Source organism: Mustelus asterias, unplaced genomic scaffold (assembly GCF_964213995.1).
Source record: "Mustelus asterias unplaced genomic scaffold, sMusAst1.hap1.1 HAP1_SCAFFOLD_771, whole genome shotgun sequence".
Taxonomy (NCBI): domain Eukaryota; kingdom Metazoa; phylum Chordata; class Chondrichthyes; order Carcharhiniformes; family Triakidae; genus Mustelus; species Mustelus asterias.
Genome location: NW_027590718.1, coordinates 123,953 through 196,041, shown reverse-complemented (window position 1 = coordinate 196,041; position 72,089 = coordinate 123,953). Strand labels below are relative to the sequence as shown.

The following is a 72,089-nucleotide window of genomic DNA, read 5'->3' as shown; positions in this document are numbered from 1 at the left end:
GTGTATAATCAAATTTCACTTTATTTTCTCTTTCTCTCTTCCAAGGAGAATTCCTATGGAAACTTTGGCGATGCAGAGAGCGAATAGTTTTGCCGTGAGAAATCCTCGGACAAGAGCTATAACCAGAGAGAAAAATATTAATAAAAGTCCCCGTGTCTTTGTCGTTCATTTTTATACACAGATAGACTGGTGGGGCTTTTACACTGAGGGTTAGTGGTCTGTGTGTCAGGGGGAGAGGGGTATTCCCAGTGATCCCTGCTCCAATGTAATCCCACAGATTTCAATCCCTCTCCCTGAAGCTCTGTCTGTGCAACTCCCCCATCCTCAGAACTGTTTCTCCACATCTTTCCAATCCCTGTCTCTCCCCATCCTTTATACCTCAGCCTCTCACAATGGCAGCATCTTTCCCTTTTTCTCTCCTTCTCTCTATCTTTCACTCTCTCTCTGAAACTTTGTCACTCTGTCTTGCCAAAGCCCCACTTTCTATTTATCTCGACATCTCACTTTGTAACTCAGCCTCTCTGGACATCTCTCCCTCTCTCTCTCTGTGGATCATTTTATCAATCACAGCAGCCTCCTCTCCGTCTCTCTCTCTCTCTCTCTGCTCCCCCCTCTGTCTATCTCTGCTCCCTCTCTGTGACTCATTCTGTCTGAAGTACAGCAGCATTCTCTCTCTCTCCCCATCTCTGTATCTTTTCACAATAACTTCATTGCAGTGTTAATGTAAGCCTACTTGTGATTAACAAATAAAATTTTAACTTTAACTCTGCTTTTATCTGTCTCTTATCTCTCTAGCTATCTGCTTCCCTCCATCTATCTCTCTATCTGCTTCCCTCCATCTATCTCTCTATCTGCTTCCCTCCATCTATCTCTCCATCTGCTTCCCTCCATCTATCTCTCCATCTGCTTCCCTCCATCTATCTCTCCATCTGCTTCCCTCCATCTATCTCTCCATCTGCTTCCCTCCATCTATCTCTCCATCTGCTTCCCTCCATCTATCTCTCTATCTGCTTCCCCTCTCTCTGATCTCTGCTTTCTTCTCTGTGAATCAGTCTGAATGACAGTCGCATCCTCCCCATCTCCATCTCTCTGATCTCTGCTTCCCTCTCTCTGTGAATCATCCTGTCTGAATTACAGCAGCATTCTCTCGATCTCCATCTCTATATCTCTCTGCCTCTTATCTCTCTCTGTATCTGATCTCTGCTTCCCTCTCTCTGTGAATCATTCTGTCTGAATTACAGCAGCATTCTCTCTATCTCCATCTCTATATCTCTCTGCTTCTCTCTGTCTCTTATCTCTCTCTCTCTGCTCTCTCGTGGGGGACAGGCCAGATCACGGGTTTGCTGTTCACAAGCAGCGAAGGCCCAGGAACGCAGAGGGAGGGAATCGGGGGCAATTCAGAGGGATTCAGCACTGCTGAAAGGGGGGGAGTGTGTAATACAGGGGCTTGTTCAGAGCCAGGGGCTATTAGACAGAGAGGGAAGGGGCTGGTGGGGGAGGCTGTTGTACAAGTGGGGGATTTTATAACACAGGCTGACCAGAGTCAGGGGTTATTAGAGAAAGGGGGCAATGGGGGAGGGGGGAGGGGGAATCAGACAGGGGGTCTGTTGTACAGGATGGGGGTGGGGGATGTTATAACACAGGCTGCTCAGTGTCAGGGGAATTAGTCATTTGAACGTTAATGTTTAAAATGGGCAGAGTTTCCACATCCAACTCCACCAGGAGCTATTTACAGGGGGGTGGTGGACGGGGATGGACGTGTGGTGGGGGGGGGGGGGGGTACTAATTAGAAAGGGGGGGTCTGTCAGTCCAGAGGCTGTTCACAGGGAGGGAGTGGGAATTTGCCAGGTTGAGGGGGTGGGCAGGGGGAAAGAGGGGAACTTGGAGGGATATTCAGCCGGGGGGCTTTGAAGATGGTTTGGGCAGTGGGGTGGGCGGGGTACAGGGCTCAGAGGGAAGGATCGGGAGATTTAGAGGGATTGTGAGGAGGGACGACAGAATTGGCTGGAGTGGGGGGGGGGAATTGAGAGGGATTAAAGGGGGAGAGTGTAGAGGGAGACTCAGAGATTGTGGTAGGGAATTAGAGGGATTCAGGGGGATTTAAGGGACTCATGGGGACTTTGGGATTTAGCGGGGCTGAGAGGGAGGGAATCGGGGGGAATTGAGGGGGATTCGGGAAGTGGGGGCTTAGAGGGGGATTTCTGGGGTTCTGAGGGATACAGGAACGATTGGGGGGGCTTACGGGGATTAAAAGACATGGTTTGGTGCTCAGACAGATTGAAGGGGTGGGATTGGAGAGGGAGCAGGATTTGGGGGCAGAGGAATGTGGCGAGGGTGGGGGCGATCTCGGGAGACATTCAGGGGGTATTCTAGAGGAATCTCAGGGGCTGAGAATCTAGGGAGGGTCTGGATGGGGTAGGGAGTCAGAGAGGGGGTTAGCGGGAGGGGGGGGGAGTCGGGGTGGAGGGAAAGGGATTGAGGGCGGGGTGGATTCATAGGGATTTGGGAGGGGGGAAATTCAGAGAGGGATTTAGGGTGGGGCCTTGCATCAGGGTTAGAATTGAGGGGGTGCCGAGCGATTCGGAGCGGGGGGGTGACTCAGAGGGATACAGGGGTGGGGAGGACTGAGGAAGGATTGGGTGCAGGCGTCAGGGGGGCTTGGGTTTGGCAGGGGGGCAGAGGGAGCCTTTGGGGGGGGGGCTGAGGAATTGGGGCAGGAACTTGGAGGATTCAGGGGGCTGAGGGTCAGATTGGCAGTGGGTGTCAGAGATTGAGCGGGGGGAGGGGGTGCTTACAGAGTCGGATGAAAGGAGATGGGGCCGAGGGACAGGGCATCAGGTGGGGGAAAGAGGAGTTTTGGGGGGGAATTAGTGGAGATTGAGGGCGGAGGGTTGAGAAGGATTGGGAGTGGCTCAGAGGGCTTTGGCGGTGAGTTCCTGAGAGAGAGCGAGTGGGGGGGAGGGGCAGAGAGGATCGGGGGGGAGAGGATCGGGGGGGAGGGGCAGAGAGGATCGGGGGGAGGGGCAGAGAGGATCGGGGGGAGGGGCAGAGAGGATCGGGGGGAGGGGCAGAGAGGATCGGGGGGAGGGGCAGAGAGGATCGGGGGGAGGGGCAGAGAGGATCGGGGGGAGGGGCAGAGAGGATCGGGGGAGGGGCAGAGAGGATCGGGGGGAGGGGCAGAGAGGATCGGGGGGAGGGGCAGAGAGGATCGGGGGGAGGGGCAGAGAGGATCGGGGGGAGGGGCAGAGAGGATCGGGGGGAGGGGCAGAGAGGATCGGGGGGAGGGGCAGAGAGGATCGGGGGGGAGGGGCAGAGAGGATCGGGGGGGAGGGGCAGAGAGGATCGGGGGGGAGGGGCAGAGAGAGATTGGGCAGAGGGGAGGTTCAGAGGGGTTTAAGTGGAGGGACTGAGAGTGGGTTTGGGCAGTGGGGATTTAAAGAGGGTTTTGGGGGGTGGGGAACCTGGAGGCGGGGGGGAGAGGGGAATTTGGGGGTGAGAGATTGAGTGCGGCAGGTTTAGGATTGGGAGTGGGTTCAGGAGTCGGGGGGGATTAGGCTCAGAGGGGAATCTATAGGGCATTGGCAGTAAGGGGAGGGGGAAGGTGATTCAGCATGGGGTTTGGGTCTGGGGGTGGGGTTCGGGTCTGTCGGTGGGGGTTGGGTCTGTCGGTGGGGGTGGGGGTTGGGTCTGTCGGTGGGGGTGGGGTTTGGGTCTGTCGGTGGGGGTGGGGTTTGGGTCTGTCGGTGGGGGTGGGGTTTGGGTCTGTCGGTGGGGGTGGGGTTCGGGTCTGTCGGTGGGGGTGGGGTTTGGGTCTGTCGGTGGGGGTGGGGACAGGAGTTCAGGAGCTGGGGAGGGGCCCCTATGGATAGGGCTGAGATGGGGGGTGGGGAGAAATCCTGGTGGGACTGGAGGGTCTCAGAGGAATTGGTCAGAGCGGGGGGGGGGGGGGGGGGGAAATGCTGGTGGGGGGGGGACATGCTGGGGGGGGGGGACATGCTGGGGGGGGGGGACATGCTGGGGGGGGGGGACATGCTGGGGGGGGGGGACATGCTGGGGGGGGGGGACATGCTGGGGGGGGGGACATGCTGGGGGGGGGGGGACATGCTGGGGGGGGGGGAACATGCTGGGGGGGGGGGACATGCTGGGGGGGGGGGACATGCTGGGGGGGGGGGGTGAGGGGAGGTTCAGAGGGGTTTAAGTGGAGGGACTGAGAGTGGGTTTGGGCAGTGGGGATTTAAAGAGGGTTTTGGGGGGTGGGGAACCTGGAGGCGGGGGGGAGAGGGGAATTTGGGGGTGAGAGATTGAGTGCGGCAGGTTTAGGATTGGGAGTGGGTTCAGGAGTCGGGGGGGATTAGGCTCAGAGGGGAATCTATAGGGCATTGGCAGTAAGGGGAGGGGGAAGGTGATTCAGCATGGGGTTTGGGTCTGGGGGTGGGGTTCGGGTCTGTCGGTGGGGGTTGGGTCTGTCGGTGGGGGTGGGGGTTGGGTCTGTCGGTGGGGGTGGGGTTTGGGTCTGTCGGTGGGGGTGGGGTTTGGGTCTGTCGGTGGGGGTGGGGTTCGGGTCTGTCGGTGGGGGTGGGGACAGGAGTTCAGGAGCTGGGGAGGGGCCCCTATGGATAGGGCTGAGATGGGGGGTGGGGAGAAATCCTGGTGGGACTGGAGGGTCTCAGAGGAATTGGTCAGAGCGGGGGGGGGGGGGGGAAACAGAGCGGGGGGGAAATGCTGGGGGGGGGGGGGACATGCTGGGGGGGGGGGGACATGCTGAAGAACGTCAGCGATTTTCACAACCTTTTGAACCCATGTGTCCCATTTATCGTCATTTTGGTACTCAATGTTTTCACCTTCAGGCACATTGTAGTAAGGAGTAGAGCCCGCAAGAGACTCTGAAAGAACAAGAGTCGCGAAAGCCCCAGAGACCTTGAGATGGAGAGCTGAAGGAAATCCATCATTTTATTGTTTGTTATATCGGCAAATTTCATCCTTTTATGGGCAATGTTAATGGTTTACTCTATATGATGGCGGATGTATTACTTCGGATATTGGCACATATGGTTAGATGCATTTGTTCAGGAATTGGGATTGATGCTGCAACTCCTGAATTGCTGCACGAACACTGCTATTTATGCCGTTACACAGACAATGTTCAGAGAGCAGCTAAAGAATGTGCTCAAGTATCCCTTAACTCCAATTCTTCAATTATTTCAACGATGAAAATAATTGAGTCATTGGGAATTAGTCAATCATTTTCATTTGATCCGAAGGTTCCAGGATTGAGAACACACAATTGTGCTTCTCTTGTCTCCCGGTAGCTGACCTGAATGTTCACATTCCCTCTTCGTCACATGGATCAACCAAAACAGTACGTTTCTCTCGTCCAGTAAACCTGTACACGAGTCTGATGCTGCATACTTAATGGGCAGAATCACAGTATCTTAGATTTGTTGCAGAACAGAAAGAGGTCTGGTGGCCCGCCATGTTTCTTCCGTCTCCACATCTGAGTATTCTTCCAACCACAACACATCACCTCACACTTCACCGCATTGAATTTCACCTGTCATCTATCAGCTCTCTCCACCTGCTTGTCCATGTATTCTTTATCGTTATCGTCTCTCAGGGTACAATGCCTCCTGTGTCAAAGTAGAAACTAATATCAAATTTACCAAAGTACACCAACATCGTAGTCAGTGCACAACATCAAGAAACTCAGTGGTCACAATATCGATCCCTGGGGGATTCAAATGCAAACCTTTCTCCACCCCTAAAACTATTCTTTGACGATTACTCTTAGTTGGCTGTGATTTTGCCCATTGTGTATCAACGATTCGGCTGACCCTGTTATCCCTTGCCACACGGGTCTGTGCTTAGCACTCTGTATAATCCGTTTTGAAAGAACATTGTACACCACAAGAACAGCATTACACCAGCTATCGCGACAGGCACGATGCTGCATCAATAAAATTTGAGCACATTAAAAAATATATATACTTGTTAGATTAACCAGAACAATTATTTTTCGTTTATGTATTCATCTCGGATGTTACAATACAATGATAATTTTTCCTTAATGTTTATCCATTAACCTGCATGACCCACCTCATCGGACCTTGCACTGTTTGTCCTTATACACCCTTTAAACTACCAATGCCACCGCCTACAGTTATGCTATGAAAGTCACGCAGTATGACGCATGTATAATGTTTTTATCTTTGTGTAATTTTCCTGCAGATTTATTTATCTGCATCACTCTCACTAGCTGGTGGTCTCTCGAAGATATTGAACAACGTATTTGCAATTCTTTTGTTCCATAGCACGAGCAAAATTGATTATGTTATTGATCCCCGTGGGAAGTAGTCTTCAACCAGCATTGCAACACTCTCTTTAATCAATGTCGTGCTATTTTCTCCTTTCCTTCTATTCCAACATTTCCAAGATATACGGAATGACTTGGAGCCAAGAATATTTAACGCCCAGCCCTGACCTTCCTTGAGCAACAACTCTGTTATTGCTCCAACATCACATTTGTACGAGACAATCAGCATCTGGAATGCACTAATTGCATGTGTCAAATTCAATGCAATCACATACATGCAGATTTAATCCTGGCTTGACCTCAGTACATTCTCCTTTCCTCCAATTGCACCTTTTTAACTTGCTCGTCTGTATACTCATTCTTATTACCGATTGGTGTCATTTCTCTATCATATTGATGCTGTTTAATATTTCCTCACAGATCCCACCCTGATCAAGTTATTTTCAAGCCCTCGCAACAGCAGAAACACAGTGCCCTGTCTATCTTGGTGCAACGCTCCATATGTCAAAATGGTGCTTACACCAAAGAAAGGCCCAGCGTCCAATTAGTCTCAAGGCCTCCTTCCTGCACCATTCTTCCAGCCAAGAATCCTTCTGTCTTATTGTCCTACTCTTTATTGGCTTGCACGTGACACTTGTTCTGCTTGCTCATGTTCTTCATTGCTCCTTCTGAGTCATTAGTATCAATATATTCAGCAGATTTCAGCTGTTTATCCACTCCTCCCGCCTTCCCAGAAGAATGCCCTACATCCGCTCTGTGACATATTTGATCTTAACACCATGGAGGCAATACAAAATGCAAGAATCAAGCTTTCTGTGTGGAGTTTGCACATTCTCCTCGTGTCTGCGTGGGTTTCCTCTGGGTGCTCCGGTTTCCTCCCACAGTCCAAAGATGTGCGGGTTCGGTTGATTGGCCATGCTAAAAATTGCCCCTTAGTGTCCTGGGATGCGTAGATTAGAGGGACTAGTGGGTGGGGCTTGGGTGGGATTGTGGTCGGTGCAGACTCGATGGGCCAAATGGCCTCTTTCTGTACTGTAGGGTTTCTATGATTTCTTTCCAACAACGTAAGCCTTTATATCACGAAACAATCACTTCAATATCACTATTCTTCTTCAATTCTTCTACCCTTCCTTCCTCTCCTGTCGTTTCACAGACCTTGCTCTAAATTCACTGCCAAGAGGAAACAGCATCTAAAACTATATATAAATTGCTGAGCAGGAACATTGTGACCCACGCACTATCTGCTTGCATTCATTTGAAGCTGAGTATTGACCAGTTCCCCCTTCGTCGATGCATTTAATTTAAGCTGTTACCACCTCTCTGAATTTACAATCCACATTGATCTCAGCCACGTTGTCTCTCACTGCCTCTCAATTTGTCACACCCGGATTTCAGATTGCTGCAGTGGTCAGCACCTTCAGCACATATGGTCACCAAGGATAATGTAAAGTACATGACTGTGCATATATTACTGGACACACATTCCACTGAGCTGCACTGCCATCTTCCTACTTACTTCTCTTACCTTGCATTTTACGACTTGGGATTAATTTTATTAACTGACTACATAGGCTCAAATGTTGCCTTATCCTGAAGCTGTTCTTCAAAACAATAACACCGAGTATTTAATCTGCTCGTAAGTTTCCTGTGACGACTTAGTTGTTCTTCCTTTTCTATTGCTGCCTCATGTCAGCTGAAATAGTCACCAATAAGTCACAGGGGATAAGAACTTTCGCCGATGGCATATAACGCCCGAAAACAAACATGTAAATAACACTTCTCTCCCCTAATCACCAAATTGCTACCTTGAACCAAATTCACAAATGTGTTTGCCTGGTCCCAATCTCACTCAGGCTGAGCTCTCCCTCACAGGTTGTGCACCTCTTACCGGTTAACAGCTATGAAATCTCTCTATATTGAATGAATGTTTGAAGTGTGATTCTCTCGTTCAATCTACTGCTGCTGTAAACTAATTCAGGTCCCATTCGAAGAGCAATCCAGCGATTGAAAATGATTTGTAATTCAGTCACATATCTCACTAAATCGTCTACTTAAAGAACAAAGAACAAAGAGAATTACAGCACAGGAACAGGCCCTTCGGCCCTCCAAGCCAGCACCGACCATGCTGCCTGACTTCACTAAAACTCCCTCCACTTCCGGGGACCATATCCCTCTATTCCCATCCTATTCATGTATTTGTCAAGACGCTCCTTAAAAGTCACTACCGTATCCGCTTCCACTCCCTCCCCTGGCAGCGAGTTCCAGTCACCCACTACTCTCTGTGTAAAAGATCTGCCTCGTACGTCTCCTTTAAACCTTGCCCCTCGCACCTTAAACCTGTGCCCCCCTAGTAAGTGACTCTTCCACCCTGGGGGGAAAAAGCTTCTGACTATCCACTCTGTCCATGCCCCTCATAATCTTGTAGACTTCTATCAGGTCCGCCCCTCAACCTCCGTCGCTCCACTGAGAACAAACCAAGTTTCTCCAACCTCTCCTCATAGCTAATGTCCTCCATACCAGGCAACATCCTGGTAAATCTTTTCTGTACCCTCTCCAAAGCCTCCACATCCTTCTGGTAGTGTGGCGACCAGAATTGAACACTATATTCCAAGTGTGGCCTAACTAAGGTTTTATAAAGCTGTAACCATAACTTGCCTATTTTTAAACTCAGTGCTCCGGCCGATGAAGGCAAGCATGCCGTATGCTTTCTTGACTACCTTCTCCACCTGATATTGCCACTTTCAGTGACCTGTGTACCTGTACACCCAGATCCTTCTGCCCATCAATACCAATGAGGGTTCTGCCATTTACTGTCTATTTCCTATCTGTATTAGACTTTCCAAACTGCCTTACCTTTAAGTTGGAAAGTGAAATCCCACTCCAGTTGCCAAATTCCCAATGCATCATTTAGTTCTCAGTTTCACTGACTTCTCGTGCTCCTCTTCTATGATTTTGAATGGTAACGTGTGCTGAACAGACACATGATAACTCACAGAATAAGTGCAAATTAGTTTTGAATGAAAGAGTGGATCGTAACACAGAATTGTTCTTTTTACTTGGAACTGGATGTTACTTATGAACAAAATAACGGAATGCACCAAAGTTATTTTCTTTTGCAGAAAAAAATGAATGCGTAATTAGAACAAAGAGGAAAGTATAGCGCAGGAAATGGCCCTTCGGCCCTCCAATTGGCCCGTGCCGATCATAATGCCCTAACTAAACGAAAATAAACCTTCTGTCCTTACTCGGACCGTATCGCTATATTGCATCTCTATCCATGAATCCATGCAGATGCCTTTTAGATATTGCTGATGCGTCTGCTTCCACCACCTTCTCTGACAGCGCTTTCTAAACACCCATCACTCGCTTTATGAAAAACATGCACTACACAGCTACCTTAAACTTTCCCCCTCTCATCTTGAGTTTGTGCACCCTTGTAACTGGGTGTCCACTTCCACCCTGGTTAAAAAGCCTCTGAGTATCGACTATCGACGCTGCCTCTATTTCTCATAATTTTGTAGACCTTTATCACATCTTCCCTCAGCCTCCGTCTTTCCCGTGAAAACAATGCCAGTTTTATCAACCTCTCCTCATAGTCAGCACCCTTGAGACCCCGCAACATCCTACTGAACAGCATTTGCACTCTTCCCAAAGCTTCCCCGTCCTTCTTGTACAGTGGCCACCAGAACTGCATGCAATACTCCAAAAGCGGCCGGACGAAGGTTTTTAAATCTGCACCAGGATTTGCCAATGTACTCAATGTCCCGGCCGACAAAGGCATCCATGCCATATGCTTTAATTTCACCTTGGCCACCTGTGTTGCCACTTTTCGGTAACAGTGCACCTGCACTCCCAGACCACTCAGTATGCTAATTTTCCTGATGCTTCTGCCATTTGCAGCATAATTTACACTACATTTTATCCTCCAAAATGCAGCACATCACGTCTGTCCAGATCACACTCCGTCTGCTATTTCCGTGCCCATGTCTCCAATCTATCTCTATGCTGTTGCATCTCTGACAATTCCCGGCGCAAACTTACTGACCAGACCACCCACATTTTACTCCAGATCCTTTATATATATTGAAAACAACAGAGGTCCGAGCACTGAAACCTGCGGAACACAACTAGCTGCAGATCTCAATTTTGAATAAAAACCCTTCCACCACTACTCTCTGTCTTCTATGTCTAAGCCAGTTCTGTATCCGTCTCGCCAGTCCACCCCCAATCGAATGAGAATGTTTTGCACTAGACTGTCATGTGGGGCCTTGGCAAACACAAATTGTGACCCATAGGACATACTTGGCAGATATCTTCCTTCACAATAGTCTTGAATGCATTGCTATGAACAATAGATTGAAATGTATCATCCATGTACTCCTGCAGTAGGTTTTGATGTGTCACTATGAAAAAAACGATTTGCATAGAAAACAGGAATGTTCATCTGCAGTAGAATTGTATGCGTTATTATGGATAACATCTAAACATGGAACACAGAGATCTTCTTCCAAAGGACAAAGGAATTTTATATTGTGAAAAAAAATCTTCTGAATATAACACCTGCAGGCCCTTCTAAAATGCAGCTAAGAATGCAATTGTGGACAATAATGTAGACGGATGCATAAATATATATCCAACTGTGTATATATGGTCGTGTAATTGTGAACAATAAATTGCAATGGAAGGCGCACATGTTCTCATACACGGTGTTATGGAGAAAAAAGTACCGAAGATGTTCTTCGTTCGTATGGCTGGTTGCTTTATTGTGAACAATGGAGAGGAATTTAAAAACGCACCAATTTTCAGTTGTTCCAATGCAACTTATTCTGAACAATATAATGTAATATGACACGGAACGATTTTGCATATTAAAGCTGGAGGTGAAACTATGAGAAAAATAAAGTATCGAATGGAAACGGAAAGCTTATTCTATACTACTGACAGATCTCTTATTCTGAACAATCAGGGCTGAGAAGGTAATGTAACATTAAGGCAAAACACTGCAAATCCTGGAACCGTAAACAAATGCTGGAAAATGCTGGAAAATCTCAGCAGATCTGATAGCATCCGTGGAGCGAGAATAGAACTGACGTTTCGAGTCTAAATGGCACTTCATCAGCTCTGACGAAGGATCATCGAGACTCCAAACGTTGCCTCTATTCTCTCTCGACAGATGCTGTTCAGACCTGCTGAGATTATCCAGAATATTTCCGCCTTGGTTTGAGAATGTGCAATGTAACATAAAGACATTCTTTCATAGTGTTGATTGACCTGAGTAAATTAGAATCATGAAGAACAGTGGTGTGCTCTACTACACGGAGCTGAATAAGCTTTAGTGAGAAAAAAATCAATCCAGGCAAATAACGGCAGGGGAGGTGAATCTTTCTGAACACAATTTAATTCAACAACTAAAGAATGAATAAGCACAAAACAAGTTCCAACAGGAAGCTTACTCACAGCTGCTGGAATGGTTGACAGATATCGCATTTAGACAACAGTCAATGACACTGCAATGTTCTGTAAAATTGATTCAGAAACAAGCCCAGTCAGTGGACTTGTGCAGCTCACATCAATGCATTGCTGGGTACACCCGATGAACCCTGCCCACAAAGTCAAACTGTTTGGTTCACCTCAGTTCATTTGATCAATGCTTCCGACGCATCATCATTTTCTGTCCCGAAAGCTATCTCGCTGCATTACTTGGTGGCCGACAGCGAGCAACCTTCCAACATTGCCGTTCTCCTCTCCATCTCCATGTATGTTTCGGAACATCTGGAATGGACCCCGGTCCAGCACGTGGGCCTCTGTTTGCCAAAACTGATGTGGACAGCCATGTGCCAAGGAAGTTTTGTTTCTGTGGATTTGGGTGTTATAGCACAGAAAATAGACTTCCAGGAGGAGGGGGGATGGGGGGGGGGGGGGGGGGAATAATTCCAGGATTGAATTGGATGCGTATTTGATGGGAAAATTCATGAAACGCCAGTGAAGGACCAATAATGAAAGGCTAGAAACCTAAGAATGTCATCATTAAAATGGGAGTGTTGTCTGGCCAGCGACCAATACAGGTCCAAGTTGAATCTATGGTGAATTTGAATTGCAGCAACAGTTTTTGCTGATATGAATTGTGGACGTCTGTAACTGCAGCGGAGTGGATGGTTCAGTGAAAAAAAACACAGCAGGTTTGATGATAAAGGCAAATACAAGTGATAAAGATGAACATAAATTAGACAATGGAAAGCTGGATGCAGAGTCTTACCAGTGACACCTACGGTAGCCAGGATGGGGTCGCAAAAACATTGTATAATCTTCAGTGTGAAATCGATCCGATCAGCAATTGTTATCCAAAAATCGTCTGCGGTAATAGCTTCAAACCAGAAGGATAAAGCCCTTTCCATCGATATCAGACTTCTACCTATTGCTGCCAGATTCTGATCCACTGTTGTTACATTCCAATCGATCATTCCCAGATTCCAGTCCATTATTGTAACATTTGAATCGATTCTTCTTAGTTGTTGATCCATTACTGTAACACGGCAAACTATGGATCTCCTTTAAAGATCACTCCTTTCCCACAGCCTTTCTCACAAGCCGTTCACTGTTGGTGCCTCGGCTGCAACTCCCGCTCACACTACGATATAGCACGTGGAAAGTTGTTCCTTATTAATAGAACAGGGTAACACACCATGCTATCAGGTTCCATGGAGACTGGCGATAACTTAATTCACTGAACCAATATATACAGTTAACCCCTTTGAACGCAACTTAACTCACAAGAAAATTGAAAGTTGCTTGATCTGAATGCATGGTTAATATGGAGGAACGAATGACGCATATGGCGAAGGGAATGAAGAGAATCTTTCAAATATCTGATTATATTGGCTGTCTCAAAAGCTCCAATCTGATTATAATAAACATAGACAATTATTCATGGAAAGACACACCAACCAGATTATTGCCTTTGAATTAATGTGACAAATATTCGGACCACAGTCCAGGAGAACGTTATTTATTGTGTGGAAATCAATTGAATTAAGCCACACAAACAGCACAGATAAGATAGAATGAAATTATTTCTTCAAGACGTAACGAGTTTTCTCAAGCAGTATCGGATATGATCGATGAAAACTTTTGCTGTTTGCATTAAGAACATGAATGGATTGTGATCATTTCCACTTTGTAGTCTTACAATAGGAAATTAAACAAATGAATTGTATCGTCTGTACTCTTGAATATAACATTCCATCTACCACTGCTTCCCTTCAAATTCCCGACCACCACGACGGCTGTCAGGATGCTCTTAACTCCCTCCCTTGCACTCGCGCTTTCCTCTCCCTGACCGTTTGGCATATCAGAAACTGCAAATGGCGTAATTGCCCTCCAAGATGACGTTGCTGACATTTCCCTTCAGCTGACATGTGGAAATATCTTCTGATTGGCTTCCAGGTCAATGAACCTGAGCTTTTGCTCCTTCACCGCAGGAAGGTATTGTAGATCCGTATGGCGATCAGCAGCTCCCACGTTCTGCAACTGCAACCTATAGCTTGCCCTGGAAATCCTAATATATTAGTTAAATATAGATTAGAGTTACACAACAATTAAATAGTCACAATAAGAATAGATCTTAATCTTCTAAAATCAAACTCGGGACGCAGCGACACTCAATATTCTTCCTGATTTGCTTCTTAATGGATTTGATTGCATCAACTTAGCTGTTATGTTGGTGTACATTTGACTCGGCATCAATGACCATGTTTTTACTGCCCACTCCCAAATTCCTTGAGAATGTCAGGAGTTTGGAGGTCAAACACATTTCGGGACTTTCCTTTTTGATGCAGTTGATTCGTGTAAACTGGGGATTCTCATCTAATCATCGTACTCAATGGAAACTGCAGGACAAAAACAGTATATTTTGACAACATGTAAATATTGGTGAATGCTTTAATTTTATTCTGCACGTGGAATTGTGATACTTGATCATGCGATATCCATCCCATTTGTTCATTTGGAAAGATTGACGCCGTCCATTTCTGTTAGTCCACAGCTCTGCGTAGACAGCGCACATTCAATTATCAGAATAAACATTTTATGACAGCTGCTTCAAGACATATTATGAAACAAAGAACAGCGATTAGTATCATTTCTGTATTCTAATACAACCACAAGCTGAACCAACATTCACTAATTGGTACCATGTTTCACCCAGGACATAAAGGCATAGATTCATAGAGGTTAACAGCATGGAAACAGGCCCTTCGCCCCAACTTGTCCATGCCACCTTTTTTTTAAACCCCTAAGCTAATCTCCCGCATTTGGCCCATACCCATCTATACCCATCGTACCCATGAAACTATCTAAATGCTTTTTAAAAGACAAAACTGTACCCACCTCTACATTGGCGTTCTCCTCTCCATCTCCGTGTATGTTTCGGATCCCGGTGCAGCATGTGGGTCTCTGTTTGCCAGAACTGATGCGGACAGCCATGTGCCAAGGAAGTTTTTGTTTCTCTGGATTTGGGTGTTATAGCACAGAAAATAGACTTCCAGGAGGAGGGGGGGGGGGGGAATAATTCCAGGATTGAATTGGATGCGCATTTGATGGGAAAATAAAGGCATATAAAGACACAAACTCAATTTACAAACTAATGGTTGGAATGCGAGTCTTAACAGGTAATCAAGTCTTAAAGGTACAGACAATGTGTGTGGAGAGACGGTAAAGCACAGGTTAAAGAGATGTGTATTGTCTCCAGCATGGACAGTTAGTGAGATTTTGCAAGCCCAGGCAAGTCGTGGGGGTTACAGATAGTGTGACATGAACCCAAGATCCCGGTTGAGGCCATCTGCATGTGTGCGGAACTTGGCTATCAGTTTCTGCTCAGCGACTCTGCGCTGTTGTGTGTCGTGAAGGCTGCCTTGGAGAATGTTTACCCGAAGATCAGAGGCCGAATGCCCGTGACCGCTGAAGTGTTCCCCAACAGGAAGAGAACACTCCTGCCTGGTGATTGTCGAGCGGTGTTCATTCATCCGTTGTCGTAGCGTCTGCATGGTCTCCCCAATGTACCATGCCCCGGGACATCCTTTCCTGCAGCGTATCAGGTAGACAACGTTGGCCGAGTTGCAAGTGTATGTACCATGTACCTGGTGGATGGTGTTCTCACGTGAGATGATGGCATTCGACACGTCTTGCACAGGTTGCTGTGGCAGGGTTGTGTGGTGTTGTGTTTACTGTTCTCCTGAAGGCTGCGTAGTTTGCTGCGGACAATGGTCTGTTTGAGGTTGTTTGAAGGCAAGACGTGGGGGTGTGGGGAGATGTTCGTCTTCATCAATGACATGTTGAAGGCTCCGGAGAAGATGTCGTAGCTTCTTCGCTCCAGGGAAGTAGTGGGCGACGATACACGGTACACACACTTGCAACTCGGCCAACGTTGTCTACCTGATCCGCTGCAGGAAAGGATGTCCCGAGGCATGGTACATTGGGGAGACCATGCAGACGCCACGACAACGGATCCACATCATAAACGCGAGAGGCCAGCAGTGGTTCTCCCTCCACCACGAGGTCTGCTGGAATTTACACATCTGGGAACTCAGAGTTTCAATTGTATCGAAAACACTAATTTCTGAGCTGCGAAAGCACATGAGCATTCTTATTTTCTGTGCTGCACCTGGGGCAATATCCATTGTTTTTAGGAGACATGTTGTGTTCGAACAGTGTATTCAGATGTTATGTTTTATAAAATATCATGGGTGTTTTTTTCTTGCTTGTAATTTGTAAAAAATATTGCTAATTTTCATTCTATCTGTTATTCTTTGATAAAAGCTCCATAGTGGGTCATTTGAATCATACCTGAAGTGAAATATCTCATGCTTCCCTTGGCCAAATTCAAATTGCAAATCCTATGATGCAGGCTGACATCATAAAGTACCTTGGACATTCTGCTCTGGATTCTAACATTCACTGAGCAGTTAGACTGTGGAATTCGTCCCCTCTCCGAAAGCACTGGGGGCTGGGTCACTGAATTTATTCAACGCTGAGGTTTCCTGTCGACAACAGAGACAACCGTTGTGGAGGCCAGATAGGGCAGTGAGGTTGGGGCGATAAACAAATCTGCCAAGTCCATGTTGAATGGCGGGCCAGGCTCTTAGGGCGCAGGGGCATATCCCTGCTTCTATCCCATGTTCCTATGATTCGGCGTGTTCGTTGTTCCCCTTAACAGCTCGATACCCGGATCACAGGATTCAATCAATCCTGAAGAAGGAATTAGGTTCGTGAAGAATCGCTGACTCAAATGTAATAACGGAGCTTTGCTTTAGTGCGCGGAATTGGGGAGGCGTTGGAGAGAGCTCAAGGGACAAAGTGAGTTGCAGAGGTCAGAAATTTGAAATATTGGCGAGGAAAAATAATGAGGAACCAGATTCGAGTTCAAAAACCGGGTTGAAGCCCAGGAAATGAAGATTTTGCTTTTCCTGTGAAACATTTGCCAGTGCTCACATTCGTGCAAATTCCTGACCGGATGTTCAGGTGCGAAATTATCCCCAGCCTGTTGAATACTAAATTTAGCACAATGATTCTGGAGTTGCACGTTCCCTGAACCGAAATATATTCCCGCCTGATTATTAACCAGCGAATTTAGGATTTAGAGCAAGTTTTTAGAGCAATTAAATGCAAAACAAATAACAGGCCAGGTGCCCTTGGGATTTATGTGTTTACGTCAGTTCAATCCAGAGAGCGGCGCGATTCCACGGGCCGAGGTTAGCATTGTTTTACTGTAAATCGCATCACATTGTCAATCCATAGTCGAACAGTTTTCAGATATATCGGGGCAGCAGCTTTTTGTTAATGCTCGTCAGCTGACTGTCTGTGAATTGCTGATTAAAAGCCTTCACTAAAATGGGCAGAAAGTTGGGGATCGGGTTATTGAGTAACAGACTCTTGCTGCTTTACAGCACAGAAAGAGGCCGTTTGGCCCATCTTGTCTCTGCCGGCCATCAAGCACCTATTTATTCTTTTTTCACTTTCCAGCAATTGGCCTGTAGCCACCTCTGCTATGGCGTTTCAATCGTTCGTCTAAATGCCGAAATGTTGAGAGTTCCCCCGCCTCATCCACCCTTTCATGCAGTGAGTTTCCAGATTACCATCACCCTCTGGATGAAAACAGTTCTTCTCAAATCCCCCCTCAAGTTCCTTCTCCTTTTGTAAAATATTTCCTCTATTTTTATTGAACCCTCTACGAGGGGAAACATTTCATCCTATCTACCCAAACTATATCCCTCCATCTGTGCTAATATGTTTCCTCAGGATCATATCAATAACTTCTTCAATCAACAATGCAACTGCACCATCTCTTCCTCTGGCGTTCCTTCCTAAACACCGACTACACCTCAATGCTTATTTCCCATTCTTGGACACCTCGGAGCATTGAGTCTGCAATATGAAATATATCATCTATCCGCATAGCTAATTCTTCCATGATGTTTGGGATGCTCGGCGCGTTCAGGTACAACACCTTAAGGTAAGCATTTTAACTTTTCTTGTCCCGTTCCTACATTTTTTACTGTGCCCTTATCTGTCTCTGGCTCTTGATTTATCTGCCTCTCACTGTTATTATTCTTGCTGTATTTTCCACTTGTTCTTGCTGACCGAACCTCTGAATAGTCACATAGGTTCCCATCCCCCTGCCAAATTGATTTAAAGCCTGGCCAATGACTCTATCAAATACCTTCCAAGGACAGCAGTCGCAGTCCTGCCCCGATGTAATTCATGTCTTTATCTAAAATGATCAGAGGGTAAAAATCAATTGAAAATGAACTTGTGTGTAATTTATAAGGAGCTCATTATGAGAAAGTATGGCATGGAGGGATTATGGTTTCATCATAACTTCTTGTGGGTCAGAAAATAATGTCTGACATTCGGGGCACCCGAACTACGGAGTTATCTGAAGATGTCCTCACCTGGGCCCAGAAGTGCTCAGATGAGCATTCCAGGCTAATATCCCGGGATGTTCAATTTTGATGTATTCCCTCTCAAGTCTCTGGTGGATTTGCGCTCTGCTGGGATAGACATTGAGTAAGTTCATTCCAAAACGTGTAGGCGGCAGACAAGAATAATAACAAAATATTGAAATTAACTACTTGCAATATTACTGTTCATAGCTAAGGCTTAACAAACAGAAATATCGCATGTAACGAAATAGGGACCATCTCCAGGGCATTCCAATCATTACTCTACTGTTAGTTGGTAAAATAATTTATGAAGGAAACTGCACATATTCAAGACTGCATAACTGAGGTAATATGATAGAAACGTGATACCGAGATAAATCGAGCCAAGATGCAAATACATTCCGTTTATGGAGATAGAATTGTAGCAAAATAGAATGAAAAATCTAATGGTTAAAAGCAAAGGTTTTTTTAAAAAAGTATTTCAACATATTTCCTACCTTCTGATGTTTGAACCCAATAAAGGAACAATACTCTTTGCACATTGCTCTCTCTGGACGTTTATAACCAAATAATAAAGACATTATATAGTGAGTAATAAAATAAGGAAAACATCAAATCTAACAAGTGCATACTGTTTCTCTGTCGGGCTGAAAGTGCCGGGGGAGGTATCACTGTCAACAGGCACGCAAAATGATTGATTTTGTTTAATTTGATCAGTGAATTATCAGAATAAGTTAATATGAATGAAAATATGAGTGATTCAGACCCAGCACTAAATTAGGGAAAAATGTGATGAGGAATTGTACTGAGCAAGCTCAAGTTCATGTTTATGACTCTGCTGTGTGGCAACCATTATCAAATTTTACCGTAGCGACATTGTGAAATATTTGACTTTCTGGTGCAGTCGTTATTCCTTGCCATTTGAAGTCCTCTGTGAAATTGGATAAGAAGTTTCTGAATCCTGTCACCAATTGAAACAGATTCACTCCAGTTAATGCTGAAAATGTCCGTTATTTTGAACATCGCTTAAATTTAGTGATTGAAAGCAAGTATGTTTCAAAACGAGAGTTTAGTTTTTCCTATCATCTGCCGTCTGAACCCAATAAATGTCCATTGTTCTTTGAACCTTGTTCTCTCTAGAGTTGCCTCATTAAATAATAGATAAGTCATACAGTGGATAATAACATCTAACAACTGCTGACTATTTATCTGTGGGTCTTAAAGATTCTGTGGAAAATACTCTCTGTTATTCAGGCACACAGAACGAATGACTTCGTTTAAATGGATTCCGGATTTATTGAAATGATTCAGTAAGATTATACTGTTTAATTCAGACCCAGCTGGCATTAAGAGAAAGGTGTGGTGAGGAGTTGCACTGATCAGGCTGAAGGTCGTATTTATGACTGTGTGTTACTGATCTTTACACAGGGTGTGTTTGATAAACGGTTGAATCCAATACTAATTTGTTCAGACTTTCTGGAACCAGGGGCGGGAACGGCTGCTCAAGGTAAGAGCCCAGAATATTGTGACCACCTTTACATTGTTTTAATGTAGGGAATCTGAACAATCTCGAGTTTTGGTGCAGTAGTTCCATAGATTCATAGGTTAGAAAGTTCAAGGAGGTCAGTATCTCTGTGTTAGCTCTCCGTAAGAACAATCCAGCCAGTCCCTCTATCCCCTATTTGTCCATGTACCCCCTCATCCTTTCCTTCAATACTTCTTCGTTTCTGTTTAAACAAGGTGAAATGGGATATAAACGCTTCCCAATCATTCTAGCAATGATAACAGTTTATCTGTAGTTAATATTAAACTGTTCAGTGTTTGTAACATCTCGCGAAACCTTCTGTCGACCCCTCTTTTACATGTGCTGACAGTAATCATGCAACTGAGTTCCTTTATCCATGGATGATTTTCCTATTTTTTTCTTTATTCTCTGTGAACCTCACAGCTTCACTCAAGTGCGTGTCTTTTATTCGAGGCAATATTCCTGCTTCAAGCCGAAACAAAGTTTCATAAATTTTCATCGTAACCTCCTAGGTCTGAGCATGTCAAGTCTGGCATGCAGTGTGGGGCCTCACATCCTAACTGTGAGGTATCCAAAGATGTCCCTACAACAGGCCAGAGGTCCTTTAGTCAGGGTTGCACGACATTGCCCGAGAAGTTCAATTCTGAGGGTTCCCAGCAACTCTCCTGCGATAATACTGCCACTCCCTCTGGTGGATCTGTTCTCTCATGTGACACACACTGAGTGATTCCATTCCAAAAAATGAAACCAGCAGACAAAGCCAATTATCAAATATTGAGGCTGATTAGGTGCTATATTTCTGATCACATCTCAGGCTGTAAACAAAAAAAAAGCGCAGATAACCAACTGGAGACCATTCTAAGACATTCTCCTCATTAATCTACTGAAGCTGGGAGAATAATCTATGATGGAAAATGCACAAGTTCAGGGCAGTAGAATATGATAGAAGCCTGGGTACAGAGATCAATGCATCAACAATATCAATAAATAGCATTTACACGGATAGAATTGCAGCAAAATGGAGTGAAAATCTAGCGATTGAAAGCAAGTATATTTCAGCGGTCGAGCTCAGTGTTTCCTATCCCCTAGTGTCTGAACCCCATAAAGCAACCATGTTTGAACTTTGAACTTTGCTCTCTTTGAAAGTTTATAGTCCAATAATAAAGACGTTACACAGTAGGTAATAAAAAGAGAAAAAAAACATCACAGCCAATAAATGTAGACTGTTGCTCTGTGTGTCTAAAAGAGCAAGGGAAATGTAATCACTATCAACAGGGAACAAAATGAACACCCTTGTCAAAATTGATCAGTGAATAATCAGAATAATTCAATTAAAATGATACGCCATTTAATTCGGATCCAGCTCTAAATAAAATTACAATGTGTTACTAGTTTGTGCTGATCAGGCTGAAGGTCTTGTTTATGACTGTAATATGTAATTAATCTTTACCCAGGGTGTGTTCGATAATCTGCTGTAAGCAGTACACTAATTTATCAGGACTCTCTGGAACCAGATTCAAGAACCGCAGCATAAGGTAAGAACCCAGAATATACTAACAACTATTACAGAGATTTAAGAAACATGAGCATTTGTGGCATTTTACAGAGCGGTCCAGTAGATTTATTGAATGGTTAACAGCACTGAAAAACGTCAGCGAGCCTGTGCCGGACAGTGCAAGATTAATCCATCTGGCCCAAATATCCCGCCTTCCTTGTCACCCTGCTTCCTGCAAATCGATTTGTTTTCTTTGGAAGATATCGGCGAAATCGAGCCAAAGATTTTTAATTCTTCCAGCAATAGTTACAGTTTCTCTGTACTTCGTCTAAACCGCTCAGAACTTTAAACATCTATTGAAAACGTTTCTCAATGCTGTTCTCCATGTTGCTATACTTACCAATGTAACTGAAGATCGCCATTTCTGGTACCATTTTTATCAACATTTTCTTCGCCTCTCTGAACCGGTTATGTTCTTTCTTAAGTACGTGTCCAATGTTCAACTCTTTCTTCCGGCTTAAGGCTGAACCAGTGTTTTAGGTTATCTTCATTCAATTCCGGCTCATACTTTTCGGGCTCTGAGATATCCGAATTGGGCAGAACCCAAAAAAAAAGATGCTGGGGACACCACGGCCACGGCGCAGAGTTCCCCCGGTAAAACCTGTGTGACAATTGCCCGAGAAGTTCAATCTTTTATTGAGCCATCGCCCTGTGATGGAACCACCAGACAGTGTGATGTAAATTACGAACTTCCGATTGTTCAGACTGCCTTAAGTAGTCATCATTTAGACAAATTTAGAAGAATGTAATCCACTTCACACTTAGATGTAACTATATTACTGAGGCATCTATCGATAACATGGTGATCGATAGATCGATAAATCCACAGACCACCCATCAATATCGAATAACCCAATAGAAACAACGGACTGCCTTTTTGAAACCCCCACTCTCCGATCTGACTACGCATTGGCAATACATGGCATCCTGTCTTACCACCGTGACGCTCTATGTTATTCCACATCTAACTTCCGAACATTTTGACTGTCCCTTCTATCATCTCTGGCCAAACTCCCCTCGATCCCCTCTGGCCAAACCCACATAACATCAGTTGCCCTCCCCCTGTCCCGACTTCAACACCACCAACATTCCACGGGATCCCACGGAAAACCACCTGATCTACAGAGCACTTCTGACTGTGTCTTCCGTGCGGCCCCACCAGACCACGCCTGCCTACCCAGACCCTACCACGTGAGCTATTATGAGCCCCTCGAGTAAACCCCACCTCCCTTCCTCAGGACTACACAGTTATTACCCCCTAACCAACTCGTCGCTGACTAAATGCCAGTGAGCACCATTCACCACCGACCACTATACCCACTGATCATCCAGGCCATCTGAACATCCCATTGTAGCCCGCCTCCCCACTGAGCACCCTCCAAAGTCTTGACTGCCCTACTGACTGACGCGGCTGACAATCTGACCGATCTCCACCAAGTAACGAAGCCATTTAAAATATGACACCCCATAGCAACTTTTTTCACCATCTGACAACACCACACTGAAGACCTCCTATCCAAGCCTTCCACTGACCATCCCCCTGACCACCCGTCCCCCTCGCAACTTCCTTGACCACCCAAAGGTCTAAAATTCCCCATGGGTCCCACGCTACACTCCAACGCCATTCGCACTACGTGACCTCTCAACTAGCCTATCGGAGATCCATGGGACAGAACGATTTCCCTCTGCCACAGGATTAGCCCCTCTATCCAGAATAGGGCAACATACCTACCCCCCTCCCCCCACCAGCTGATGAATACAACACCTCCTCGCTTGCAGCTCAGTGCACCCACCTACAACCACCCAACATACCACAGAATTCCAGCCCATCTTCCTCAGCCGGGCCAACATCTCACTGACTATTCTGATAATGATTTTCCAATCATCACTAGAGATAGAGGAGCTAACTGAGGGCTGCAGGAGCGCAAACTTAGGATAATCGAATCATAGAACCCTACAGTGCATAAAAAGGCATTTGGCCCATCGAGTCTGCACCGACCACAATCCCACCCAGGCCCTACCCCCATATTTTTCCCGCTAATCCCTCTATCCTACGCATCTCAGGACACTAAGGGGCAATTTTAGCATGGCCAATCAACCTAACCCCGCACACCTTTGGACTGTGGGAGGAAACCGGAGCACCCGGAGGAAACCCACGCAGACACGAGGAGAATGTCCAAGTTCCACACAGACAGTGACCCAAACCCGGAATCGAACCCAGGTCGCTGGGGCTGTGAAGCAGCAGTGCTAACCACTGTGCTACCGTGCCGCCCCATTCCTTTTTTAAACACTTGAACTTTGTTCAATTGTTTTAAAAAGGTGTCGAGGGAAATGCCAAACAATTATAGGCCAGTTAGCCTTAAATTGGTGATGGGCAAATTATTGGAAATAATCCTGAGTGAGCGGATTAATTGTCATGTCGAAAGGCACGGACTTGTCAGGGATGGTCAACGTGCATTTGTCAAAGGAGGATCTTGCCTCACGAATTTCATTGAATTCTTTGAGGACATGACAAGAAGGGATGATGAAGGTAGTGCTGTGTATGTTGTGTAAATCGAACTTCGCCAGGCGTTTGACAAGGTCCCATACGGCAGATCAGTGAAAAGTGTTAAAACCCATGGGGTACAGTGTAATGTGGCAAACTGGATAAAACGTTCCACAGTGCTCGCTTTTGCGACCCCTTACAGTTTGTGTTACAGATTAACGATGTGGAAATGAACGTGGCGGATCGATTTGGAAATTTGCAGATGGCAAAAAGATTGGCCGAATAGTGAATAGTGTAGAGGATAGCTATAATTTCGAAATGATATAGATGGGTTGGTGGAGTAGGCGGTGAAGTGGCAGACGCATTTTAAAATGCAATTAGGGAGGTAAATCAGTTTTAGAGAATACACAAATAAATGGGAATATATTAAGAGGAGTAGATGAGGTGAATGATCATGGTGTACAAGTACACTGGAGCCTAAATGCAGCAGTTCAAGTAGACAAGGTTGTAAGGAAGGCATAGAAAATGTTCTCCTTCATTGCCAGAGGTATAGAATACAAAAGTAAGGATGTAATGCTGGAATTGGACAAAGTACTGATGAGGCCACAACTGAAAAATAGTGTGCAGTTCTTGTCACCATATTACAGTAAGAACGTAATTGCTCAGGAATGAATGTAGAGGAGGTTTACAGGAATGTTGCCAGGGCTAGAAAACTTGCTATGAGGAGAGATTAAATAGATTGTGGTTATTTTCCTTGGAAAACAGTAAACTAAACCCAAAAATTACCTGAACACGGACACATGATTGGAATCTGGAGCTTTTTCCTCCACAAATGATGAACGCTGCACTATGATTTTTTGGTCTAGATATTCCACACTTTGTGTCTAGAAAATTCCCACGCTGTGCCTCTGATGCAATGCTGCCTCTGAAGACCTCTAACACTTGATTCAGGGTGCTGAGGTGCTCCTCCTCAGTTTTCCCTGTAATTAGATGTCATGAAAATGAACTGCGACAGGAGGAAAACCTTGTCACAGATTATCCATTGTTCCCAGCACGGTTTGAAAACGAACTCCAGGCCTCCAGGTAATCACGTGTACGCACAGTATCATCATTTTTATGAACAGGGATATTTAATGCTCCCCAACCGAATGGACTCATCGAGTGGCTGCAAAGGCTTGGAATCAAACTCTTCCCTCACTTTACCTTTTATGGTGTAGGGCACAGTCCTGTACTTGAAAAAGCAAGGATGATAGCCTGTGGATCAACAAACAACTTCACTATAGTGCCACGCAATGTGCCCAGTTCATCAGAATATTTCTGAATGGCATCCTCTGTCACCTTTGTGTGCTTTATTTCATCCCAGTTCAACAGAACTTCACTGAGCCAGCCATGCCCTATAGATAAGGCTCCTTCCCTTTTACCACAAAAACTAGAGGACGCAACCTCAAAATAAGGGGGAGTCAGTTTAGGACAGAGTTGAGGAGGAACTTCTTCTCTCAGAGGGTAGTGAGTCTCTGGAATTCTCTGCCCATTGAAGCAGTGGAGGCTACCTCGTTAAATATGTTTAAGTCACAGGTAGATAGATTTCTGATCAATATGGGAATTAAGAGTTATGGGGAGCGGGCGGGTAAGTGGAACTAAACCACTCTCAGATCAGCCATGATCTTATTGAATGGCGTGGCAGGCTCGACGGGCTAGCTGGCCTACTCCTGCTCCTATTTCTTATGTTCTTATGTTCTTGTGACATGTGTCCTTGCTTCTTTTCTGTTATGTGCAATGTCCATTTCTAACACCTGAAGCAATGGTATGGTCTCTCCGGTGTACATCTGAAGTTTGATCCCTGTCTGAGTAAGGGCTGGCGCCTGGTTAGAGTCTCAAGTTGTCTTGTTGGTCTTTTCACGGATTACAGATGCAGAGACTCCCGTGTCCAACACCAGCTTGGTTTGTTTTCCACTAACCTCCAGTATTGCTCAGATAGGTTTCACACCCCTCACTCACATTAAACATGTTGTAAGTGTGCTCCTAGAACAAAGAAAAGTACAACACAAGAACAGGCCATACGGCCCTCCAAACCTGTGCCGATTATGATGCGCTAACTGAACTAAAAGCCCTTCTGCCCTTACTCGGTCTGTTTCCCTCTATTCCCTCTTTGTTCAAGTACCTATCCAGATGCCTCTTATATGTTGCTAATGTGCCTGCGTCAACCACCTCCTCTGGCAGCATGTTCCAGGCACCAACCACTCTCTGGATGAAAAATTCCCCTGCACATCTCCCTTAAATTTACCCCCTCTCACCTTGAATCCTTTTATTGACACTTGCACCCTGTGAAAACATGCCTATAAGTAAGCACCGGGTCTACACATCTCATAACTTTCTAAACCTCTATCAAGTTTCCACTCTGCCCCCGGGTGTCCAGTGAACACAATCCTCGTTTCTTCAACCTCTCACCATAGCCAAAGTCCAAAGATGTGCGGGTTAGGTTGATTGGCCAGGTTAAAAAATTGCCCCTTAGAGTCCTGAGATGTGTAGGTTAGAGGGATTAGTGGGTAAAATGTGTGGGGGTAGGGCCTGGGTGGGATTGTGGTCGGTGCAGACTCGATGGGCCAAATGGCCTTCTTCTGCACTGTAGGGTTTCTATGATTCTATGATTATATGATAGCCAACACCCTTGAGACCAGGCAACATCCTGGTGAACCGTATTTGAGCTCTCCAAAGCTTCCACATTCTTCTGGTAGTGGAGACTAGAACTGCATGCAATACTCCAAATGCAGCCTAACCAAGGTTTTATATTGCTGCAACATGATTTGCCAACGCTTGTACTCAATGTCCTGGCCATAGGCCTTCTTAAGCACCTTGGCGAACTGCCACTTATAGGGAAATGTGGACCTGCACGCCCAGATCCCTCTGTATCTTAATGTTCCAAAGGGCTCTGCCATTTACAGTACAATTCACACATAAATTTGATCCTCCAAAATGCACTACCTCGCATTTATCCAGATTAAATTTCATTTGCCATTTCTGTGCCCACATTTCCAATCTATCTATATCCTGTTGTAAACTCAACGCTATTAGCATCTCCACCAATCTTCGTGTCACCCGCAAACTTACTAATCAGACCACCCACGTTTTCCTCCAAACAAAATAGGTCCCAGCACTGATCCCTGCAGAACACTACGAGCTACAGGTCACCATTCTGAAAAAAATACCCTTTCCCTGCTGTTCTCTGGGGTGAATTTTCCCGTTCCGCCCACCATGGGGATCGGAAAGCCGAGGGGTGGACCATGGAAAGGTCCGTTGACTTTGGGTTGGATTTTACGGTTTTGGGACGAGCGCAGCCGTAACATCCTGCCGTCTCTCTTCTGTCACCAAGCCAGTTCTGTTTCCATCCAGCCAGCCCACCCAGATTCCTTGTGATTTCCAGTCTGTCATGTGGGATCTTGTCAAACGCCTTACTACAGTCCATATAAACTACATCCACAGCCCTTCCCTCATCAATTATCTTTGTCACCTCTTGAAAAAACTCAGTCGGGTTGGTGAGACATGACTTCCCCCTACAAAACCATGCTGCCTGACACAAGCTAGTCCATTTCTTCGAAATGTGCAAATATCCTCACCAAACGCTTCTCCACCACAGTCGTTAGGCTCACCAGCCTTTGATTTCCTGGATTATCCCTGCTTTCTTCCTGAAACAAGGGATCAACAATAGCTATTCTCCAGTCCTCTGGAACCTCACCTGTGGTTAAAAAGCGTGTGAAGATACCTTTTTACTCCCCTATCTCTTTCCTCCCACAGTAAACTGAGCTCGATCCCATCTGGCCCCGGGGACTTGTCCATCTTAATTTAATTTAATTTAGGAAATCTATCACTACCTCCTTCGATATATTGACATTATCTAGAGTGTTCACATACCTATCTTTGGCCTCAACATCCTCCATGTCCATCTCCTTGATGAATACCGATACATCGTACTCATTAAGGATTTCGCCGCCGTCCTGTGGTTCCATGTATAACTTTCCTCCATTGTCCTTGAGTGGGCCTATTCTTTCTTGAACTACCCTCTTGCTCCGAATACATGCATAAAAGCCTTGGGATTCTCCATCTCCCTGTTTGCTAATAACGTTTCATGGTCTCTTTTAGCCCTCCTAATTTGGCGTTTAAGTTCCTTCCTATTTTCCTTGTCGTCCATTGTTCCCGAATTCTGCTATTTCTAACCTTCATTTTTATGGGTCATGCATGTTCTGCAATTCGGTTAACTGGCCTTTAAAAGCTGCCCACATACCAGATCTGGACTTGCCGTCAGATTGCCGCTCCCAAACCAAATTCCCCTGATCCTGTCTAATTTGTATGTATTTGGCTCTCGTCCTGAACCAAGGGCCACTCTTGTCCTTCTCCATTGCTACCCGAAATCCTATGGAATTATATGGAATCCTTTGCTTCTGTGTCTGTTCAGATTTTTCCAGGTGATGTGTAGCTGACTCATGCATTTTCAAATTTGAATTTCCTTACTCCACCTTCGACTTGCTCTCAGCATCTTTGCAGTTCGTGGCTAAACCCCCATTTTTGTTGCAGTGGCGAAAGCATTTGCAATGATCCACATGGTGTGTCCCACGACACCTGACACATTCTATTGCTTTCACCTTTCTTCTTGCTGCCTCTTTCTTTACTTGATGCAGTGCCCCGTCCTCCGCACCACCATTGGTCTTCTGGAAATCTTTTGCATTGCAGCCATTTCCATGCACTCTTGAAAGTCAATGTGGCTTCACCCAATAACTGATGCTGGCTCGGTGTGGGCGAGGCCGGGTCATTGGGGTTGATGAGGAATAAACCCGGATCTGTTCAGATGACCAGATGTGTATTACAGATCTGTGCTTTGGGATATTTTTTCACAAAATCAGACACACTGGAAATCTGAGTTGTTGTATGAGATTAAGAGTGAAACGGGTAACTGCATTTTACATTGCTGGTTTTAAACCTTGGTTGTAAATTATTGCTGTTGAATAACTTCCAGTTCTAATTTGAAGAAATTAAATGTCTGAATCACTTTTCCATTTCCATATTGGAGAAAGGAGAGGACAATAGCTGAGTTTGATTAGGGATACAGGTACAGGGACACAGACACTGGCACATCCACACGAGTGGAGAATATGGAGCCACGTGCATTTGTATAGCACCTTTAACGTGGCAAAAATCCCAAAACACTCGACAAGAGAAAAATTCATTGGGAAAACAAATACATAAAACATTCGAAGGGGTCGCTGGGCAGGTGTCTAATTTTTGTCAGATTGTTAATCTTTTTAAGGTGAATCTGAGAAGGGGGAAAAGTAAAGCAGCCGAGAGGCTTCGGGAGGGAATTCTGGAGTTCAGGAATTGGCCTGGATTTTGGACAAATTATCCTCAAGATACCCAACTTGTCAGATTGGGCACGGTAGAGATGTCGCTGGCTTCTGGGGCTGCTGTAGGCTGCATGAATAGGAAGAGAGGGGCCATGGAGAGATTGAAAAGCTAGTTTGAGCATTTTAAAATTGAGCTGTTGTCAGGCTGTGAGACAGTGAGAGTTGGTGAACACAGGTGAATGAACTGAGACGTGGTGTGAGTTAGTCAGGATTCAGGAAGCAGAGTTTCAGAGCAGTGAGAATGTAGAGCTGGATATCAGCAGCTTGCATGTTGAACCTGCTGCCAGGTTACCGAGGGGCAGCATGTTGATGAGGAATAGAAGAGGGCCAATGATAGAGATAATGATGTGGGAGTGGCAAGAGAAAGCAATGTCACTGATTCTCTGGATGTAAAGTAATAGATAAGAATTGAACCAGGGGCCTTTGATGCATTTCCACTCAGCTGCACGACAAGAGGGAGGAGTTGGAGAAGGATAACATGGTCAAGGATGCTAAAGGCTGCAGACGGGTGAATGAAGATACTGCATTGACTTTTGTCAGAGTCGGATAGGATAGTATTTGTGATTTCAACAGCAGCGGCAGGTTCAAACTTGGCTGCAAGGTGCTCCTGCTAAAATGTCATGGATTTGGGAGGTAACAACATTTTCAATGACTTTGGAGAGAAAAGTGGAAACTGGAAATTGGGGAGATGATTGAAAGGGAAAAGGATTTTTCAACGGACGTGATGATGGCAACTGGTACTTTGTGAAACAACTGTTACTAATATCACAGTAACATATATGAGACTGTAATATTCTGAAATATATCTTGCGTATTAGTAACGATCTCAACGCCCTGCTTCTGATTTTAATATTTACACCTGATCCTGACATTGATGTTATCCTCATTACAGAGTCTCAGAATCAGGCAAGGCCTGTCAATATCATGGCTGAAGGTTCAAACAGGGGAGAATATCCAACAGCTTCATCAAAAATGAGAATGGACACAGGTAGGATCACAAAAATACAAATATAATTTCTATCCTGTCTGCAGCTCAAACAGGGACTGAGTGGAAAGTGGGAGAGAGTGACCATCTAGAGCAGGTTTATCCAAGGTTCGGCCCGAGGGGGCTGCGTGTGACTCGCAAAGCTCCTCTACGTGGTCCCGGAGAAAGTTTCCAAATTGTTGTTAAGAAGCTGAGTTTCAATTCGGGATTCTGCTTGGAGCTGATTCTCCAATCAGAGGTAATTTCTCTCTCCCATTGCTGCTGATTTGTCCACTATTGACTGTGATTGGGAGAAACAAACCACGATTGGTGGCACAGTGAACAGCGTGCTGAAGGCTCGTGTGAGAAAGAAGCAAAGGCATCTCTGGGTGGGGCAAACTGCAGTGAGACTGGATCTCCCCAACATTCGCTGCGAATAGACTGACCAGTGAGTGGGAGTGAGGCATTGATTGGTGGGGTGGGGAAGGTGGGAGTGAGGCACTGAGTGGAGGGGTGTGGGGGAGTGAGAAACTGAGGGGGGTGTGTGGGGGTGTGTAGGGGGTGTGAGTGCACTCTGTGCACTGTTTCAGAGCACATTTCCACTCCGTCTGACAAAGGAGCAGCGCTCCGAAAGCTTATGGTATTTGCTACCAAACATACCTGTTGGACTTTAACCTGGTGTTGTGAGACTTCTTCCTTTGGGCAAGCCAGTTTTGGATCCACAGGGCAGCAGCCCCTTGGATCCCATACCCTCTCACTTTTTCTAGAAGGCTTGCATGGGGGACCTTATCGAACGCCTTGCTAAAATTCATATAAACCACATCTACCACTTTCCCTTCGTCAATGTGTTTAGTCACATTTTTGAAGAACTCCACCAGGCTCGGAAGGAATGATCTGCCTTTGACAAAGCCATGCTGAGTATTCTTGAGCATACTAAACCTCTCTAAATGCTCATAAGTCTTGTCCCTCAGGATCTTCTCCATCAGCTTACCAACCACTGAGGTTAGACTCACCGGTCGGTAATTTCCTGGGCTATCCCTCGTCCCCTTCTTGAAAATAGGAACCACATCCGCAATACTCAAATCCTCCGGCACCTCTCCCGTCTCCATCGACAATGCAAAGATCATTACCAGAGGCTCTGCAATCTCTTCCCTCGCCTCCCACAGTAACCTGGGGTACATCCCATCCGGATCCGGCAACTTATCTATCTTGATGCCATTCAAAGATTCCAGCAAAACCTCTTTGTTAAAGTCCACATGCTCAATCATTTCAGTCCACCGCAAGCCCGCAGTACATCCACCCAGGTCCTTCTCCTCCGTGAAAACCGAGGCAAAATACTCATTCAGCACCTCTGCCATTTCTACTGGTTCCGTACAGACTTTCCCGCCTTCACCTTTTATCGGCCCTATTCCCTCACGTCTCATCCTTTTACTCTTCACATATTTATAGAACGCCTTAGGGTTTTCCTTAATCCTACCTGCCAAAGCCTTCTCGTGACCCCTTCTGGCTCTCCTAATTTCCTTCTTTAGTCCCTTCCTACAAGCCGTATACTCATCTAGATCTGGAGATTGTTTTTGACCAGGGTAATCAAACATCCAGATTTTCTGCACTGTCCTATTTTTGAGCCCTGTATCTCTGGGTTGTCTCCTGCCAGGATGCTCTTTGTCCTGTAATTTTGTGTTTCCAATTCTGCACATGCGCTGTGTGTATTCGCACAGGCACAGCCTTTCTGGCTCTGACCCATCAAGAAGCAACCTGCCCCAGCAATTACAGGTTTGGTAGCCGCTCCCCTGCCCATTCCAATGCCAGAGGTATTTCCTTACCTCAGGGTTGGTCACCGTGACTTTGACTTGAAACTGAACTGGATTAGCCACATAAATACAGGAGCAGTCAGATGTGGAGCATTCTTTGGAGAGTAAGTCATCTCCTGTCTCACCAAAGTCTACAATGTACAAGGCACAACTGGAAAATTTGCAATTTGTTTACTGTGGCTCCATGAACACTCGAAGCTCTACATCACCCAGGACAAAGTAGCTCAATTGATTGACACCACCCATCCATCACCTCATTCTCTTTGCCACCGATGCAAGTGATAGCAATATGCATCATTTACAGGGTGCATTTCATCACCTCACCAAGGCTCCTTCAACAACACTTTCCAAACCCGAGACCTCTGCCACCCTAGAAGGACAAGGGCAGCAGATACATGGGGATACCATCATCTGGAAGTTGCCCTTTAATCCACACACCATTCTTACTTGGAACAATATTGCTGCTGCTTCACTTTTCCTGTATAGAAGTCTTGATATTCCCTTCCCAGCAGTACTGTGTATATAGACAGCATGTAAATTGCAGCAGTTCAAGACGGTGTCTCACCAGCTTTCCAAAAACAATTAAGGATAGACAACAAATTCCGGCCTTGCCTGGAACCCTCACACCCAGTGAGCAATTTAAAAAATGTTGATTTTATATTTGAAATTGATGGACTCTTGTTAACCAAGGGTGGGTATGGATTTGGGGCAAAGATGATTGTTGTCAGGTCAAATATGCTTTCACTGAATGTTTCTGTGTTCCCAGAAGGTGTTTGATAATGTGGCTCACAGGAGGCTTTAGTTGCTCTCTGTAAAGGGAAGTGTAACAACATTAATGGGAATTCATTGACAGAAATGTGTTTATTTTTCTCCATTTGTGTTTACAGATCCAAACTCCACAATTCCTCAGTTCCTGACAAAGTGTGATGATTACCAACTGTTCAAATTGACAAAATTCTACCGGGACAGACTAGAACAGGCAATGGAAGGAGGAGTGGATGGAGTCAGCTTAACGTTAACATATGAGAGGATTTTCACTGGACAAGAGCATCGGGTAAGAGGGAGGGACCCAGGATAGAACAAAGAACAGTACAGCACAGGAATAGACCCTTCGGCCCTCCAAGCCTGCGCAGATCATGATGCCTGCCTAAACTAAAACCATATGCACTTAGAGTCCGTATCCTTCCATTCCCATCCTATTCATGTTTTCATCCAGATGCCCTTTAAATGCTGCTTTCGTACCTGCTTCCATCACTGCCCCACCCCCTGGGCAGCACATACCAGACATTCACCACCCTCTGCGTTTTAAAAAAAACTTCCCTCGCACATCTCCTCTGAACATTTCCCCACACACCTTAAAACTATGTCCCCTAGTACTTGACTTTTCGACCTGAGGAAAGAGCATCTGACTATGCACTCGTCCATGCCACTCATAATCTTGTAAACTTCGATCAGGTCGCTTCTCAACCTCTGTCGTTCCAATGAGTGCAAACCGGGTTCAGAGCTAATACCCTCCAGACCAGGCAACATCCTGGTAAACCTCTTCTCTACCCTCTCCAAAACATCCACATCCTTCTGGTAGTGTGGTGATCAGAATTGTACACAATTTTCTAAATGAGGCCGAACTGAGGTTCTGTACAGCTGCAGCATGACCTGTCAATTTCTAAACTCAGTGCCCTGACTGATGAAGACAAGCATGCCGTATGCCTTCTTGACTACGTTGCCACTATAAGTGATCGGTGGACATGTTCGCCCAGATCTCTCTCCCTCTCAATACTCCTAAGGATTCTACCATTTACTAAATAATTCCGACATGCTGTATCTTCCAAAATGCATTACCTCACATTTGTCCGGAATAAACTCCATCTGCCATTTCTCCACCCAAGTCTCCAACCGGTCTATATTCATAGAATGATTTATAGAATCCCTGCAATACAGAAGGAGGCCATTCGGCCTATCGAGTCTGTACCGACCACAATCCCACCCAGGCCTTATTCCCGTAACCCTATATGTTTACTTTGCTATTCCCCCTGACACTCGGGTCAATTTTAGCATGGCCAATCAACCTAACCCGCACATCGTTGGACTGTGGGAAGAAACCGGAGCACCCGGAGGAAACCCACGCAGACACAGGGAGGAAGTGAAAACTCCACACAGACAGTGACCCAGGCCAGAATCGAACCTGGCTCCCTGGCGCTGTGAGGCAGCAGCAATATTCTATTTTAAATGAGTTAATGAATTTGAAACTTTCCTTTGTAAACTCCAGTCTGAAATTCTCCATTGCTCTGACTCTGCACAGCCACTTCTTCAACATGTTTATCTCTCAACTATCTAACTCATCAATCCTCCTTACTGAGCTTTTATGCCAGAAATAATTTGACAAATAACATTCTGTATCTGACACTTGAGTTAATGAGTAGAAATGATTAAATGATTAGATTTTTCACCATTATTATTGCTTCATTCTCCTGACATAAATCAAGAGTCGATGTTTGGGTTAGTCAAAAGTTAATTCATCAGCTAATTTTCATTTTAGGATTTCCATTCTTCTATTTAAATAACGTAATAATCAGAAGCATCCTATCCTCGCTACCTGAGTTCTGACTTGCCACTGTTTTATTTACATACAGAGAGCAGGAGTGGGCTGTTCCACTCCTCTGTTTAACATCATTGTGGCCGATTTCATAGTGAGTTCAAATCTGCATCTTGCCGATCCCTTATAAACTATCACCCCCTTGTTTACCAAGTGTCCATCTACCTCCGTCTTAGAATTAGTCCATGGCCTTTTCAGGAAGATAGTTCCAAAGACTTATGACCTCCTCAGAGAAACAAACTACCTCATCACCTCAGGATTTCGGAGTAAATCACAAAGTGATGCAGCAGGAATTGAGAGAAAGAAATGGATCATATTGCCAATCAGTAACCAACCAGATGTCATGTTGGACTCTGAAGGACAGACAACTAATTACATTAAAATACTGCAGATTCTCAGTGATCCCTCACTCTCCTGGAAATATATTTTTGATTCGAGTTTAGTTGATTCTCATTTCTTAATCGTTAATGACTGGAATGAGATGTGAAGTGAATTTTCAGTCCGTGTTTATTATGGATCAGGACCCGGCCCAGTGACTGATTTCTGAGCTGAAAACAACTGGGAAATCCCATCACTGAGCAGATCCTTTCCATCTCAGTCTCAGTGTTTATCTTTCATTCTGCGTCTCATTATTCTTCATCACTATTCTTCATAGAAAGTCACTGAGCTCGTGGATAAGGGAAACCGGGCGGACAGTTCCAAACTTCTCCTCAATCTGGTGATGGAAAAAGGATCTCGGGCTCGAAGGGTGATGTGGGAATCCTTTGTGAGAATGCGTCACGGAGTCCCAAAGCTGGATAAAATACTGAAAGAAATACAGGAGCTTGGTACGGTAAAATCACACAGCGATTTTAATTTCCCATTTAAACACTGCCGGTGTTACTGATTTGATTTCATGAATTTATTTAAACAGGTTCTGATGCATTCGATGAGATGAACATTGCACAAGGTTTATCTGAATTGCCCAGTCACCTGAAAGGTAAGAGAGGAAATTGAGATTGTAAACCATTTCACTTCTGAGAATCAGAATGATTAATTACAGCCTTTGTTTAAGAGGTTGTCAAAAACCTGAGAATCAGAAAGATAAAGGCTGGGGTAACAGGGCTGAACATGATTGGGGTTTGTCATTGATCCTCAACTATGCAGAGATTCAAATTACAATTCATAGAATTTTTCTTGCATTCTGTTAATACGTTGCCATTGCATCTTTTCACTTAATCAGCTGCTCATTTCTAGTATTTCTGATGTCTTTTACACTTCACAGAATCCTGCTACAATATGAATCTCATACAAACCTATGTGTGTGCATGAATGGTCTGGATGGCAGTGAAGAGTAGAGCCTTGCTCCAGAAGTTAAGGTTTGTCTACACTGGGGCAGCACGGTGGCAAAGTGGTTAGCACTGCTGCCTCAGAGTGCCAGGGACCTGGGTTCAATTCCGGCCTCGGGCGACTGTCTGTGTGGAGTTTACACGTTCTCCCCGTGTCTGTGTGGAACACCTCTGGGTGCTCCGGTTTTCTCTCTCAGTCCACAGATGCGCAGGTTCGGTGGATTGGCCGTAGTTAATGTGTCGCGTTCCGGGGATAGAGAGGGAGGGATACGTAGGCCTTGGTAAGATGCTGTATTGGAGAGTCGGTGCAGACTTGATCGGCCGAGTTCTGCACTGATGGGATTCTATGGTTCCATGGAAATCATTCTAAACAAACACAAACCAAAATACTGAGCAAGAAAATCCCAGAAGGTCCATCAAACAAAGATAACAAGGGTTCAGGCATCATGGCGAAAGACATCTTCCACTGGTGCCTCCCAGTCCAAATCCTGCCACTAACAATGACCATGCAATCTTCTTGTAGCAGCAAAAATAGAAACGCCTAGAGTTTAAATGGAAAAATGCTGTGTTTAATCTTCCCCTCGAATCCCTCAGCTGACTGTATCCAATCGTGTAGATCATGTTGAACCATTGTTCCTCATATGCACTTCTCTTCCACATGATGCAGTCTCTGTGCCAGAGAGGATTCGACTGGCTCCCTCTTTAGAGTCGCCACAGCTACTCGAAACATCTTACAGAGGCTCATAGTTCTCTGGAGGTAACGAAACGCTGAACATCTACTCTAGTCCTGCATTTACATAATTCAAACATGTGCTATCTGATCCCACACAATTTGATGACTGGAATCATCTATCAATAGTAATTCTACACTCACTCAGATATTGACTCGACCTCTTTCAATTAGAGTTTGTATCTGTACTTCAAAATAAATAAACCATGGTCCTTGATGTTTTCCATGAAGCTGAGCTTCTCAAAGCTGTTAATCGTTTTTGTAGCTTGCTTCTGTGAGTTTTTGACTCTATGTTGGGGGGTAACCACAGCTGTGCACACTATCCAGTTGTGATGTGAGCAGGAAAGCGTGCACGCAAAATCATGTCGTAGAAATATAGAAAGTAGAAGCAGGAGTAGATCATTCGGCCCTTCGAACCTGCTTATATAGACGATCTGGAGGAGGGGACTGAGTGTAGGGTAACAAAGTTTGCAGACGACACAAAGATAAGTGGAAAATTGAATCATGTGGAGGGTGTAGAAGGTCTGCAGAGAGATTTGGACAGGCTGAGTGAGTGGGCGAGAATCTGGCAGATGGAGTATAACGTTAACAAATGCGAGGTTATTCACTTTGGAAGAAATAATAGCAAATCGGATTATTATCTAAATGGAAAGAAATTACAACATGCTGCTGTGCAGAGGGACCTGGGGGTCCTTGTGCATGATACGCAAAAACCCAGTCTGCAGGTACAACAGGTGATCAAGAAGGCAAATGGGATGTTGGCCTATATCGCAAGGGGGATAGAATATAAAAGCAGAGATGTCTTGCTGCATCTGTACAGGGCATTGGTGAGGCCGCAGCTGGAATACTGTGTGCAGTATTGGTCCCCTTATTTGCGGAAGGATATATTGGCGTTGGAGGGAGTGCAGAGAAGGTTCACCAGGTTGATACCAGAGATGAGGGGTGTTGATTATGAGGAGAGACTGAGCAGATTGGGTTTGTATTCGTTAGAAATTAGAAGGCTGAGGGGGGGTCTTACAGAGACCTATAAGATAATGAAGGGGCTGGATAGGGTAGAAATGGAGAGATTCTTTCCACTTAGAAAGGAAACTAGAACTAGAGGGCACTGCCTCAAAATAAAGGGGGGTCAGTTTAGGACAGAGTTGAGGAGGAACTTCTTCTCTCAGAGGGTGGTGAATCTCTGGAATTCTCTGCCCACTGAAGTGGTGGAGGCTACCTCGTTGAATATGTTTAAATCATGGATAGATGGATTCCTGATCGGTAAGGGAATTAGGGGTTATAGGGGTCAGGTGGGTAAGTGGAACTGATCCACGTCAGATCAGCCATGATCTTATTGAATGGCGGGGCAGGCTCGAGGGGCTAGATGGCCTACTCCTGCTCCTATTTCTTATGTTCTTATGTTCTTTACCATTCATTATGATCGTGGTTGAACATTCAACTCATTAGCCTTATCCCTGTAAATTGTTTGATCCCTTTAACTCCTGGAGGTATAGCTAAGTCCTTCTTGAAAACATACAATGTTTTAGCTTCAACTGTTTTTTGTAGTAGCCAATTTCATACGGTCATGACTCTTTGCATTTCTCTGCACTTCAGTCCAAACTAGTCTACCCTGTGACCTCAGACTGCGATCCCATTTCTGGAATTCCCCGCCATCGGGTACATACTACCTACATCCATCCTGTCTAGCCCTGTTAGAATTTAGGTTGCTATGAAATCCCCCCCTTATTCTTCTGAACTCCAGTGAATATAATCCTAATTGACTCAATCTTTCTTCATACATCAGTCCTGCCATCCCAGGAATCAGCCTGGTATACCTTATCTGTACCCTGGGGTGGGCGGCGGTCGGTGGGGGCGGGGCCGGGGCAGCGGGCGTGGGGAACTCCCAGGAATCAGCCTGGTATACCTTCTCTGCACCCCCTTTATAGCAAGAACAACCTTCCTCAGATAAGGAGTCCAAAACTGCATGTAATATCCAGGTGTAATCTCACAAAGTCCCTGTAGTTGCAACAAGACATCACTGCTCCTGTGCTCGAATCCTCTTGGTATGAAGCCCAACACACCACTTGCCTTTTTACTGCCTTCTGCACCAGCATGTTTACCTTCAGTGACTGGTGTGCGATGACGCCCAGGTCTCGCTGCACATCTCCCTTAATCTATAGCCATTCAGATAGTAATCTGCCTTCCAGTTTTTGCTACCAAAGTGGCTAAGTTCACATTTGTCCACATGATACCACATCTACCTTGCATTTCCCCACTTAATCAGCTTCTCCATATGACATGGAAGCATCTCTGCATCCTTCACACAGCTCACCCACCTGCCCAGTTTTGTGTAGTCTGCACATTTGGAGATATTACATTTAGTTCCCTCATCTAAATCATTAATATATATCATGAATAAGTGATGTTGTAGTAATTGGTATCAGCCTTTTAATTGATCACAACTTTATCTTTCAAGGAACTAGACCAAGTCACAGAGTTCTCTTAAACAGCTGTTTTAATCATCTATGTAGTGAAGACTCTGGAAAGTCACGGGTCACAGTCTGTAACTCGCCAGAATACAGAATTCCTAAATACAGAAACAATTATAGCCTCAAATTCAATTCTAGGTAATTAGCATATACCAATCATATTTTAGGAGTTACCTCAATCCACTCAGTTATTAATTAAGCTCACATCATTCAGAGATTAAAACCAATCACAGTCCCCTTAAACTGGTTTTGGTGCTTATCTGTGAAAACGTTTAGAAGAACTTTTTTTTCATAGCAGCTTGTGTGACATTAACCCTTTCAGTGGTGTCCCAGCACCGATCCGTGCGGTATCCCACTAGTCACAGTCTGCTATTTGGAAAAAGACCCAGTTATTGCTACTCTGTTTCCTCCCTGCCAGCTTATTTCCTGTCCATCTCAATACACTGCTCCCAAATCAATGTGTTGAATTTTACAGGCTCATCTCTTACCTGGGACCGTGTCAAAAGCCTTCTGAAAGTCCAAATAAATCACAACCATTTACTCACCTTCGTCACCTCTGCTAGTTGCTTCCTGGAAAAAATTCAAGTAGATTTGCCCGAGCAAGACTTCCACTTCATATATCCATGCTGACTGTCCAATCCTGCCACTGTTTTCAAGTGCTATTAATGAACTATAGCACTTTCCCCACTACCAATAGAATGTTCCAGAAAACTATTCCGTATACACTCCAGGAACTCCTACTCGTCGTTATTGTGTCTGATTTCACTTGGCCAGTCTATATGCAGATTAAAATCACCCACAATTACTGATGTTCCTTTAGCACATGCGTCACTAATTTCCTTTTAAATGCCATCCTCAGCCTCATCACTACAGTTTGTGGGTCTATCTACAATCCCCATTAAAGTTTTCATAAGTTCATAAGATATAGGAGCAGAGTTAGGCCATTCCGCCCATCCAGTACGCTCTAACGTTCGATCATGCTCCTTATCCTCATTTTCATGCCTTCTTCCCATAATCCTTCACTCCCTTACCAATTAAAGATCTGTCTAACTCCTTAAATGTACTCACTGTCCCAGCATCCACTGCACTTTGGGGCAGCGAATTCCACAGATTCACAACCCTTTGGGAGAAGGAGTTTCTCCTCAACTTTGTTTTCAATTTGCTGCCCCTCATCCTAAGACTATGACCTCTCATCCGAGAATGCCCCACCAGCGGAAGCATCCACTCCATGTCTACTTTATCAATACCTTTTATCATCTTGAACAGCTCCAATTTGATCTCCCCTCAATCTTATAAATTCCAGAGAGTATAGCTGAATCTATTTTAAATCTCTCTTCATACAACAAACCCCTCATTACTGGAATCAATCTCGTGAACCTCCTCTGAACTGCCTCCAATGCCACGACATCTTTCCTCAAATACGGGGACCAAAACTGTGCACAATACTCCAGGTGCGGCCTCACCAATGCCTTGTATAATTGCAACAACTTCCTTACCTTCATATTCTATTTCATTCACTTTCTTTATTATCTGCTGTACCTGTATGCTAGTTTTCTGTGACTCCGATCCCTCAGCACCGGAACACCCCGAAGTCTCTCCCCATTTAAATACTAAGTCGCCTTCCTATTTTTGTGACCAAAGTGCATGACCTCACACTTTTCCAAGTTAAACTTTTGTAACCTCTGAGCCTTTTCAGCACGACCCATGCGGATTACACATCATCAGAGCTAATATTCTACCTCATTATTTACCCAATTTCCTCTTTAACCAGCAAACCAGCTCTATCATCTTTTCCTTTTTGACTCTCCTTCCTAGATAGTGAACACCACTGGGTGTCCCATCGCTTGTCAATCTGCAGTCATTCCCGACGACATCACACCTGTTTGCATCTATTTGCACGATTAATTCATCCACTTTATTTCAAATTTTCTGTGCGTTAAAGCACAAAGTCTTTTTGTCAATTGTCCCGTTCCCACTGTGTGTTCATTGTGGCACTGTTTGATTTTGGCCCTTGATTTATCTGCCTATCACTTTTCTTATTCCCCTTACTGTCTTTTTTTAACTGTCCATGAAAAATGTTTGACTCTAGAACGTGGGAGGCAACGTATCATCCAGGAATTTTGTCTGTGACCACAGAAGGGCCTGTCTATTTCTCTTACAATTGAATCCCCGATAACGATTGCATTCCCATACTTTTTTCTCCTCCTCTATGCAGCAGGGCCAACCCTGGTGCAACAGATTTGTCTGTTGCTGCTTTCCCCTAAGAGGTCATTTCCAAAGCGGTATACCTGATTTGCAGGGGAATGGCTACAGGAGATTCCTGCACTGTCTGCCTAGTCCTCCTGATCTGCCTGGTCGTCACCCATCCCCTTCCTGTCTGTTGAGACTTACCTTGCGGTGTCACCACCTGTCCATAAGTGCAATCCTCAATACTTGTGGATGCTCCATAGTGTCCCAGCCGACCTCCAGCTCTAAAACATGGGCTTCCAGCAGCTGGAGACACTTGCTGCACACGTGTGCTTCCTACATGGAACACGAGGAGCGCACCACAGCTTTGAGATCTCCTGCCATGACCTAGCCCTTTACCTTTTGAAAGATATCAAAAATTAAATAATATCAATTACTCTACATCGCTTCTTCCCGGTTCCTTGTTCCTGCATAATGGCAGGGACAAACGAGAAACCACAAAATAAAGACTTTAAAAACCATAAGTGATAAAACCAATAAAAACTTACCCGATCATACTTACCCAATCGGCTGCTTCCCCTGGCCCCGCACCATTTTTGAATCCTGATGTCAACATAGCATCTCCAAACTCCAAGCTAGTGTTCAAATTTCTCACTGCACCCTTTGCTCTATATTTAATCTTCTCTTGATGCTGCAGACTGTCTATCCCAGTGACCCAGTGTCTTCCTCTCGCACTCTCCTCGAGGTGCTGCTGACTGTCTGTCCCAGTGTCCCACTCTCTCCCTCTTCTTTAGGTTCTGCTGACTGTCCCAGTATTCCAGTGTTCTCCCCTCTCACTGTTCTCTCGGTGCTGTTGAATGTCTGTGCCAGTGTCGTCCTCTACCGCTCTCCTCTAGGTTCTGTTGTCTGTCTCAGTATCCCAGTGTTCTCTTCTCACACTCTCTCCCCTAAGGGCAATTGAATGTCTGCCCCGGTGTCCTCTGCTCTCACTCTCCTATCGCTACTGCTTCTTTATCTAATATTGATTGGTTCTGTGAATGTAACCCAATGTCGTGTTACCTTTAGCTACAGATTCTCAACATTGATCACAGACCTCCAGTGATATGTGTATGCTGGCACTGAGATCTTTTTCTGTCTCTGTGTCTCAATATCTTTCACACAAAGAATCCGTCTGTTCAATATTAGCTCGACCACTATGTATGAGATACATCTGTCTTAATACGTTGTTTTGTGAATCTGTGGAATTGGCGACCCTGAAGTGCTGGGGCAGTGAGTAAATTTAAGGAAGAGTGAGACATATTTTTAATTGGTAATGGGGAGAAGGCTGGAAAATTGAGATAAGGAGCATTTCAGCCATGATCGAATGGCGAAGCAGACTAGATGGGCTGAATGGCCAATTTCTGCTCCTATATGTTATTAACTTATGAACAATGTGTGCCCACTGCTATCACAGATCTAAATTTTTCTTTATCTCACTGCCTTCTACCATGTAAACCATTGTATTGTCGGCATCTGCAAACTTACTGTAGACATCACGTTAATGCTGCAAGCCCCGAGTTCATACATTCAACCTTGTACAGCTCTTGAATATCAGACTGTGAGGAGTAGAGAGTCCCGGGCTAACATTTTTAATAAAACTATGGATGTGGAAATCTGTAAAAACAAAAAAAAAGTGTGATAGACTTAGTTTTGGCAGTACCTGGAGAAAGAACGAGAGTTAACATTTTGAGTCCAATGTGACTGAGTTCTGAGGGAGCGCCATATGGAATCAAAATGATAATTACTGTCTCCATGGATGCTGATCTTATCCAATATTTTCTGTTCAGATCATTTGTGACATGTCTTCAAGCCAAACTACATCTGGTCAACTAAGTTTTAGTTGCAATATTGAAGATGATTCCTGAAGCAGAGTTTCACATTTCCACTGATATAACAACATTCTTTGGTGAGGAAACCTATCAACGGCTTTCTAAAAGTCTAGGGTGACAATGTCCACCGTATTTCCATCATTTATGATTCTACTCACTTCCTCAAACTCCAGCAAGTTGGACCTTTTTCAGTTCTTCTGTGAATTTCTAATGGTCTCTTCCCTTTCCCAGTGATCATAAGGAAAACTTTATATTATCCCTTGCAATGTCCACTTGGTTACGGACGTCTGGCTGGTCGACTTACAGTTCCCTCGCTCTGATTTTCCCCACGTTAGGGCTAAACGTGGAAGTTTATTGTGAATTTCTAATGTTTCATAAAGAATAGCTCTTAATATCCCTTCCAGTATCTTCCCAATAACAGTGGTCAGGCTGAGAGGCCTGTATTTCCCGGGCTCTGATTTGTTCCATTTTGGACTGTAGGGAAAATGGTAAAGAAATGAGGAACATTGGGGGCGATTCTCCCAAAATTGTTCTATGTGCTGAATTGGCGGGAAACTGGTATAAATGATTGTTTTTTCAGTGGGAGTTCAAACTCTAATCTCCCACAGTCTGCGCAATGCAGAGGTCACAAGCATGAATCTCATTAAAGGTTTGGGGGGTGGGGTCTATTCACACCAGAGGCTGACAGTTCCTGACCTCTGCGCATGCGCAGTGGCCCCGAGCGGTCAGCCTGCAGTTTGCTGGCCAGCCACGGGACCCTGTAGTGCTGCCCCTTGGGTCCACCGCCCCTAACGGCCCCCCCCCCAACTTCCCAGGCCAGCCCCGACCCTCTCCCGTCCCGGAGCACCGCGATCTTCTCCGGATCTCTCTCTCTCTCTCTTACCCACCCCCCCCCACCAATGGGAGGCAGACACCCTAATCCCGCCCAGCAGACGCCCCCCACCACCAAAGAAAGCAGACACCCCGCCCACGGAGGCCACCTAGGCCCTGCCCCCTTGGCACTGCCCCATGCCTGGTTCTTAGTGCCAAGGTGCCCCATGGGCATGGGCACTTTGTTCATTAGGCAGTGCCGGGAGCACAGTCTGGCCCTGCCACAGTGCCCATACCCAGGGGGGAACAACCTGAAGCCACCCAACCCCCTGAGGGGCCCCAATTGCACCCCTCCCTTCACTCCAGCGGGGCCTCCTGTTAGTTCCCTGAAACTGGGGAGCGAATCTGAACGGCGCCGGAGTGAAATCGCACTGACGGGAGTGGGAGATGTTGCGGGTCCGGAGGCTTCAGTCCCAGGCCCGCTAATAACTTTAAAATAAGGTTAAAATAGATTAAAATCTCGTACCTGTTGTTCCCACTGGTTTTCAGCGTGGTCCCCACCGTGCTGGGTATCCGGCACTCGGAGATGCGTGCGCGTCGGGAATGCATGCTTGAATCCCACAAATCGGTCCACAAGCGATTGTCCCGGCCCGCCGTGCTAAAGATTTAGAGCGTTGGGATGGGAGAATCGCCCCCAATAATCTTTCCCATATCACAGAACAGATTGAGAGGTCAGACAACCTTTGATAAAAATGATGATACTACAGGTGTTCACACAATTGAACATTAATCTGAAGAATGTCTCTGAGGAAAAGGGAATATTTAGGCTTAATACAAAATTATTGGTTAGTTTCCTAATAGTCTTTAAAGAGAGCACATTACTCTACTGAAAGGATAATCCCTTAATTGAGGGGTTTCCTTCAAACCCAATGTAAGAACGAAGATAAATACATTTTCCATTTCCCAAAACGAGGTGATAGGAAACAAGAAACATAATTAACCATGAATTATAATTATTGTTAAACAGTTCAAATGAACTGTGAATGTTTCCTGGTTTCATATTACACTGAGTAAAGTAGCTCCTTGTTCTTTTTCTTGTTGCCATCATGGCAGAATGGTTATCAAAACACAGTTAATGTATCGACATGTACAACTGCTGAAACCTAGTTATTGATTACTGAAATACACTACATCAAAGGGGTGGGTATTCTTTGAGTTCTCTGTCTGAAGGCAGGTTTGAACCACGGCTGAATGATCTCCGGCACAGATAAGGCAAGGAGTGAGGTCCCGACTTTGCCCCAGAGGCAACGGGGATCGGACCCCGTGCTGCTGACACAATATGGCCCACAATCTGACCAACTGAGCCAACCGGCTCCCCAGTAACATGGGTGACCAGGCAACAGCCTGATAGAATAGGAGAACTTTCCATCTTGAAAACTGTTGGTATTCCAATGCTCACACAGTATGAAAGGGAACCTGTTGAAGGAGGGATGCAGTCACAGTGAGACTCCTGAACAATTACAATCTCTCCATCTCCCATTCATATCCAATATCCCATTTACCATTTCTGCAGCAGATTGGGAACACCGACTCGTTCACAGACTAATGGACTCAAAAATCGTCTATCATGTAACCATGATCCTTGCAGACTCCCAGTGAGGTGTCTGTATTAAGGGCAGGTTGGAAAGCATTAACCATCAGAGAGGAAACATCACCTTCATAAAATGGAAAGTTATGGAAATATTAGAGTTAAGTCACGATCTGAAACTTTAATTGAAAATTGGTGCTTGTGAAGCGAGGTTTCCAATAACTTAATTTCAATTCCTGCACAAACCTTGACTGACACTGTAAAGTAAGTCTAACAATTCAGCAAAGATGGTATTTTAATGCAACTAACAGTTCTCTCTGTTCTCATTGAAGATCTCCAACAGAAACACAAGGAGACACTCCGGGTACAAACTGAAACACTGAGAGTGAGCACTATCCTCATAAAGGAGAAGGTTAAGATTTTCCAGCTGGTTGATCGATACGCTGAGCTAACGGTTATTTCTACTGTTCGAGATCGGACACTTGTCGAACATGAACTGCTGGCAAGAGGCCAAGACCATGAAGAATGGAGAGAGAAAGATCTCCGGAGAGAACTGGAAAAAATCCGAACTGATCAATTGTTCCAGAGCAGCTTTTCCCAGACGGGCAGTTTGCTGCAAAAAATTAGGAGATTATTCCACCAATCCCATTCAAGATCCAAATCTGGGAGTTCAGCAGCAATGAGTGGAGTGCCGGGAATTGGAAAAACAACAATGGTACAAAAGATTGTTTATGACTGGGCCACTGGGAAAATATACCCACACTTTCAATTTGTTTTCTGTTTTAAATTCCGGGATTTGAACACTATTAACTGTAGAATAAACCTGAGGAATCTGATATTGGATCAGTATCCTTACTTTGGGAATATTCTGGGAGAGCTCTGGAAGAACCCAGAGGGATTGCTGTTTATATTCGATGGTTTGGATGAATTCAAGGACAGTATTGATTTTGCTGACAATCGGAGAAATACAGAACCTCAGTACATGTGCACAGATCCCGAATTCCGGTGTGAAGTGTCTGACATTGTGTACAGTTTAATACAGCACAAGCTGCTCCCAGGATGTTCAGTGTTAGTGACCAGCCGCCCCACTGCATTACATTTATTGGAAAAGGCTGACATCAGTATCTGGGCTGAAATCCTGGGATTTGTTGGTGATGAACGGAAGGAATATTTCAACAAGTTTTTTGAAGATCAGACGGTGGCAGCAGCTGTTTTCAAACACGTGGAGGAGAACGAGATCCTGTACACCATGTGTTACAACCCTTCCTACTGCTGGATCCTCGGTCTGTCACTGGGTCCCTTCTTTACACAAAGAGACAGGAAACGGCAGCAAGTTCCCAAGACCATCACCCAACTATATTCCTACTATATTTACAACATTCTGAAAAACCATGGCCGAGAGATTGAAAACCCCCGTGATGTGTTACTGAAGCTTGGTGAGATGGCCTTCACAGGAATCTCCAAGAAGAAGATTGTGTTTAGAAATGAAGATTTGATCAAGTACAATCTACAACCTTCCCAGTTCCTGTCTGGGTTCCTGATGGAGCTTTTGGAGAGAGATGAATCTGCCCAGAGTGTGGTTTATACATTCCCACACCTCACCATCCAAGAGTTTGCAGCTGCACTCACACAATTCCTGACTCCAGATCCCGGGGAGATCGTGAAACTCCTCCGTGAAGCCCACAGCGAGGAAGATGGGCGATTTGAGATATTTCTCCGTTTTGTTGCTGGTCTGTCCTCCCCACAGTCAGCTCGACCCCTGGTGGAGTTTCTGGGTCCATTTCTTCATCAAACAACCTGCCGAGTGATTGACTGGGTGAAGGAGAAGGTTGAAGGGCAGATTGGAGACTCACAGACTGAAACTGGGAAGAGGAAGCTCCTGAACACATTCCACTACCTGTTTGAGTCTCAGAATAAAGCACTGGCTCGGAACACAGTGGGATCTGTGAAAAAACTTTCATTTAGCAGATTGCGACTGACCCCGATTGACTGTGCGGTCCTGTCTCATGTCATTGGACTCTGTGATACAATAAAACACCTCGATCTAGAGGAATGCTACATTCAGTGTGAAGGGCTCCAGCGGCTGGGACCCATTCTGCACAAATGTCAGGAGTTGAGGTAACTGTTTGGTCTCATAGCGGATATTTTCATTGTTGAGAAGCCATTTCCTTTGTTCTAATAAAACAGAGGCATGTTCATTCGAGGACATCGAGAGAGAAACAATGTCCAATGGTCACAAAGTGTGGGAGAATGGCACAAAGTAATAATGCTCATTTGAGAGCAGATGCAGATATGATGGGCCGATTGGCCTCCTTCTGAACCTGTAATAAATCTAGATTCTCTGATAAAACTACATCTTTTCAAGAACGCAGATTCTCGTGGAATAGGCGTGGGCAATAAATGTTGGCATAACCAGCGATGCCCACGTTCCTTGAATGAATAAAAACATTATTGGGATGAATTTTAAATAATTAGAGCTGTAAAGGCCTCCCTCCAAAATCTGAAAAAGGATCATTCCCTCTCCCAACAGAAACCATCTGATTCTGTACGATGCTATACAGAAGTTAGTTTCTCTTGTTCGGTGCAGCTTACAGTTTGTGTTTAATTATGATCAGGATTATTTTACTGCGCTCTCCCTGTGTTATGTATTACAGTCGGTGTGTGTTACATTGGGACAATGTCCCTTTATAAGTCACGTGATCACTGGTGACATCATCAGTTCGGGTTGCTTTCTGAATGCCTGCGTTGCGCTGCCTCTACTGGCAGCCTCTGTGAACTCCGTCTTGCTTCTTGGATTAACTGGTTGTAACTGAAACTCAGAGCTTCTATCATTCATTGTGGGCCTCTAAATAGAAGCACCATTTCTTTAAACCTCTATAACTCTTACAACGTCGTAAACCTTAAATTAAAATGTAGGGACAGTTTAAAGTGAAACCAAAAACCCGCAGGCAGGCAGCTTTGTTTAACATGAAGTGAAATTAAAGTTTTGGCCCTTTCTGAGCTCACAAGCACAGAAACACAAATTAAATTTAAACTCATGAATTATTGTCTAATGCCCACAAACACAAATTATTACAGAACAGTAAAGCCCAAGATGCTGTATTCTTTATTAATTGCTACCTACACTTGCCCTGCTAACGGCAATGATCAATGTACATATACATCCAGTCCCTCTGCTCCTGCAATCCATTAACAATTCCACCGATTATTTTATATTGCTTCCTCATCTGACTCAGATTGCATCAGATGACTCTGGAATATCCATGTACACCACATCAACAGCAGAACCACCACTGACCCTTTCTGTTGAATCTTCCAATTCACCATAATATAAATCCAGTCGCAAACGGCAATTTTTTTTACCAACCAATGAATTTAGTTTCCTCTGTGTCACTATTAGATTCACCATTTCCTTTTTGAACTCAGCGAGGGCCGGCTCAGAGTAGCTGAATGAGCAACTCCCCTCCGACCCTCGGCTAAGTTTAACACTACTGCTCCAGGCTGGAGCCACAGATTTGACGAAAATGAATTAACCCACTCTTTTAGGTTGTGGTTCCTATCTCCTGGCCTTCTCTTCATCCACTCCAACAAACAGAGATAGCTGGGAATTGAACCCGTATCAACTGCTTGGAAAGCAACTATGCTCATTATTATATCACTGGAATTGAATTTAGGTACTCCTGTGCTGTAGGTGTACCCACCATGCTGTGAGAAAGAGAGTCCCAGGATTTTGACCCAGTCACTGTGAAGGAACGGCGAGATACTTCCAAGTCAGGATGGTGTGTATTTTTGAAGGAAACTTCCAGGTGGTGATGTTTCCATTCATCTGCTGTCCTTGTCCTTCCAAAGATAGAAATCACAAGTTTGGACGGTGCTGTGTAACGAGCCATTGGGAGTTGTTGCACTGCATCTTGTAGATGGTACACACTGCTCGCTCTGTACCTCTGTGGTGGATGGAATGAATGTTGAACGTGGAGCACCAGTCAACAAGCAGAGTTATCCTGGATGGTGGCGAGCTTCCTGAATCTTGAGCTGCACTCATGCAGACAAGTGGATGGTATTTAATTAAATTCCTGACATGTGTCTTGTCGATGGTGGAAATGTATTTGGAAGTCAGGAGGTGAGTTACTCTGTGCAGAGTTCCTGGCCTTTAATCTTCTCTAAAATCCACAGTAATGATATGTCAAGTCTGTTTCTGGCCAATGGTAGCATCGAAGGTGCTGATCGTCAGGATTCAGGTGATGATAATCCCATTGAATGTAAAGGGAGATGATTGTATTCATTCTTGGTGGAGATGGTCATCGCCTGGCACTTGTCAGCCTTCCTTGAATATTGTTCAAGCCTTGCTAAATATGGACAGGTCCTGCATTACTATCTTGCGGAGTTGAGAATGGTGCTGAACGTTGTACAGACATCAGCAAACATCTCCACTTCTGACTTTATGATGGATGAAATTTAATTGATGAAGTAGCTGAAGATGGTTGGGACGAGGGCACTTTCCTGAGAACTTCCTGCTGTCATTTCCTGGAGTTGAGATGACCCTCTCTTCACCCACTCCAACAAACAGAGATATCTGGGAATTAAACCCCTATCAACTGCTTGGAAAGCAACTATGCTCACAATTATATCACTGGAATTGCATTTAGGGACTCCTGTGGTGTAGGTGCACCCACAGTGCTGTGAGAAAGAGAGTTCCAGGATTTTGACCCGGTCACTGTGAAGGAACGGTGATATATTTCCAAGTCAGGATGGTGTGTATCTTGGAAGGGAACTTCCAGGTGGTGATGTTTCCATTCATCTGCTGCCCTTGGACTTCCAGGGATAGAAATCACAGACTGGACAGTGCTGTGTAACGAGCCATGGTGAGTTGTTGCACTGCATCATGCAGATGGTCCAACAACCATAACTATCTTCCTTTGTGCTGGTGTTGCTCCGACCGGCAGCTAGTTTTTTTTCTCTCATTTCCATTGACTTCAGTTTTTCTCTGGCTCCTTTTTGCTACATGTGGTCATATTCTGCCATGATGTCAAGGGCAGACACTCTCATCTCACATCCTGAGTTCAGCTCTGCTGTCCGTGTTTGCATCAAGGCTGTAATGAGGTAGGGGACTGAGTGACCCTGAGTAAGCACAAGCTCAGAGTCAGCGAGCAGGTCATTGCTAATTAAATGCTCCTTGATAGTCTCGATGACGCCTTCCTCTGTTGGTGATTGAGAGGAGACTGATGGGGTGGTAAATGGACAGATTGGATTTGTTCTTTCCTTTTTGTTTACGGTCATATCTGGGAAATTTCCCACTATTTTAGGTAAACATCAGTGTTGTAGCTCTACTGGAACAGCTTGGCGAGGAACAGAGCAACTTCTGGAGCAGTAATCTTCAGTACAGTTACTGGAATATTGTCAAGATCTGTGGTCTTTGCCGTATCCATTACCTTTAGCTATTTCTTGACATCATGTGGAGTGAATCGAATTCGCTAATAAATATCTGTGATGCTGGGGACCTCTGAACGGTTTAGCCACTGAAGTTAGTTACTAATAATTGAGCCATATCTTTTGCACTGATGTATTAGTCGTCTCCGTCATGAGGATGAGATATTTGTGGAGCCTCCTCCTTCTGTTGTTTCATCATCCACTGCCATTCACAGCTAAATGTGGCAGGACTGCAGAGCTTACATCTGAGCCGAGGAAACCAGAATTTCCTGAATGAGGAAACCTGCTGCTGGAAAATCTCCAGTCAAACTGTCAGTGATATGAAACCGGGTTTGCGGATAACCCTTTCCCTGGGCGGCACAGTAGCACAGTGGTTAGCACTGCTGCTTCACAGCTCCAGGGTCCCGGGTTCGATTCCCGGCTCGGGTCACTGTCTGTGCGGAGTTTGCACATTCTCCTCGTGTCTGCGTGGGTTTCCTCCGGGTGCTCCGGTTTCCTCCCACGGTCCAAAGATGTGCGGGTTAGGTTGATTGGCCAGTTTAAAAATTGCCCCTTAGAGTCCTGAGATGCGTAGATTAGAGGGATTAGCAGGTAAATATGTGGGGGTAGGGCCTGGGTGGGATTGTGGTCGGTGCAGACTCGATGGGCCGAATGGCCTCCTTCTGCACTGTAGGGTTTCTATGATTCTATGATTCAATGTGAGGATCGACTGGAAGTAAGAACTCATGGTAATTCCCGGAGATAGAACACGAGCCAGACCTGCAGAAAATGTAGAGCCTGTTTACTGTGGAATGTAGCGGGAGACACCCCTCCCCTATAAACTAATCAAACAGAAATATTTCAACTTTCTAGTGGGAGAATATTCTTTCCTTGTTGTATAAAATTTAGGGGATGGACCTTAAAGCAACAGTTAGCACAGTTTCACACTTTAACTTGCCCTGAGATAGTATACAGATGTTATAATGTCAGTAGTTAAGAAGCACGGGGAATCCCGAGCGATCCACTCTCACAGCTTTATCATTTCACCCTCTGTGAAATGTACAATTCTCAGAAAATCCTGGATTTACAGCAGAAATGATTTGAATTTTTGGAATCTTGGCAGGGTCAGTGAGATTCAGGAGGGTAATTCTGATGATCAGGAAATGAGACCAGAATGTGGGACATGTTTAAACGTTACTTGCTTGTTCACAGGATGTGGGCATCACCTCCTCTAGGGGCCATTAGCAGTGGGAAATAAATGCTGGTCTAGCCAGCGACACCCATATCCCATGGACAATTAAACAAAATATACATTTTGAGAGGTGTAAAAGAGTTAATTGTTCATCATTTTTCAATGCTGACTATTGCCTTTTCCATTCAACAGAAAGGGCTTGATATTATCTGATTTAATATTGTCACATTTATTAGTGCCAAAGCATACCGTACATAGGGAAGGAAAGGAAAGAGTCCAGAATGCAGTGTCACAGTCACAGCTGGGGTGCAGAGAAAGATCAACTTGGATGAGATATAATAACGTAACTTGACTCAGGTCACCACTCGTTTCTGACACAAAAATAGATCCAGCTATTTTTTCTGCTGAACATTAGTCTGAATTTAATGTGTTTTTCACTTTCTCCATTTAGTCTGCGTCTCAATAACGTGGGAGATTCAGGAGCGAAACTACTGTCTGCGGCTCTGAGGAATCCAGAATGTAAAATACGGAAACTGGAGTAAGTATCAGACTGTGTGAGATTGTGTTAATAATCAGTGGATGGTCTGACACTGTAAATTATTATCAGTGTCAGTAATCGTGTCATTAATAACCATTCCACATCATTCCTGTCAGTATTCGTGTTAAACACCACGGATTCGCTCTGATTCCTGAAATCTTTCTCTCTCTGATCTCCAGTTTGGAGAGTAACAGCCTCAGATATTCTCACCTCTGCTCTCAGTACAAACCAGTCAGTGATGTGTCTGAACCTGAGTTACAATAAACTGCGAGATTCAGGAGTGAAAGAATTAACTAATCATTTATAATTATTCTCAATTCCATTCATGAGAATAAAAAAGATGGACAAAACAATTAAATGTTTATAGAATTCCCAGATATGGCTGGTCGCATGTTCAATTTAGTTTAATTTGTCATTCAGATTATAGATGTTTATGTCTGTCGGCTTCTCAGTTTGATTAAATGTAGAAAACTGCTGTATATCGGTGAGGCAGATTACAAACTACATTGAATTCTGATGAGTTTTATCCCGAGGGATCCACTCTCAAATTTACGTTAAATGGAGCTTAAGGAGCATCTGAAAAGAGAATGCAGAGATGGAGGTGGGGAGGGTCATGAAGAGAATTCCAGAGCTTACAGCCCAGCAGTTCAAGGCACAGCTCAGCTGGCAATGGCAATAATCACAGTGCAGAATAGTCTGAATGATGTCCCGATCAATAATGGACATTGCTTTTAAGAACACAAATAATGATACTAAATATACCATTGCTATCTGTATTCGTGTTATTAAAAACACTGTCCGCTATTAGTAGACACAAAATAAGCTTGGGAGCAAAGTTGGAGACCATGAAATAAAAGAGGCAAAGGCAGCCTGGATATGAAGTTAACTGAGTGACAGGAAACAGGCAGGAGAGGTGAACTGTACCTTTTCATTTATCGGAAGCTGACAGTGGCTTTCCCCAGCAACCAGTACTGTGTTACTACGACTAATTTTCTTTACATGTACTACCAAATGAGACTTGGGTTTATCTAAAGATGAGATGTGAAGCTCCAGCACACGGCCACCAGACCACAGAGCGGACGCAGCATATGATAGACCGAGCTCAATCACACCAAAACCAATGGATCAGATCAGAGATCTGCTGTCTTGCCATATCCAGTCATAAATAGTGTTAGACATGCCACAAAATGTTGGACATGCCGGTTACATTAGGTGACACGGTGGCACAGTGGTTAGCACTGCTGCCTCACAGCGCCAGGGACCAGGGTTCAATTCCGGCCTTGGGTGACTTGATGTGTAGAGTTTGCACGTTCTCCCAGTGTCTGTGAGGGTTTCCTCTGGGTGCTCCAATTTTCTCCCACAGTCCAAAGATGTGCAGGTTCGGTTGATTGGCTATACTAAGTTGTCCCTTGGTATCTCAGGGTGTGTAGGTTCCGGGGATTAGTGGGCCATATATGTGGAGTTACAGAGATAGGCCTGGATATGATATTCTTTCAAAGAAATGGTGAGGACTCGATGGGCCAAAGGGCCTCCTTCTACACTGTGGGAATTCTATGATTCTATAAACATGCTACAAGAATTCCATCATTACTGATGAGGGAACCCAGAGCATCAGTGCCATCTTCAGCCAGAAGTGCTGAGTAGAATGATTAATCTCGGCCTCCTCCTGAGGTCCCCAACATGACAGATGACCATTTGATTCACTGCATGTGAGGTAAAGAAATGACTGAACGCGCTGCATGCTGCAAACTCTGTCAGCCTGGCTGTACTCCAGCAATGGTACTGAAGAATTGTGCTCCATAACTAGCCATTCCCCTAGCCAAGCTGTTCCAGTACAGCTACAACACTGGATCTACCGGACAATGTGGAAAAAAACAGGGCAAATCCAATCTGATGAATTGCTGCTCCATCAGTCTGCTCTTGAGCGTCAGAAAAGTGTCATCCTTCCAGTGCCTCATGAACATCACTGCAGGAGTTCCTGAGGGTGATGTCCAAATCCCAACCACCTTCAATTGCTTTATCAATGTCCTGCCTTCCATTATAATGTCAGTAGTGAGGATGCTCACTAATGATTGCACAATGCTCAGTACTGTTCACAATTCCTCAGAGACTGAAGCAGTCCATGTCCATAAACAGCAAGACCTGAACAAAACAGAAAATGCTGGAAAGGCTCAGCATGTCTGACAGCTTCTGTGGAGAGAGAACAGCTAACCCTTCGAATCTGGATGACTCTTCGACAGAGCTAGCGTCTTAAGCTCTGAAGAACTTTCAGGCTTAACCTGATAAATGGCAAGTAATGTTTCACTGCACAAATGCCAGGCAAGGACCATCTCCAACAGACGGGAATCTAACCATATTCCCTTGACATTGAATGGCAGCACCATCGCTGAATCCTCGACCATCAACATCCTGAGTGGTGGGGGCGCACTGGGACCATTGAACAGACACTGAACTGTAAACACTATGGCTCCAAGGGTAGATCACAGTCTGGGAATTCGGAGATGAGGAACTCGCCTCCTGTCTCCCAAATTTTTCCCACCATCTCCAAGACACAAGTCAGCAGTGTGATGGAATCTGCTCATCTTGCTGGATTGACTGCAGCTTCAAAAACACTGAAGAAGCTCATCCATGGAAAAGGAGGCCACTGGATCAGCTGGCCATTCACCAAACTAAACATTGGCTGTCTCTACCACTGACGCACAGTGGCAGTATTTTACCACATACAAGGTGGAATGTAACAGCTCACCAAGGTTCCTGAGCCAGCATCATCCAAACAGGCACTATCCATCACCGAGATGGCCAAGGATATCAGAAGGATGGAACACCAACCAGCTTCAGATTTCTTTCCAAACCACACACCATTCTGACTTGGAATATATTGCTTTTCCATCACTGATGCGGGATCATAATCCCAGATGTCCCTTCCTAGCGGTTTTGTACCGGATGGTCTGCAGAATTTAAGAAGATGGCTCACCACCTCCTTCTCAAGGGCAATTGAGGATGGGCTGCAAGTGTTGGCATTGCCAGTGATACCATCATCCCTTGAAAGAATTAATAAAGACAAGCGCTACCCACTGTAGAGGTGGGTAATTGTGCCTGTGTGTAACCCAAACTCAGTCACGGAAGAGAGAAAAAACAGCTGCGACAGGACAAATAGTGTGACCATTGCACAGGCCAGAGGAATTCTAAAGATAGATCTGGTGGAACTATTTAATATACTCAGCGAGGGTCTCAAATGTCCTGGTGTTGTGCTGTGTTCCATACAACCTGGATCTAGAGTGGAGAAGCTTTGAACAAAGTGTGATGCAATACAATGTTGACCAGATGCTTCATGATGAGGAACCCCATGGACCACAGGCCAGGGACATGGGATATGTGTCAGGGAGGATGGAGATTCAGTAATGCAGACATGTTTTCCAAGAACCTTAACTCACACAGCCATTCAGTGTAATAAATCTTCACCATCTCCAGCACTGTTGCTGTTTCTGTGAATGTTTTATAATTTCCCTGGAGCCGTCACGACATGAAACAAAGGTATTGGAATTGTATTGACCTGATTCAGTGCTGTATTTCCCATCTCACATTCCCAGTGAACTGGTAAAGACCAGTAATGTGGTGAAGGATTTTTTTAGTGGTGCTCCATCTCTGAATTTACTCAAAATACAGACATAACAAAGTGACCAGTAATAACAAAGTATAATCCTGTGAAACCCAAGGAAGCAACCCCACCATGACAACCACCGCCATCCCCGCTGAGCTGCAGGCAGCATCTTACCTCTCTCCTCTCCTCTGGGAATTTCGATGACCGTGGCCTTTGTCCTCGGATTTCCTGAGTCCTGGAAGGATCCGGCCAACTGCGGGTCCTCTGCACAGATGCTGGAGTTGTCTCTGTCATCATAGCTTCGTGAGGTGCTTGTGTCACAGTCGGAGCAGAAGGGGACCCACTGCCCACACCAGGGGCATCCTGAGAGGAGCTCCCAAATGCTGCAGGCAGCCGCACCTCTATCCATTCAGGGCAAACTGGACCCTCCCTGCTCAGCTGGGGAGGGCCTGACAGTTACTCCAGGCATATTTTCCCACCCCTCCCGCAGCCCGTGTTCCACAGAGCTCATGGAGGTGGTGAGAACATGCAGGTTCATGTGTATTTCCTGTGGGTGAGAGGCTGGATGTGACTCTCCATGAAGGTCACCAATCTCTCTGTGGAGGATGCTATTTGTGCTCATACCTGAGACATGGTAACACTGCTGGCCTGGATTGACTCCTCCATCCTTTGTGTATGGATACACACAGCCTTTGGAAACTCCACCAAATGTTAAAGTATCCTACGCTGCAGCTCCAGTATCTGCTGCATTGTTAAAGACTCCAGTCACATTTCATCTTCCTGAAGCTGACAATGACCTGTGCCCTCGAGAGTGTGAGTGAACTCAGCTATTACTGCCTCCATCAGCTGCTCGGGTTTGTCTGTGCTGCCCTGTGCTGCCAGATTGTAACCCCTTTGCTAATCGTGAGAGACATTATCTGCTCTGGCGGACGTTATAGAGTATAATGTGACAATCCATCCTCTGACCCCTCCCCATCTTCAGAGCTGCACGCCTGTCTCCCGCTCACCGCAGCTGTTGATTTGTGAGAGAGTGAAGAATGTTAGAGGGTAATGCACATTCCAACATGTCCTGGAGACTGTTCCGAACCCAGAGCTCCATGTGACCAATAGAAGACACACAAGCACCAGGTTTTGGACTCAGCAGCAGATCCTCTCCTGTGCCCATCCATTCACTCACTCACTCTCTCTGGATCCACAACCCATCTCACCATCAGCGATTGCCCACCCAGCCTCCAGGTCTCCCAGCTCCAGCACTGCATCTTCCATTGGCATAAGGATGACACAATCCAGACACTGTCACTCTTGGCTCCTTCTCTGACGCTCTGTGCCCTCTTCTACAAGCACATAAATTTCCATTGATACTCACCCATCAAAGACACACACAAGCCTATGATGCTGCCAGACTGCCCATCATGGGACCACCAGGATGGTCACTCAGTGTCGGCAGTGCAGCAGTCATCTCTGACTGACCGGAACCCTTCACAGAGAGGCTGACATGTTCCTGAAGATTGATGCTGCTGTCTGGACATTGCCAGTGTCTGGGTGGAGATGTTCTTTCCACAATTTCTCTTTCATCCTTATTCACATATCAGCCTGTAAGTTTAACACTCTCCTTGTCAGAACATATCAGGTTATTGATCCTTTTGCCTCACTGCAGCCACGTGCTGCCTGCTCTGGCCCTCGGCAGTTTCTATCCAGACTTGCTTGGGTTGATGTGACAGGTATCCTTCTCCAGTCCTGAGGGAACAGAACCTTCCTCCAAACCGAAATAGCCTTGAGAATTTCCAGGGAAGTGTCAGCGAATTGGGTTTAATCTGCCTTCTGCCATTTCAGCCCTTTGTTCATTAACCAGGGCTCCCTCACTGCTCCCTTCAGAGCCTTTAAAAGTGCTGCTGGCTGCCTTTAAATCTGGTGCCAGCATTGCCAGAATTGTGCTGTCCACTGCAGCCAGTGGTTTAGCTCTGGAATGCGCAGGGATTTGGGGGAAGGTGGGGGAATGCCACTTAGTGAATTGCTCATTCGGAGAGTCAGTGCAGACACGATGGGCCGAGTGGCCTCCTTCTGCTCTCTAACAATACTGTGATTCTGCCTGTGCTGCCTGAGTGGACGGATTTCCTGAACCTGTCAGACATTTACTGTGCCCGTTCTGGCTCTGTGTGGAGTTGGTTAGTTCAGTTGGTTCGGTGTCTCCAGCGTGATGTAGAATGACGCTGTTGTTGAGGGTTTGGTCCTCGTACTGGCTGTGGGGTTAATGGAATCCCAACTCTTCCCATATCCCCACGTTTACTAAGTTGTATCCCTGAAGCGACATGTACCAAATTGTGTCTCTATTGGAGAGATTTCATTGGGGACTGTGGCTACTAACACTGTCCACACGGCAACATCACCAACTTCCAGTTGAAATATCGATAACATTTTCAACCACTGTCTCCACAGAATTCTTACGGAGCACAATGAGGCCATTTGGCCCATCGTGTCTGCACCAGCTCACCAAATTGACATTCGAAATTCGTGTCATTCTCCAGCCTTTTTGTCGTATCCATTTTCGTAGCTCATTGCCTATCTTCAAAAAATCATCTAATTCCTTTTTGACTGCTTCGATGCAGCCGACCTCCACCACACTTCCCGGCTGTGAGTTCCAGACCCGAACCACTGGCAGTGTGAGAAAGGTTTCTGTCGCATCATCTTCAACCCCACCACACACTCCATTCCTGAGCCCCAGTTAGAATACTCACTGTCTCCATCTCCTGGTGTCCCTGTCTAACTGCACTCAGTTACCCCCCTCACTGTCTCCATCTCCTGGTGTCTCTGTCTAACTGCACTCAGTTACCCCCCTCACTGTCTCCATCTCCTGGTGTCTCTGTCTAACTGCACTCAGTTAGAATACTCACTGTCTCCATCTCCTGGTGTCCCTGTCGAACTGCACTCAGTTACCCCCCTCACTGTCTCCATCTCCTGGTGTCCCTGTCTAACTGCACTCAGTTACAATACTCACTGTCTCCATCTCCTGGTGTCCCTGTCTAACTGCACTGTTAGAATACTCACTGTCTCCATCTCCTGGTGTCTCTGTCTAACTGCACTCAGTTACCCCCCTCACTGTCTCCATCTCCTGGTGTCCCTGTCTAACTGCACTCAGTTAGAATACTCACTGTCTCCATCTCCTGGTGTCTCTGTCTAACTGCACTCAGTTACCCCCCTCACTGACTCCATCTCCTGGTGTCTCTGTCTAACTGCACTCAGTTAGAATACGCATTGAATGTCCCGCGCTGTACATTATTATTGTTAATGATCTTATTCGTAAAAACACTGTGGATTTACCCTGATTCCTGTTATTTTTCTCTCTCTGATCTCCAGTCTCCGTGGTAACGATCTCACCGATTCTTGTGCCGAGGACCTGGCCTCTGCTCTCAGTACAAACCGCTCACTGATAGATCTGAATCTGGGTGCCAATAAACTGGGAGATTCCGGAGTGAAACTGCTGTCTGTGGCTCTGAGGAATCCGGACTGTAAAATACAGGAACTGGGGTAAGTAGCAGACTGTGTGAGATTGTGTTTATAATAACTGAATATTCAACAATATAATTTCACCACTGGTATTTGTATAAAAAACACTGCCCATTACTATTGGCGTCAGTTATGAATAAGGAAAACTGCTTTTCCTCTGACTCCTGTTGCTTCTCTCTCTGATCTCTGAGCAATGGGATGTCAGTCCCACAGATCCTTATGTTGAGGGAGTGGGGGAATAATGTTATGGTTCACGCTCTGAGGTCCAGTCATTGGCAACTGCAAACTGTATTGAATTTCTACCTTCGGGTGTGCTGACTCTCAGAATCCCCAACCTGATCCAGTCACATGACTTCATATTATAAGAGCCGACAGCTTTGACAAATCAACAGAAAAGGCAATGAGGGACAATTCGCCTGGGAGCAAAGGTCGCCAGTCACAAATCTGATAGGTTTGTGGTCACAGCACAGCTGAAGTAACGTATATAGTTTTGGTCACCTTATGAACGTATTTTATAAACATTTGAGAAAATGTTGGCTTGAGTCTTTCATGGCATGCCAGGCTTATCTTATGAAAAAATATAGAAATTATTCGTCCTATACTCACTGCAATTGGGACGAACCACGGCTGATCATGGTCGGCAGGGTGGTAGAGCTGTTAGCACTGCTGACTCAGAGCGCCAGAGACCCGTGTCAATTCCGGCCTTGGGTGACAGATTGTGTGGAGTTTGCATGTACTCTCCGTGTCTGCGCAGGTTTCCTTCAGTTACTCCAGTTTCCTCCCACATGCCAAAGATGTGCACGCTAGTTTGAGCGGCGATGGTAAATTGACACTTCATGTCAGGGGGATTTGCAGAGTTAATATGTAGGGTTACTGTTACAGGGCCTGGGCGGGATTGTTGTTAGTGAAGGATTGATGGGCCGAATGGCCCACAGCTTGTCTGGACTTGCAGAATCCCACTGGCTGTCCTGTCTGGAGACAATACACATCTCTTTAACCTGTGCTTAATGCTCCCTCCACTCACACTGTTTGTACCTTTAAGACTTGATGATCTGTAAAGACTGCATTCCAGTCATTATTCTGTAAATTGAGTTTGTGTCTCTGTATGCCCTGTTTGTGAGCATTTCTACACTCCACCTGACGAAGGGGCAGCGCTCCGAAAGCTAGTGGCATTTGCTACCAAATAAACCTGTTGGACTTTAACCTGGTGCTGTTAAACTTCTGACTGTTCCTAATCCAGAGCTCCATGTGACCAATGATGAACACACAAGCTCCAAGTTATGGACTCAGCAGCAGAGCCTCTCCTGTGTCCATCCACTCACTCACTCACTCTCTCTGGATCCACAACCCATCTCACCATCAGCGATTGCCCACCCAGCCTCCAGGTCTCCCAGCTCCAGCACTGCATCTTCCATTGGCATAAGGATGACACAATCCAGACACTGTCACTCTTGGCTCCTTCTCTGACGCTGAGTGCCCTCTTCTACAAGCACATAAATTTCCATTGTTACTGACCCATCAAAGACACACACAAGCCTATGGTGCTGCCAGACTGCCCATCATGGGACCACCAGGATGGTCACTCAGTGTCGGCAGTGCAGCAGTCATCTCTGACTGACCGGAACCCTTCACAGAGAGGCTGACATTTTCCTGAAGATTGATGCTGCTGTCTGGACATTGCCAGTGTCTGGGTGGAGATGTTCTTTCCACCATTCCTCTTTCATCCTTATTCACATATCAGCCTGTACGTTTAACGCTCTCCTTGTCAGAACATATCAGGTTATTGATCCTTTGCCTCACTGCAGCCATGTGCTGCCTGCTCTGGCCCTCGGCAGTGTCTATCCAGACTTGCTTGGGTTGATGTGACAGGACTCCTCCTCCACTCCTGAGGGAACAGAGCCTCCCTCCAAACCGATATAACCTTGAGAATTTCCAGGGAAGTGTCAGCGAATTGGGTTTAATCTGCCGTCTGCCATTTCAGGCCTTTGTTCATTAACCAGGGCTCCCTCACTGCTCCCTTCAGAGCCTTTAAAAGTGCTGCTGGCTGCCTTTTAATCTGGTGCCAGCATTGCCTGAATGGGGCCTTCCTCTGCAGCGAGTGGTTGAGCTCTGGAATGCACAGGGTTTTGGGGGAAGGTGGGGGGATGACACTTAGTGAGTTGCTCATTCGGAGAGTCAGTGCAGACACAATGGGCCGAATGGCCTCCTCCTGCTCTGTAACAATTCTGTGATTCTGCCTGTGCTGCCTGAGTGGACGGATTTCCCGAACCTGTCAGATATTAATGTGCCTGTTTGGTTATATGTGAAGTTGGTTAGTTCATTTGGTTTGGTGTTTAGAGTGTGATGTAGAATGATGCTAAATTTGAGGGTTTGGTCCTCTTACCGGCTGTGGGGTTCATGGAATCCCATCTCCTCCCATTGCCGCACGTTTATTAAATTGTATCCCTGAAGCTACATGTAACAAATTGTCTCTCTCTCTATTGGAGAGAAACACAAAGAACAAAGAAAATTACAGCACAGGAACAGGCCCTTCGGCCCTCCAAGACTGCACCCACCATGCTGCCTGACTTAACTAATACCCCCTACCCTTCCGGGGACCATATCCCTCTATTCCCATCCTATTCATGTACTTGTCAAGACGCCCCTTAAACGTCACCACCATATCTGCTTCTACAACCTCCCCCAGCAACGAGTTCCAGGCGCCCACTACTCTGTGTAAAAAATCTGCCTCGTACATCTCCTTTAAACCTTGCCCCTTAAACCTGTGCCCCCCTAGCAATTGACTCTTCCACCCTGGGAAAAAGCTTCTGACTATCCACTCTGTCCATGCCTCTCATAATCTTGTAGACTTCTATCAGGTCTCCCCTCAACCTCCGTCGCTCCAGTGAGAACAAACCAAGTTTCTCCAACCTCTCCTCATAGCTAATGCCCTCCAGACCAGGCAACATCCTGGTAAATCTTTTCTGTACCCTCTCCAAAGCCTCCACATCCTTCTGGTAGTGTGGCGACCAGAATTGAACACTATATTCTAAGTGCGGCCGAACGAAGGTTCTATAAAGCTGCAACATGACTTGCCAATTTTTAAACTCCATGCCCCGGCCGATGAAAGCAAGCATGCCGTGTGCTTTCTTGACTACCTTCTCCACCTGCGTTGCCACTTTCAGTGATCTGTGGACCTGTACACCCAGATCCCTTTGCCTATCAGTATTAACATTTTATTGAGGACTGTGGCGACTAACACTGTCCACACGGCAACATCACCAACTTCCAGTTGAAATATCGATACATTTCCAACCATTATTTTCGCAGAATTCTTACGGTGCACAATGAGGCCATTTGGCCCATCGTGTCTGTACCAGCTCACCAAATTAGCATTAGGAATTTGAGTCATTCTCCAGCGTTTTTCTCGTATCCTCGCTCATTCTTTATATTCAAAGAATCGTCTAATTCCTTTTTGACTGCTTCGATGCAGCCGACCTCCACCACACTTCCCGGCTGTGAATTCCAGACCCGAACCACTGGCAGTGTGAGAAAGGTTTCTGTCGCATCATCTTCAACCCCACCACACACTCCATTCCTGAGCCACTGGCCATCCCATGTCCCTCCCTGTGACTCAGGGTAAGGACATGGGAATCCTGTGCTCTTCCCTTTCACCATCATCCTTTTTGTCGTTTAATCAGTCCGGCACTTCCATTTTGTTCTTTCCTTGTCACCCGCCCATCCCCAGCTCCCTGTCACTTAAAACTATTGAATTCACCGCTATTTCCAATTTCTAAGTTTCGCGAATTGAACTGAAACTAAATCTGTTTCTATCTTCACAGATATTGCCTGACCTGATGAGAGTCTCCAACATATTTATTCATATTTCAGATTTACAGCATCAATAGAATTTTGCCTTCTGTATCAACTGAAGTTGTGTTTCTTGAATGTCCCGCGCTGTACATTATTATTGTTAATCATCTTATTCTTAAAAACACTGGATTTACCCTGATTCCTGTTATTTTTCTCTCTCTGATCTCCAGTCTCCAAGGAAACGATCTCACAGATTCTTGTGCCGAGGACCTGGCCTCTGCTCTCAGTACAAACCGCTCGCTGATAGATCTGAATCTGGGTTACAATAAACTGGGAGATTCCGGAGTGAAACTGCTGTCTGTGGCTCTGAGGAATCCGGACTGTAAAATACAGAAACTGCAGTAAGTAGCAGACTGTGTGAGATTGTGTTTATAATAACTGAATATTCAACAATATAATTTCACCACTGGTATTTGTATAAAAAACACTGCCCATTACTATTGGCGTCAGTTATGAATAAGGAAAACTGCTTTTCCTCTGACTCCTGTTGCTTCTCTCTCTGATCCCTGAGCAATGGGATGTCAGTCGAACAGTACAGCACAGAACAGGCCCTTCGGCCCACGATGTTGTGCCGAGCTTTATCTGAAATCAAGATCAAGCTATCCCACTCCCTATCATCCTGGTGTGCTCCATGTGCCTGTCCAATAACCGCTTAAATGTTCCTAAATTGTCTGACTCCACTATCACTGCAGGCAGTCCATTCCACACCCCAACCACTCTCTGCGTAAAGAACCTACCTCTGATATCCTTCCTGTATCTCCCACCACGAACCCTATAGTTATGTCCCCTTGTAATAGCTCCATCCACCCGAGGAAATAGTCTTTGAACATTCACTCTATCTATCCCCTTCATCATTTTATAAACCTCTATTAAGTCTCCCCTCAGCCTCCTCCGCTCCAGAGAGAACAGCCCTAGCTCCCTCAACCTTTCCTCATAAGACCTCCCCTCCAAACCAGGCAGCATCCTGGTAAATCTCCTCTGCACTCTTTCCAGCGCTTCCACATCCTTCTTATAGTGAGGTGTCCAGAACTGCACACAATATTCCAAATGTGGTCTCACCAAGGTCCTGTATAGTTGCAGCATAACCCCACGGCTCTGAAACTCCAACACCCTGTTAATAAAAGCTAACACACTATAGGCCTTCTTCACAGCTCTATCCACTTGAGTGGCAACCTTTAGAGATCTGTGGATATAGACCCCAAGATCTCTCTGTTCCTCCAAAGTCTTCAGAACCCTACCTTTGACCCTGTAATCCACATTTAAATTAGTCCTACCAAAATGAATCACCTCACATTTATCAGGGTTAAACTCCATTTGCCATTTTTCAGCCCAGCTTTGCATCCTATCTATGTCTCTTTGCAGCCTACAACAGCCCTCCACCTCATCCACTACTCCACCAATCTTGGTGTCATCAGCAAATTTACTGATCCACCCTTCAGCCCCCTCCTCTAACTCATTAATAAAAATCACAAAGAGCCAAGCACTGATCCCTGTGTCACTCCGCTAGCAACCTGCCTCCAATCCGAAAATTTTCCATCCACCACCACCCTCTGTCTTCGATCAGACCTATCCAATCGGCCAACTTTCCCTCTATCCCACACCTCCTCACTTTCATCATAAGCCGACCATGGGGGACCTTATCAAACGCCTTACTAAAATCCACGTATATGACATCAACTGCCCTACCTTCATCAACACATAAGAACATAAGAAATAGGAGCAGGAGTCGGCCATCTGGCCCTTCGAGCCTGCCCTGCCATTCAACAAGATCATGGCTGATCTGAAGCGAATCAGTTCCACTTACCCGCCTGCTCCCCATATCCCCTAATTCCCTTATCGATCAGAAAACTATCTACCCGTGATTTAAACATATTCAACGAGGAAGCCTCCACCACTTCAATGGGCAGAGAATTCCTGAGATTCACCACCCTCTGAGAGAAGAAGTTCCCCCTCAACTCTGTTCTGAACCGGCCCCCCCTTATTTTGAGGCTGTGCCCTCTAGTTCTGGTTTCCCTTCTAAGTGGAAAGAATCTCTTCACCTCTACCCTATCCAGCCCCTTCATTATCTTATATGTCTCTATAAAATCACCCCTCATCCTTCTAAACTCCAACGAGTACAGACCCAATCTGTTTAATCTCTCCTCATAAGCCACACCCTTCATCTCCGGTATCAACCTGGTGAACCTTCTCTGCACTCCCTCCAAGGCCAATATATCCTTTCGCAAATAAGGGGACCAAAACTGCACACACTACTCCAGTTGCGGCCTCACCAGTGCTTTGTACAGTTGCAGCAAGACCTCCCTGCTTTTATATTCTATCCCCCTCGCGATAAAGGTAACACACTTAGTTACCTCCTCAAAAAATTCTATCAAATTTGTGAGGCACGACTTGCCCTTCACGAATCCGTGCTGACTATCCCGGATTAATCCGCATCTTTCTAAATGGTCGTAAATCCCATCTCTAAGGTCCTTTTCCATCAATTTACCAGCCACCGAAGTAAGACTAACCGGTCTATAATTACCAGGTCATTTCTATTCCCTTTCTTAAACAGAGGAACAACATTCGCCATTCTCCAGTCCTCTGGCACCATCCCCGTGGACAGCGAGGACCCAAAGATCAAAGCCAAAGGCTCTGCAATCTCATCCCTTGCTCCCAAAGAATCCTAGGATACATTTCATCAGGCCCAGGGGACTTATCGACCTTCAGTTTATTTAAAACTGCCAGGACATCCTCCCTCCGAACATCTATTTCCTCCAGCCTGTTAGCCTGTAACACCTTCTCTTCCTCAAAAACATGGCCCCTCTCCTTGGTGAACACTGAAGAAAAGTATTCATTCATCACCTCGCCTATCTCTACTGACTCCATACACAAGTTCCCACTACTGTCCTTGACCGGCCCTCACCTCACCCTGGTCATTCTTTTATTCCTCACAGAAGAGTAAAAAGCCTTGGGGTTTTCCTTGATCCGACCCGCCAAGGACTTCTCGTGTCCCCTCCTAGCTCTCCTAAGCCCCTTTTTCAGCTCATTCCTTGCTAACTTGTAATCCTCAATCGAGCCATCTGAACCTTGTTTCCTCATCCCTACATAAGCTTCCCTCTTCCTTTTCACAAGACATTCTACCTCTTTCGTGAACCATGGTTCCCTCACTCGGCCATTTCCTCCCTGCCTGACAGGGACATACCTATCAAGGACACCCAGTATTTGTTCCTTGAAAAAGTTCCACTTTTCATTAGTTCCTTTCTCTGACAGTTTCTGTTCCCAACTTATGCCCCCTAATTCTTTCCTAATCGCTTCATAATTACCTCTCCCCCAATTGTAAACCTTGCCCTGCCGTACAGCCCTATCCCTCTCCATTGCAATAACAAAAGACACCGAATTGTGGTCACTATCTCCAAAGTGCTCTCCCACAACCAAATCTAACACTTGGCCCGGTTCATTTCCCAGTACCAAATCCAATGTGGCCTCACCTCTTGTCGGCCTATCCACATATTGTGTCAGGAAACCCTCCTGCACACACTGCACAAAAACTGCCCCATCCGAACTATTTGACCTACAAAGGTTCCAATCAATATTTGGAAAGTTAAAGTCCCCCATGACAACTATCCTGTGACCCTCACACATATCCATAATCTGCTTAGCAATTTCTTCCTCCACATCTCTATTACTATTTGGGGGCCTATAGTAAACTCCTAACAACGTGACCGCTCCTTTCCTATTTCTAACCTCAGCCCATATTACCTCAGTGTGCAGATCCCCCTCGAAGTGCCTTTCCGCAGCCGTTAAACTATCCTTGATTAACAATGCCACTCCTCCACCTCTTTTACCAGCTTCCCTACACTGAGTGAAACATCTATACCCCGGAACGTCCAACAACCATTCCTGTCCTTGTTCTACCCACGTCTCCGTAATGGCCACAACATCGTAGCCCCAAGTACCAATCCACACCCCAAGTTCATGTACCTTGTTCCGGATGCTCCTTGCATTGAAGTAAACACACTTCAACCCACCTTCCTGTCTACCGGTACCCACCCTTGACCCTGATATCTTCCCCAATACCTCACCACCCTCAACACTGACTTCTGGACTACAACTCCTTTTCCCACTCCCCTGACAAATTAGTTTAAACCCCCCCTGAAGAGCCGTAACAAATTTCCCTCCCTCAGTCCCACAAATCCTTATGTTGAGGGAGTGGGGGAATAATGTTACGGTTCACCCTCTGAGGTCCTCTCCTCCTCCTCAGATGCTCACAGCTCTCCCCGGACACAGCATCCATTGATCTGTGAAAAGGGGGAGAGTGAGTGGATGACAGTAAATGGAGGACAGGACAAGGTGGTGGAGTCTCGCTGTTAGTAACAGATGTCAGTACAGCAGCGAGAGGTGAACTTAGTTCCAATGATCAAGATGCAGAATCAGTTTGGGGAGAGATAAGAATTAACAAAGTTAAAAGATCACCTGTAGGAATCATTTATAGGCTCCTAACAATATTCAGAATCTCCGACACAGGAATATTAATGGGGTCTTGTAAAAACATTCTGCAATAATCACGGGTGATTTTAACATTCATGTACAAAGAAGAACAAAGAGCCATGCAGCACAGTAACAGGCCCTTCGACCCACCAAGCCTGCAGCGACTCCTCATTCTTATTCAGACCCAGTACTTATTGCTCATACGCAGCTTCTATTCCTCTGCTCATCTCCCGTTCATGTTTCTATCAAGATAAACCTTGAACATTGGGAACGTGCCTGCTTCCGTCAGCTTCACTGGCTGTGCATTCGAGGCACCCACCACTCTCTATGTGAAAACGTTCCCCGCACGTCTCCTCTAAACTTTCCCCCTCTTGCCTTCAAACTGTCCCGTCTTGTAGTTGACATTTCCACCCTGGGGAAAAGACTCCAACTATCAACCGTATATCTGCCTCTATCAGGTCGCCCCTCAGCCTCCGTCTTTCCAGTGAAAACAATCCAAGTTTATTCAACTTCTCTTCATACCTTCACCAGACCAGGCAACATCCTTGTAAAACTTCTTTACACCTTCTCCAAAGCAGCCACATCCTTCTGGTTGTCTGGCGATCAGCACTGCACGCAATATTCCATGTTGGGCCTAACTAAAGTTTAATACAGCTGTAACATAACTTGCCAACTTTTATACCTGATGCCCTGGCCAATGAAGCAAGCATGCTGCATGCCTTGTTGACCAAGTTATCCACCTGTGTTACCACTTTCAGGCATCAGTGGACAAGTACGCACAGATCCATCTGTATGTCAATGCTCCTGTTATTGTTTTCAGACAGGGAAGGCTGGGGGACGACCATGTGGAGTTGTATCAAATTATAGAAATAAACCTTTCCCCTTTGTTTTAGGAGACAATAACCAGGGGCATAGCTTTAAGGCATTGGGCAGGAGTTTCAGAGGCGAATTGAAGATGGCACAGTGGTTAGCATTGCTGCCTCACAACGTCAGGGACCTTTGTTTAATTCTGGCCTCGGGTGACTGCCTGTGTGGAGCTTGCATGTTCCCCCCATGTGTGCGTGTTTCCGTCAGGTACTCTGGTTTCCTCCCACAGTCCAAAGATGTGTAGGTTAGGTGGATCGACCATGCTAAATTATCATTTCGTGTCCAAAGATATGTAGTTTCAGTGGATTTGCCATGATAAATGTCCAGTGATAAGCAGTTGTGTGGGCCTGGCTTTTTCGGACAGTCAGTGCAGAGTCGATGGGGCGATTGGGCACCTTCTGCAGAGTGGGGATTCTATGGTTCTGTGGAAAAGTTTTTTCACCCAGAGGGTGGTGGGAATCTGGATCTCACTGTCTGAAAGGGTGGTGGAGTCAGGAACACTCGCAACATTTAAGAAGCATTCAGACAAGCACTTGAAATGCCGCAGCAGACAAGGCTATGGAGCAAGTGCTGGAAATGGGTTAGAATAGATTGGTGCTTGATGGCTGACACAGACACGATGGGCCGAAGGGCCTCTTTCTGTGCTGAAAAACTCTATAAAGGCCCAGGGGTTGGAAGTTATGAACCAGAACCTGAATTTTCACTGATTCCTGTGATTTCTCCCTCTCTGATCCCAATGCAGTGGAATGTCAATCACATTGATTTCTGTGCCCTGGGTGTAGGGGAATAATGTGACGGTGACTGAGGACCTGTTCACATGCTTACAGGGGGACACGTGTCACCCAGTCACACAACCCTTGATTTGTGAGGAAGAATAAAGAGTGAATGGAGGCAATTGTTAAGATGCAGACCAGAAACTCCAAGGTGTTTTGTGAGGTTAGCCTGGACCCTTGGTTTTACATTTGATTTTGGCATTGATGAGCATGAGGTGTTTCACTCCAGGTATGAATCAAGTGACCCACTAGGATGCTTTTATCAAACACAGTTTATTTAAGAATGCAGTTAGAATATAACAACAAGAATTAGCATAACCTTCACCAATTGCAACACTTAAACATAACACAGTATAACTCTTAACAGCTAGCTATCTCTGTTGTTCCAATATAAAGCAATACCCACAGACATGCACCCTTCTCCAACATTAGTTAGCACAAAAACAAGTAAGCTCATGTGTTGCCGATTTCCAGCTTTTTAACACTTCCGGAGAGCCAACAGACAATTGTTTTCAGAGAAGGATGTCGCCTCCGAACCGCGGAGAGGTAACCCCAGTCTCTGACAGCTTCCAACACAGCAACACTTAAACAGCAAAAACTCCAACTTCAGAGAGGGAAACAGCACTGCAGTTTGTCTTAACTTCAAGCAGCTTCTGAAAGAAGAATAAAAACTAGAATGTTCTGTGAAAAATAGCTGTCCCTCAGTCACATGACATAACCTGTCAATCACCCGCAATCAAGCTCTACTCTGCCATCCCAGGGGAAACACTGAAACAACAGAACACTGCATTAGTTCAGATTAAAATCAACATGATGTCAATTATACTGCTTCAGTAACAATAAAGGAAACCGGCTACAGACAGCACGGTGCCGACAACATAACCTGCAGAGAAACATGATTAAAATAGAAACTAGAAGCAGGAGTTGGCCATTCGGCCCTTCGAGCCTGATCCACCATTCATTTTGTTCATGGCTGATCATCAAATTCAATATCCTTCAATATTCAGTATATTTCTTCAAGACATAGTTTGTAACAAAATGTACATTCCAACACGTCCTTCAGCCGGTTCCATGTGACCGGTGATGGGCACACAAGCTCTGTGTGTTGCAGGCACCAGAGAGTCTCCTGTGTCCATCCATTCGACCGCACACTCTCAGCTCCACAACCAGTATCACAATCAGCGATTTCCCACACTATCTGCTGTTCTCCGACAGGAAGCAAAGAGTCGGAATAAATGGGTGTTTTTCCAGTTGGAGGAAGGTAACTAGTGGCGTGCCGCAGGGATCGGTACTCGGGCCGCAACTGTTTACCATTTATATAGATAATCTGGAGGAGGGGATGGAGTGTAGGGTAACGAAGTTTGCAGACGACACAAAGATAAGTGGAAAAGTGAATCGTGTGGAGGACGGAGAAGATCTGCAGAGAGATTTGGACAGGCTGAGTGAGTGGGCGCGGATATGGCAAATGGAGTATAACGTTGATAAATGCGAGGTTATACACTTTGGAGGAAATAATAACAAATGGGATTACTATCTCAATGGAAACAAATTAAAACATGCTACCGTGCAAAGGGACCTGGGGGTCCTTGTGCATGAGACGCAAAAGCCCAGTCTGCAGGTACAACAGGTGATCAAGAAGGCAAATGGGATGTTGGCCTATATTGCGAGGGGGATAGAATATAAAAGCAGGGATGTCTTGATGCACCTGTACAGGGCATTGGTGAGGCCGCAGCTGGAATACTGTGTGCAGTATTGGTCCCCTTATATGAGGAAGGATGTATTGGCATTGGAGGGAGTGCAGAGAAGGTTCACCAGGTTGATACCGGAGATGAGGGGTTTGGATTATGAGGAGAGGCTGAGGAGGTTGGGTTTGTACTCGTTGGAGTTTAGAAGGATGAGGGGGGATCTTATGGAGACTTATAAGATAATGCGGGGGCTGGATAGGGTGGAGGCGGAGAGATTCTTTCCACTTAGTAAGGAAGTTAAAACTAGAGGGCACAGCCTCAAAATAAAGGGGGGTCGGTTTAAGACAGAGTTGAGGAGGAACTTCTCCCAGAGGGTAGTGAATCTCTGGAATTCTCTGCCCACTGAAGTGGTGGAGGCTACCTCGCTGAATATGTTTAAAGCGCGGATGGATGGATTCCTGATCGGTAAGGGAATTAAGGGTTATGGGGATCAGGCGGGTAAGTGGTACTGATCCACGTCAGATCAGCCATGATCTTATTGAATGGCGGGGCAGGCTCGAGGGGCTAGATGGCCTACTCCTGCTCCTATTTCTTATGTTCTTATGTTCTCCCAGCTCCAGCGCTGCTAATTCTACGTGTAAGGATGGCAAGAT

At 45.5% G+C, this 72,089-nt stretch overlaps 1 protein-coding gene across 1 annotated transcript; it reads left to right on the top strand.

Annotated features, from left to right (window-relative positions):
• Window positions 1-21,266: 21,266 nt before the first annotated feature.
• On the top strand, window positions 21,267-47,228 carry LOC144487393 (NACHT, LRR and PYD domains-containing protein 3-like). Its single transcript, XM_078205482.1, has 7 exons — window positions 21,267-21,306; window positions 30,097-30,192; window positions 32,867-33,033; window positions 35,228-35,399; window positions 35,486-35,551; window positions 45,884-47,051; window positions 47,198-47,228. The coding sequence occupies exons 2-7, from the start codon at window positions 30,129-30,131 to the stop codon at window positions 47,226-47,228; spliced, it is 1,668 nt and encodes a 555-aa protein (XP_078061608.1). The 5' UTR covers window positions 21,267-21,306; window positions 30,097-30,128.
• Window positions 47,229-72,089: the final 24,861 nt, after the last annotated feature.

What these genes read in the sequence shown, in the direction of transcription:
- LOC144487393 (XM_078205482.1), top strand. Translation starts at nt 30,129, where the DNA reads ATGGCTGAAGGTTCAAACAGGGGAGAATATCCAACAGCTTCATCAAAA. An exon ending in AAAAATGAGAATGGACACAG is followed by an intron (nt 30,193 to 32,866) that starts GTAGGATCACAA and finishes TTGTGTTTACAG; the next exon opens with ATCCAAACTCCACAATTCCT. An exon ending in TCACTGGACAAGAGCATCGG is followed by an intron (nt 33,034 to 35,227) that starts GTAAGAGGGAGG and finishes TATTCTTCATAG; the next exon opens with AAAGTCACTGAGCTCGTGGA.